The sequence below is a fragment of the Anoplopoma fimbria genome, chromosome 23 (assembly GCF_027596085.1).
Source record: "Anoplopoma fimbria isolate UVic2021 breed Golden Eagle Sablefish chromosome 23, Afim_UVic_2022, whole genome shotgun sequence".
Taxonomy (NCBI): Eukaryota; Metazoa; Chordata; class Actinopteri; order Perciformes; family Anoplopomatidae; genus Anoplopoma; species Anoplopoma fimbria.
This window is the reverse complement of record NC_072471.1, coordinates 18,231,400-18,303,020: the sequence shown is the minus strand read 5'-3', so window position 1 is coordinate 18,303,020 and position 71,621 is coordinate 18,231,400. Positions and strand designations below refer to the sequence as shown.

Genomic DNA, 71,621 nt, shown 5'->3' with positions numbered 1-71,621 from the left:
TATATGTATATATGTATATATATATTAACAGAGACATATATATTTATATAGATATTTATATAGATAGTATAGTAGTAGTGTGTACAATGTGGATTTTTGACTGTACAGGACAAATCTCTGACCCATCTTAAATTAGTGTATTACTTCAAATAGGAAAGGACAAATCCTCCAGTCCTCCAGGTATTTGCATTTCTTGCACTTATTGTATTCATGAAAATTTGAACTGGACTATAACTTGTGTTTTGCTTGTGCTGTTTATTTTTGCATGTGTGTCCAGAGTAGTGTGCCTGATTTGAAACGTATCATTTGACATACATTTTCTCCACGCACTCACAATCAGGTTCAGATCGGGACTCTAACGTCAGTCCAGGCCAATCTGTTTACTGCTAGTATCACGAACAAATCTTTACGTTTTACACACGATTACTGCTTCAGAAAACTTTATAACTCCATTATTTAGAAGTGTTTGTTTTATACAATTGCCATGCGTATGCATCAGATTTTTTTACAGGGCTGCTAACCATGTTAACCAACATTGTGTTGATGTGTACGAGCATGCCAACAATCACATGTGGTGACAGGCAGAGACAGTTCAAAGCCGGCCATTAAAGGTGCACTCCACCAGATTTGACACACAAAGGTCAATCTACTTGTCATGAAGAGGCCTGTGGGAATAGTTGTTTAATGTCTTCTGTGGCTCTGGAGGAGCTTTTGTCTGAAAAAATAACCCTGATGATGTCATCAGCTTGGGCTATCAACTAACTTCAATGCAAACCAATCCGTGGCATTATTAGACTGTTTGAGCAATGGACATATTGGGTGAGAAGGGGGAGGTTGGATGGGTCAAACAAACACTTGACTCTCACCAAGGAGACTGTTGTCCATGTCCTATGAGAAACCAAGTCAATGTTGAGTACTGCATAGTTTTGTTGCCTTAGAAAACCCCTCAAAAATCTCTTAGAGAATCATTGACGCATATGGTGTGTGAGTCTATTGGTCCATTCTATTGCATTCTGAGATATACTGATAACTTTAACACCAGAATGCCTATTTGTCCATAATCGTGTATATTGGGCGAAACAACCACTGATCAAGTGATGATAGTTTCATTACAGTGGAGTTCATTACTTTAACACATCAAAGTAAGTTTACAGGCCTTGGAAAGTCTACATCTACATGTGAAAAAAGAAAGAAAAAAGTTGTACAAAGCCTTCAGTGGTTTCAGAAGCAGCAGTGAGAAATCTGATAAATGTGATGTCATTAACAGTATGAAAATGAAAAAAAGGGAGTATGAAATTAGAAAGAAGTGATCTTACTCAGTGGTGGAAAGAAGTACAATTACTCAAGCCTTGTACTTGTAATGTGAGGTACTGATACTAAACTTGAGTATTTCCATTTTATGCTACCTCTACTTTATTACTTCTCAGAAGGAAACATTTGCACTCCACTCCATGTATCTGACACTTACTGGTTACTTTTCAGATAGTTTTGTCACAATACCAAAATTATGACTTTGAAACGATACCCTGCATAAATATCTGATACCGATAGCAAAACGATACCACGGAAAAATCCTTAAACATCAGGAAAAGTAATGGAGTAATCAATGACAGAACATACATTTTTTCTTATTAATTAAAAATGTTTTCATTAAAAAATCCTGTGAAGACGGAAGTTTATTTTGAGAAGACCGAATGTACCTAAATGTATGCATATAACTAGCAAAAATGACGTGTTGTTGGCTTTCGTAGGAAAACTCACCAAAAAATGAGGAGAACATTTTTCGTGCGTTATCGTACGAACCGTTGTATGAGGATACATTGGTGTCGCACATCGAAGCAGCAGATAGGAAATAGACTTATTTTAACACGGTCATTCTTAAAGAGCCGGTATTAATTAAACAAGGTATATAGTCCGGTTTTAACTGCAGGGTGTACCGATAGCTTTCTAATGTCTGTATACCCTGCAACACTTTTTTCAGATTATGATTTCAATGCAGTCTTACGCTTCTTGCAAGCAGCATATGTAGTACCTAAAATTAGCCCCGTTTTGCGTTTATTTATTCTATGTCTATCTTAATGTATAGCTGCATTTCTTGCATGACAGTTGCCATTCAAATAAATTTAACTGTTATTAAGTGCCCTGATGCTTTGGAAAAGCAAACCTAAATCTCCTTTAATCCAACTGAAAACACTCTAGATGATTCTTTTACACGTTTCTCTGTAATTCAGGCTGATTTATTTTGTGTTTCCCTACAATACTTTGGGATCTTGAAAGTAATTAAGAAACTGGTTGACTAACTTTGAGATGTTCACTGGGTTAGTAGTGTGCGTGTCCTTACAAGATGGTGTTGGGATGATTACCCAATTGACAAAACAAAACAAGATTACCACAAATCATGGGACATCAACTGTAAAATCATAAACTGAAGGAACTCAAGTGTAAGAAGAAAGTGTAATAAAATTCTTCAAAGACTTATTTGGTGGATCAGCTCGTCGGCTGCAACAAAAGCCCTTTTGGGCCTCGGATGTCAGAGAGCTAGAAAGTTGGCCAAGAGAGGAACCGAGCAGTGATGTGCTTCCTTCTTCTGTTTCCTCTCCCACTCACCCCTGCAGATGGACAGCGCCTCTGAGTTGCTGCACTGCTCAATGAGCTGGTTGCAGCTCTCCACCATGCCCTCAAGCTGGGCCTTGTCGCATGAAACACCCAGGAACCGGGCTAACTGCTCCACCAACATCCCCGGATCCTGGAGTGGACAGAGGGGAAAGGGGAGAGGTTATTTAAAAAAAGGGAAATCTATGCAAGCCATAATCGAACGCAAATACAGAGAAAACTGCCTCCCTCTTCAATTCCTGAATAACACCAAGGCAGTGATTGTGTTTCCCCAAACAGCATCCGCCCACGGCTGTTGGAGACCACACAGTTCCTTAAGCTTACACAATCTATGTGGTGCAAAGGTGAGACCCACTGGCTGTAGACACATGACAGTTGTGAGGACGAAATGTACAGCTCTGTGTGGGCCATTCATCAAAAAGAAACAGTAAAACATATCGGTTATCAGTTTACAGCCCTGGGTTATGTACACGTGTGTGTGTTCAGTTTAGGATTTATGACCTAAAACTGTGATATTAAACTCTAATCACTTCAATCCACTGTGGCTCTATTGGCATTAACGTTTAAAGAAAACAATGTTCCTAAAGCATGAAAATAAAAGAGCACACAATAAAATGAATAATGAATATTAACATATTAACATTTACATAACATTACAAATGTTAGCTTTCATTCAGGTTTGCAGCCATGCTAGCTTATAATAACTAGTTATCAGTTAGCTTACAACAGGCTGGTAGGTAGATTTCCTTAGCTTTGGGCAGAGCCAGGCTAGCTCTTTTATGCTAAGCTAACTATCTCCCTACTGTGTCTGACTAACCAGGAGCCTGTGGGTTTAAGGCTACCATTGGCCACATATATCATGCGTAATTCTTTACTATCTGCACTATATATTTTGCAAAGCACCATTCCTGAATCCTGTGCTTAGCGCCACCCAAGATGATTTTGATTGGTTAAAAGAAACACAAACAAGCCAGAGCGTTTTTTCCACCATAGAAGAATGATAATGTGTGTCAGTCTGGCTATGCAGAGTGCTGAGCCAGCGGTTTAGAGATAAAGGTACAAACAATGGCAACATTCCAAGAGTTATCAGTGTTTACTGACGGGGAACCGGATGGTCTGGACATTATTATTATTATTATATTCCTTTATTGATCCCCATGGGGGAAATTCAAGTGTTGCAGCAGCTCAACTACACAGACACAGACAATACATACACATACTATACTATACAACTACACAGACAATACATACACATACTATACAACTACACAGACAATAAATACACATACTATACAACTACACAGACAATAAATACACATACTATACAACTACACAGACAATACAGACACATACTATAAATACACAGACAATAAATACACATACTATACTATACTATACAACTACACAGACAATAAATACACATACTATACAACTACACAGACAATAAATACACATACTATACAACTACACAGACAATAAATACACATACTATACAAATTATGTTGATTAGCCTACATTTTATATTTTTATATTTTGTCTAAAACAATTACATATATTTCATATAAGGAGACAAGTTCCATGCAGTTTAATACATTAAAAAGCGAGTATATCAAGTAGAAGATAAATAACTAGCATCTACGATATGTTTCAAATGGCATACATTAAATAAAGGATCATTTCTTTATTCAGACACTGTGCATCTGTAAAATGAAGTCTCAGAATCTATTCTGAGAACAGCCTATCTGTAAAAGAGAGGACAAAAGACTGTGCCTCGTAGATGTCATAACTCTAGATTATGTAAAAAAGTGACCTTTGGTAAATATTGATTTGGCATATCATGTTATTTTTCTTTGACTGGAGAGTTTTACACAATAATGCTCATAGAACATAAAGAACTGTAAAGTGAGAGTTAAAATAGGTAATGGCTGTAGGGTAATGATGGGTGTAGGTGTAGATTTAGGTATGTGTGGTACATGTTACTCAGTGGAACAGGTATTGTGCATTTTAAAGCATATATACATATATATATATTCCTATACTTTTCAGATGGACCTCTGGGACTAGGTAGGGTAAGAGCAAATTTGTGGCTGTAAAATTGATTTATTTTTCCTTTGCTTTTTCCATAAAGGTAGTATACATCAATTTGTTTATTTTCACACTCTTATTAAACATAGTTTGCACTTCACAGACCTTGGTAGAAGACGACCAGATCTATGTCCGAAAGGTGCTGCCTTTATATATATATATATATTATTAAATTAAATTAATAATCATTATTATTTTCAAATAATGTATTTGTTTAATAATAAATAAATAAATTAATATTTACCCTTCTTTGTAGGACCCCCTACAAAGATTTTTTCAGATCTCAAATGATCTTGACATTTAACTCCACATTCTGCTACCGATAAGATAAAGTCAGAGTTGCCAGGTTTGTGTGTTTTCTTCAAAAAAGAGTAAAGGAGTGAGATATGGGGGACACCCGACCTATTGTCTTATCGGTGGTGAATGAATGGCAGTTTGCAGTTTGTATTTAATATTTAAATGTTTCAAATATTGAATATAACTCAAATCTGACAGGGTCGTATAATCCAGGCCCTTCCTTTAGAACTCTTGTCTGAGGGTCTCATGTTTGCAGGATTAGTTTAACTAACTTCATATATTTTATTGTAGGGCTTTTATTGAAGTTTGCCATTTCATTTTCAACATTTTTTAATATGTTTTATTTGTTGCTAATTTCTCTATTTTATTGTTAAGTATTTCTTTATTTGTTCTTTCGTTGGTAAAGACAATGTGTGCTCCGAAACTCTACAGAAGTTTACTGTCTTTCTAATGACACCCGGGGTCAGAGGACTCTGATCCTCAGGAAGGACATTCTGGGTGATGACCTGCAGTTACATAATGTCAAAGTAACAGCAAGCAGACAAAGACATGCTTAAAGACATGCAAGAGGCAGTAACGAAGTTACCTTGTACATGTCTTCATATTTCAAGAAGAGGACATTAGAGTCCATACGGTGTTCCCAAAATTCCTGAACGTGTTCAAACCAAGAACCATATCCCACTGAGAGAAAGAGAGACACACACAGAGCAGCTGGATGAACTGACAGTAGTCTGGAGACAAAACCGTACAGGGGTTCACTGACTTGAAACCAGATGGGAGGTCACGGCGTCCCGGTTCTCCAGTCGCCTGCATACTTACGCTTGTCATTCATGAAGCGCCGGCAGAACTCCTGGAAGGTTCCCCGGTAGCTCATGGTCCTGAGAGAGCGGTGGAACTGGTAGTAGGACACCACCAGGTCCTTAGGGTTACGAGCCATGTAGATCACCTGGAAGAGAACCACAGCAAACACTCACTATGATCAGACACGTGAAGTAATGCTGGTGGAGTGCAGTCCAGTGGAATAGTAGATATAGTTGAGACTAGATTACTAGAATACAGCAGACAATACAAATATATTACAGGAAACAATCATCAGAATTGAAAAGTGAACCTTTTGATAGATTTATTTTGTTTGTATGATATGGGTATTGCACCATATACACCTTTCTAATTTCAATGTCTTGTTTAGTTTTTCTAGTTGTTCTTTATTTTTAGCCCTACTTGAGCGTTCTGTCTGAACTATTCTGATGCTATTAAATGTCATAAGTGTCAAAGCAAGATTTTTTAATACCTGACACCTACCTCTAAATATAGCTAAGAAATCTGAAAACCTCTTAATTAGCATGTTAATGCGACCTAAAGTCGTGGCTGCTGTATATGTGCTGTCCCGGCGGGCTGACCTTGGCCTCTCCGTTGTGCATGGCTGTGGGCAGGAACCGATAGGGAAGATGGCTTTTGATCAGACGAGGAGACGTCAGCTCCTGTGGAAACATGGAGGAAGTCTTTACTCTACTCTGTTATGTGTATTCACTTATCAGTCCTGAAGAAGGCTCTGGGGCTGCCAGGTGTGTCTTATCTTATCTGCTGAAAAAAGTCACATACTGTACACAAAACCCGTAGCCTCAGCTTGATATGATCTTCATGATATCTGGTCATAAAGGCAATCCATCCTCCATGCAAAAACAAAGATGTGATTCTACATTGTAAAAGTATGAGCCGTGTAAATCACAAGTTTCATCATAACATAATAATTAATTAATTATTTGGACAACGATACCATATTTGGTGTTACTATAAAGTCTGCTATTATGAGATTTTGATTTCACATTATCACATACCCATATGTTACAATTGTATCGGCTCACAAAAAGCAACGAAAATGTGATTTGACAATTTTATGAATGGGCTCTTTGGGAGGTGCACTTGGACGGAAATCGATAACACAGACATGTCATTGGAATTTCAAAATAAAGGTTCGTCTTAAAAACAGTTGTGTTCTACATACATCTGCATGTGTGCTCGTTGTTTTCTGTTATACAGTAGCATGAGATGTTACAAGCCAGCCAGCCGCAACGCTAACACTGTGTGTTTGCTCTGTGTGTGGTGATTATTTCACGATGTTATTTGGCCCATTTCTTTCCTCTAATACTGGTTGAGTATTAAAGGTGCATTTGGTTTGTTAATAACAAAAAAAGGAACCTAAACCGGTGTGGGAATACTCGTCATAACAGCCATTCAGATACTTTTTTGTTGAAGGCTTTTTGCTAAACGGTACGAGACTTTTAAGTGTACTTTCCATTCAGCTGTTTTTATGCACATTTTCAATTTAAGTTACATTACATTACATTACATTACAGTCATTTAGCAGACGCTTTTATCCAAAGCGACTTACAATCAGTAGTATATTACATATCATTCACCCATTCACACACTGATGACAGGCTACCATGCAAGGTGCCACCATCAGACTCTAACTAACATTCATGCAACATCCAGTCCACACCGATGGCAAGCCTTCGGGAGCAACTTGGGGTTAAGTGTCTTGCCCAAGGACACATCGACTGCCAAAGCCGGGTATCGAACCACCGACCCTCTGATTGGATGAAGTTAACATAGTTTTGAAAGAAAAAGACCAACAGGATCCTACACCGACATCATTCACATACCACACCGTCATTTTTGTTTTTCAGACTCTGAAAGACTTTTGTGCAGAGCCACAAAAGACGTTCTACAACTGTTTTCACAGTCCCCACTATGAGTCATTTGACCTTCAATCGGTGCTGTAAGAATCAGTAACAAGATTAGTTGGGAGTTAACAGCTTTTGATTCCTTCAAAATATTAAGATGGTAGATGGTAAGGTAAAGAGCTTAACATCTGAGATAAGTAGAGGACTTCCAGATCAACACAAACTATTCAGAAAACAGATCCAAAGATATAAACCCAGCAGTGACTTGGTATCTGATTGCTGTCGTTGTGATGGCGAGCGAGGCTGGCCTTGTTTTGATCGTGCCCCGTTTCAAATTGAGAACAGCGTCTGCTCATGTTTCACATCTAAACAAGGTGTAATTCTGCTACAACCAGCAAAAAGGCCCCTACCCAGAACTCCTCTGCAGTCCTAAGATGATTGAGTTGGCTAAAGAACTGAGTGAATGCTCCTCTGGTTTCAGCTGCACTACCTGTATGATGTCCAGGCCGGGTTGGGGGTACTCCAAGACAGGTAGCTGTTCGTCGATGTTCATAAGGCCGATCTCGTCTGGGTCTGCTCCCTGACTCACCAGATACACGATCTCCTGAAGTAGACTGGTTCCTACGAGGAGAGACGAATACAATGTGTGAACTTAAAGCTAAAGTTGGTAAAAATATATTTTTATGATATTTGCTCGAACTGTCACTTATTCCTGTCAGCGGTATATGTCATAGATAATCCGCGATGCGCCTCCTTTTAGTGCTCATAATGGCATTTGCGAGTTGAATGAACCAGATGTTTCCATAGAGCATCTGTTCTATGTACTACTGTCTGGATATGCTGACAATTTCCGCAAATCTGATCAAAGTAATTTTTCATAAAAGTGAACTGCAGCTTTAAGAAAAATAAGACAAGCCAAACTAACTGTTGCAATGTTAGCTGAATCTCTTGGGATCGCACATGCAGTACTTCAGTAATGCAACTTTTTTGTAAGATATCATACGGACGTTACATGAAGATACGTTACGGGACAACAACCCCGCCAATAGAAATCAAAGATATAGAACCAGATACATCAGTATTATTACCCAGATAGCAACTTTCTCAGTGAGCCTGGTGATTCAAACCCAAACTGCCGCTGTAACCAACAGTCACCCATCAACTAAATAGCAATAAATGCTTGCAATAAAGCAGTCTTTCTCATCATTACACTGTTTTTATCCATTGCCATGCCATGTCTGTGGTGTCCTTTTGATTCATTTTGGTTTTGCACAGTTCGATCTGACATCCCGCACGCAAGTTTTGGGACAACAGGAATTTGAAAAGGCACAAAATGAAAGCTGGAGGCTGCAACCAGAGCACCCCATGTGAAACCTGAAGGACACTTTGCAGAAGGATCAAGGCTCTATATTTTATTAGAATGTCATCATTTCAAAAAAATGTAATAAGCTTTCAACCTGAAAGCATGCCAATGTTCTGCAGAAAAGGAAGTGTATTCTTAGAGGAAGATGATGTGTGTCTGTGCGCGGCCTCAGGCTGGCCACATGCTGGCTGTGAAACTAAATGATCCATGCAAGAAAAGCTTCTGAAAAGCTTCTCTCTCGTTCTAAAAGAAAACTTTTATTTCTCATTCGTACCAGTCATGATGTATTTTGCATGCATGCATGAAAAGGTCCAGTTGTACGCCTTGACACGGGCTGAATTACCAGAATTCTTGTTTTAAAGCCAGTAATCTTGATTTAAGACGGAGGCAGACAAAAGCAGCTTCCCATTTCTAGTTCTTTCTCCAGTTGCACAACGCTGTCAGCTGAAATGAGCTATTGTTAGCTAGTGACAAAAGCTCAGGTTAGCTACAAACCGCGGACTCCTGCTGGTCCATTTAAAAAAGGGAACCTTGTAAAGAGGTTGTAAATATGCACTTCACAAATGATTTATACGTGTAGCCTTGATATGCTATCAGTGTATATGTTTGATATACAGTTTATTTTCTTACTTCTTTAGTCACATTCGTTTGATTATGAATTGTGGGTAGTTTAAATCAGCGACTCTTGTAGGTACCAGAGGTCTGAGGAAGAACTGCAGCAGATAAAGTCCTTCTAACGGGAACTACGTGCAGATCTATGTGTTGTGATTAATACTGTCTCTGTGAGGGGCAAAGTTTAGAGAAGGAGTGTGCGCTGACCGAAAGGGACAAAACTTCTGTTCTGATCGGGAATTAATTGGATTTTCCTGGAGTCTGGAGAGCCAAGCTGTCTCTAAACGAGGGAGACGCAGACAGTTACAAAGGGATAATCAAATGCTAGCATGCTGGGTCGTCTCCGAACGAAATGATCTAATATGACTTCACTCTGAGGTATTGCAAACAACTTCACACAAATATTTCTAGGGACAATTCTTTCCTCTCAAAATATTGGTTGGGACAATTTTTTCCTTCCAAAATTATTGGTAAGGCCAATTCTGTCCCCCAAAATATTGGAAGGGACATATCTAAAGGTACAGCTGGGTCTCAGCGTATTGTTTAAAGGGGCCATTTAGTATTGAACTTCCATAAAACTGGGGATATTACAAGCAAAATTGATGCAGTAGCGATTAAGATTTTCTGACTTTCTTCAAGGGTCAGGCTCATAAAAAGACTTCCTAAATATTTGGGACCAAATATTTGTATGTACAAAAAGGTTTGGGAACTTCTACATTCTCAATGTGTTTTGCCATGAACTATTTTGTGAATTTTCGTCAAACACTGAAGACGACCCTCCGCTCTCCCCCCAGGACGGCATGACATCTGAGCTGAATTTGCTCAGATGGCCAGTCCAGACCTGGCTTTTCATTAGATTCTACATATGTGTCAAACTCCAATACCGTGGTTCGCGTTCATACAAATTCCCATAGACAAGTCTGATCTGAGGTAACCCTAATGACCTCATCAGCGTTACTTTCTCAGACTGCAGAAAGCTCCTCCAGTGACTCAGAAGACATTACACTTTTAACATAGTTTCACAGGCTGAGTCATACTCCCCATGCAAAATGGAGTGCCTCTTTATTTTTATATTGCAGACCTCTGCCTGACGCAGCACTGCACAGAATGAAGCCAGATCAGAGAGGACGCTCTCTCCTCTATGTTGGTGCTTTAGTTTATTCTGACCCTCTGTTATTCATGTATGACTATGTGTGCTGCCTGCAGGGAGACATGACTGAGCTTATGGCTGATGTCAAAACAGTCATAAATACACTGCCATGATGAATGGTAGGGCAGCCAGCACTCCCAGCCCCCCCTCAGCTTAAAGAATCTCGCAAATCCCATTGGCCGAGACCGTCACATATGAGCCAATGGCCTTCGCAGCACTGCAGCATCCCAACCATGTGGTTGACTTGGTGGACATGCAGTTGTTAATGCGTGGGCTATCCTTATGTCTTTTAAAAGGTTTTCAGCCCAAGACACATTTGTCTTCACCAGCAATATTCAGATCACCGAGATCTGATAACATTAACATGACGTGAATTGTTTTGTCTACAAATGCGAGGGAACGTTCCAAATCAATGCTGTAACAAACTTATGAAAAAAATTGTTCTATGGACAGACACATGTGCTCTGTACTTTTAGCCCTGGTGAAACAAAGCATAACTGGTCGGGATCCATTGTTCTCTGGAAACATCTGAGTCCATCTTCTATTTATTGAAGGAACAGTGTGTAGCATTTAGCTGGATCTAGAGGCAGAAATAGAATTTGATATCAATAAGTATGTTTTCTTTAGCGTGTAATCACTTGAAAACAAGTCTTGTTGTGTTCCTGTTACCCTAGAATCAACCATTTATATCTGCATACAGAGCTGGTCCTCTTCACAGGGCTGGCCGCCATGTTTCTACGGTAGACCAGAATGGAAAAAAACAAACACTGGCTCTAGAGGGGGGCCTTTTTGCGTTTTCACCTCAGCCAACATGCTCCTACATGTACCATACGGAACATGTCTCAGTTGGTTTCAATCTGCAACCTCATTGCTAGTTGCCAGCAAATACTTCAAGCTGCACCATTAAAGGTTATCTATACAATATTCAGAGTTTACATATATAGCAGCAAACAGCTATTAGCTATCTAAAGACACGAATTAAGTCTCTCTCCCTCTGTATGTGTTGTAATCCAACTTGTTTTTGCTTAGACGATATAGCCTTGCATGTATTTTTAGTGCATGTTAGTGCATGTGAGTGTGCTCCATTGGTTAGCTCAAAACCGCTCTCCACTGCGTTAATATAGAGGTTGCAGCTCGTTGCAGAGTGTAGCGGCCTCGCTGTGGTTCCACCTCTGATAAAAGCCGTTAGCTCTGTTGCTATCTTTGCGCTGTTAGCACCGTTAGCTTCTAGCCGCTGGCTCAGCCGTCACCATGTTGACAGTCACTTGGATGCAATAGATTGGATTTAAGCACATTTAAGTAACATATGGGATTGTGGGTGTGACTCTTTGGTCAGATACAGGTCCTTATGTTGGATAATATGTACACTTCTATTAAAACCAATAAATGGAGTTTTCAGTGGCTGCACAGAAATTCATGTGTATCTTTGCAAAAGTATAATTTGTGTATCAGCGAGACTGTTACTTCTTCCTTTTATTTTATATTATTTAGAGAGAATTTCACTTTCATTCCACAGCATGTAGGGTTGGCACAGGGGATCTCTGGATGGAATGGGAGAGCACAGCATAAATCTATGCTCGCAGGGCAAAACCTAAACAGGAAGCACACGGCCCGTCACACACGGGAGAGTTTGGCTCTAATGCCTCCTCTCACAGTATCATGTAACAGAATGAGTACAGCAGTGTGATGCAGCAACATGCTGAGGTGCACCCACCGACATCCGCATAGCAATATACAATGCATTCATGCAATAAAACCCATCAAGTATTATTCATTGTTCTAATAAAGTCTACACGGCATGCTTTCACTCAGTCCTGTGCTGCTTTTCTCCACTATTTTTGGCCTGGGTTTCAAATATAAACAATCTGGTATTGTAGCAACATAACTTCAATTATGCTTAAACCAAAGTTTTACAATGGCAAATTTGTGAAAAACTCATTCAATCAAATGTAATCGCTGTGATCAGTGATTTCACTCACAGGGGGTGAAGTCTGCACAATTTTCCCTTTTTGTTGAACATATTTTTTTTGTTTTGTGTAACAAAGGGAGACAGAGGGAAAAAATGGAGAACATGGGAGCTAAATGCAGCAGACCAGCACTATAGCCAGCTAGCAAGTAAGCAATTAGCTCTACAGATGCCCAGCTTAATTGCCCTACATCACTTTCTGGAGTGATACATTTTTATTTATTTTTTCAAACAGAAAAAGTTGGAGAGATGTACTTTTTTGTAAGATTGATAAAATATTTAGGGCACTGTATATATGGTTTTGTTTTTTAATGCCATCAATTAAGGTTTCTTGATTGATTTCCGTGATGATGCATTACTGTCTTCCATCACATAGACTGTATGATGCTAAACCAGATATGACAATTACTAAGACAAACAATCAAAACTGCCCTATGCCCTTCAGCATGCACTGGCCTCATGCACTCCAGCTGCCCACCAGCCAGTCACATGACCCGGGACCCACCCCAGCACAGCTCTGGCACACCGTGCACGGCAGACCCGGCCTGCAGCAGCGCTGCGCCACGACACACAGAAGCAGGATGTAAACACCAAGTTTATACATCCGTGTCTGAAGGCTCCCTGTGATTAAAGGTGGCTGATGAAGGCCTGTGTGGAGATATAAGACGACCCTCCCGGTGCTTACCAATATGAAACACAGGCCTGATGTGCAACTTTAATGAACCCTATGACTGATTGTAAACGTGCAATCATTTATATTCACATGAAACTTTGATAACCATAAGGGCAGCACAGAGAGAGATGAGAGGACGCACTGGGGGAGAGCTCCGTGGTGACGCAGAGGCTTGTTTACCTGACTTCGGGTAGGTGACGATCCATATGTCGCTACTTCTGAGGGAGAAGTTGGCGATCTCCTCCATCTTCCCTCTGCAGAAGGGCGGCAGCCGCACTCCGTCGAACTCGAAGTATTTGCTCTCAAACTCGATCGGCGTGCTCGGCGTGTCTGCCTCGCTCTCGGCCATCCTGGGAGACGGGCCGCCAGTGCAGGGACGAGAAAGAAACGCGCACACCAACCAAAAATCGCGAATCGGTCAGTCGATGGCGACGACAGAGGCGGACTTTTGAAACGCCGCTGCTGCGGGTACCCGCGGCCAGTCGCTCTGGAGAGAAGTGATGTAATGCGCGCGCACGAGTCGCAGCATCAGGACCATTTTTGGCCGAGCCCGCGAGGATGCGCGCGCGACCGCAGAGAATGGATTCAATTCAATTCAGTTTATTTTGTATAGCCCAGAATCACAAATTACAAATTTGCCTCAGAGGGCTTTACAATCTGTGCACATGCGACATCCTCTGTCCTTCCCTCACATCGGCACAGGAAAAACTCCCCTAAAAAAACCCTTTAACAGGGAGAAAAAAGGAAGAAACCTATGGGAGAACGACAGAGGAGGGATCCTTCTCCCAGGATGGACAGAATGCAATAGATGTCATGTGTACAGAATGAGCAGAAACAAACGTAACTGCTTTTACCTGAAACCAAACTATTTTTGCATGCTGTGTTTCACCTTCATTTTTTTTAACCATTTCCTGATGTTCCAAGTGCCTTTGAACAACCTGACTCAACATTGAATTTGTTGAACACCTTTCTTATTTTTCAGAGAATGGATGCTTACCGACACGTTATACAGATTTACACGCTCCAGTAAAAACAACCAGCACAGGACAGCTGTTATGATCCTCTACTATTATGGTATGTACAGTGGGTACGGATAGTATTCAGACCCCTTTAAATTTTTCACCCTTTGTTTCATTGCAGCCATTTGCTAAAATCGAAAAAGTTCATTTTTTTTTGCATTAATGTACACTCAGCAACCCATCTTGACAGAAAAAAACAGAAATGTAGAATTTTTTGCAAATTTATTAAAAAAGAAAAACTGAAATATCACATGGTCATAAAAAAAATGAACTTTTTCGATTTTAGCAAATGGCTGCAATGAAACAAAGGGTGAAAAATTTAAAGGGGTCTGAATACTTTCCGTACCCACTGTATGTATAGAGGCTAACATGTTACATAAATCATGTACTATAATATTCTATAGCCCTTATCATTGGGTCTTATAGGCTTTTACATAGTGTTCATGAGTGTTTTAACTGTGTTAATGGTGTATAATATAAAATCAACAATACATACACAGAATACTTTAAAACCTAATATATAATCACCAAGTTTTGGGGTGACATCACTTCCCACCTGAATAAACTGAATTTTAACGACAATACAGTTCAAATCATCGTTCTATAATTAAGTACTTTATTTTACGAGGCACATTTTTCAAAAGCTTTCTGTTTCTTTGTATTTTATTTTCAAACCCAGGCCATATTTTACTTGAAGTGAGAGAAAAACATTTATTTATTATCAGAACATATACGTATTAGTTATACATCCCCCAGTTCGATTTGAAAACTGACAATAAATAATGTTGAGATATTATTCAATTGAACTTTCTTTCTTTGATTTGACAGTCAGTTGTTGACATTAATACAACTGCTAGGTTACCGGTACTTCAATAGACATTTTATTTAACTTGACTTCTTTCAATTTTAATTGAATACTCCTGAGAACTCTGCAAATAACTGTTATGCAAAGAAAACAGAAGTAGGGGGAGGGGCTTGTTTGTGTTTTCCTTTTTTTCTGTTGTGTTTCTTTAAAGGGGCTGTGACGTCACTGTGTTATGCCCATCCCGCTTGCTGTCGATTGGCTCCTGTGTGGAACAAGGGAATTGACAGACGAGCCATCATCCAATCATGCTCTCAGAAAAATATGTTGCCTTTACTGTAACCTTGTAAATCTTAGAGATAGAAAAAATAAATAATAAACCATACGCGCACATCCATACACTTCAAGGGGCCTCGCGTTCCAGTTCATGCCGATCATGATGAATTAGTGTCGGTCTCCAAATACACTGAACAAGCTCGTGACACTAAACCACACTTTTGTCACTTGGTAACATCAACACTGGACGATAAAAAAAATACATGTTAATCTTTTATGCTTCACACCACACTACCAGTTAAATAGAAGTGACACTTTTAGGTTTTCATATCATAAAAAAAAAAATGGTTTAACCCTTTCGCTAAAATAATTACATTGCTAAATGACTGCAATGTAATGTAATGTAAGTACAAGTATCCCAATAGAGGCACTACCGTCGGCGTTCTGAGAGGTCTGATGGTACCTGAAGGCATCACAAGAAGTGAGTCCTCCCTGCACTTCCCCTCTAAAAGAGCCAGTTGTTGACCTGTGGATTCATCCAGTCTGCTTCTCTCCGCAGAAGCGAGGTGTCGGCCGTGACTAACCCCTCCGAGAGCCGCTGCGCACTCGGTGTTCTATCCGCTCTCGGGGCTCCCCTAGTCGGGGCATGCCCGGCCATGGTCGACTTAAATAGCGGCTGGAACCTGTCTTTTGCCGGGTGCGGCTTTCTGGGGATCTATCACATCGGAGTTGCCAGCTGCCTGCTAGAGAAAGCGCCCTACCTCCTCACAGGGGCCACCAAGCTGTACGGGGCTTCCGCCGGCGCTCTGACCGCCTCGGTGCTCGCCAGCCAGGCGTCCATAAGTAAGACAGACCGCTGTGGCTCGGTAGCCTGGAGCTTTATGCACACTAGAGGCAGCATATGCAGGGCACTTTATTTAATATTTATGGTTCATTATTTATTATTATTATTATTATTATTATTATTATTATTATTATTATTATTATTATTATTATTATTATTATTATTATATTATTATTATTATATTATTATTATTATTTTAATATTTTATCTTTTATTTTGCTACAGAATTTTTTAAGTGTATTTTTAAATGTTCATTTGTTGTAGTTTTATATATTGAACCACACTCATTTCAATGCCGATTTTATTTTATACATAGATCTGTGTTTTTGAAATATGGTTTTTACTTCTTTCTTTTTTTGACAAAGTTGACCCAAAAGTGTGTGTGTGTGTGTGTGTGTATATATATATATATATATATATATATATATGATAATTGTACTTCCTCTAAATGTCATCGACAAGTAATCTATACAAATAGATAAATATATATGGATAAAGCCCATGGGTGCAGTGCCAACTACATGGAGTCACCGGATCATAAGAGAGCCCTGTTCTCGATGTGGACTGTGTGAGTCAGAGGACCCTTTCATTTTCTCTTATCCCTGCCCTTATGATTGCTTATTCTCCCATTAATAAGCAGTCATAAGGGCTGATAGCAGCAGTCACGTGTATGGGCTCAGCACTCGGAAGAGGGCTTGTCCCGGGCCACTGACCCCAGGTAGCTTTAGTGGATATCGATCCAGTCCTAGGTTTGAAGAGCAACAGGGTGTAGCTTCTAAAGTCCCATCTCCTGAGCCTTTCTTCCATTCTTTCCTCTTTTTCTAGCCAAATGTTGCGAAGATGTGATTGGGGTGGCGAAGGAGGCCAGGAAGAGGAACCTGGGCCCCCTTCACCCCACCTTCAACCTGCTCAAGGTGTTAAGGACCGGCCTGGATCGGGATCTGCCCTCCGACGCTCACATCCGGGTTTCGGGGCGTCTGTGCGTTTCGCTCACCAGAGTGTCTGACGGGGAGAACGTGCTGGTGACGGAGTTTAGCTCCAAAGAGGAACTCATCCAGGTGCAGAGAGTTGCTGATATTGTGTGTGTGTGTTTTTAAATGGTTGTCCTCTGGTTTCACCTTTGCTCTCTGTCCACAGGCACTGATCTGCAGCTGCTTCATTCCGGTCTACTGCGGGCTGATCCCCCCATCCTTCAGAGGAGTGGTAGGTTTAGCTTTGGTTTGCACAATTATTTGTACATATTTCACTTTTTTTATTCTTGTCCTAGAAGACAAGTTTGCTTCATTACATCTAACCAAAAGAAGTCATTGGGAACCATGTGACTGAAAGTAAAAAAAGATCCTTGTGAATCTAAATGTGAAATGTAGCAAATCAAGTAGAGCATCAATTTGAAAATCACTTGGATTCCCTTTGGTTTCAGCTGTGAGCCAGAAAACATATCTTTTTACATGACAGTTTATCCAGTAAAACCTCACAATAGGACTGGGGGGAATACCGCGTTGGAAAAAAAAAAGGTCAGAGTGCGAGGCTGCCATGAGATAATTTTGTTTTCCTCTCCAAATAATCAGGATGAGTCATTTGCATGTTTTGAAAGAGAACTGTGCTGATTGTTTTGCTCCTAGTTACTGATACCAGTGTGGCCCTCACTATTACTTATCAGCTGCTTGTGGACTTTGACAGTGATCTAGTCGACAGCAGAGCAGCGGTTTCTATGTGTGTGTGTGTGTGCCTCTTGTGAATAGACCTACCTGCTCTCCTCTATTGCCATGTCATATACACACAAACATGACTAAGTCTGTCAGACTGGATTCAGATGACGTTGTTTAGTAATAACAAAATACGAAGGTCGAGTGCGTCGCAATGAAGACATATAAAGATACTCAATCAGATGACATGGAACCTAATAAAAATGAAAAGATGAATCATACATGTGTGGTTAACTGGTGCCGGTTTAAGCACTTAAACACGCTACATGGTGGTGTGTATGCACATGTATACAGTGTTGTGTCTACAGGTGTTCTGTACATTGTGTACTCTCTGCTGCCCAAACCGCCTGCTGGCTCGCTTGTGACTCACCAACCACATGCATGAATGTGCAAAACCATGAGGCATGACACCCCTAGGTCAAATAGTTTGTTGGAGGACAGCTCAAAGTTACAGTGAGGAGCTTTTAACTGGTTATGAAACATTTAACACTGATGCCTACATAAGTAAACGAGACCATAAGCGAGAAAACCGGCTATGTTTATATTATTCATAACTTGTCATCGGTGTCGCTGGGATTCTGTGCAAAAAAAAAAAAAAAAAAATCTGCTGCATAACTTGTCATCGGTGTCGCTGGGATTCTGTGCAAAATCAAACCAAGTAAAATAAGAGGTTTCCAAAATGGGAGTTGTTCTGTAACTATATGTTTATATTATTCATAACTTGTCATCGGTGTTGGGATTCTGTCAAACCAGAACATCTGCTAGAAAGTTCTTTGGAAAGAACACTAAATTCTTAGAAATTTGGAAAGAACAGCTCTGTAATTTCAGTTGTAATGCTTTTGGTTGGTTGATTCAAGTATGAATAAGTGTGATTATACATAACATACAATTGGTAAAGAAAGCAAGTTTCAGAGAAGAAGTTAATATCTGCTTACGTTTAAATTTCATTAGATCAGTTTAGGATTTAAACACTTTAAACGACCACTCCTAAAATTTTCTTGAAGTTACCACGAAGAACTTTCATTTTGTCTTGATTTTGGCAGTCCCTGTCCCTTTTTAGAAAACCCTTCATTTTCCTGCTGCAGGTGTCTGCCAGTATGCCCCACGCTCAGTCCTGGTTCTGGTTCTCTCAAGCCTTTTCTTCCAAGCTGGAAATTGTTTTAGAAATTACAGAACCAGTTAAATTTACTGTTACCGACAGGTCTTTACTGCAGAGAGAAACTAAAGCCTGACTCATACTGGATGTTGATATAGATAGATATATTTACTTTTGACAAATTGTTACACAGATATGTTCTGAGAAGACTAAGAGTCCATGCTAGCAGGGCTTTAAGCTAAATGCTAACCTCCTGCATTTCTGTACTGCGATGTCACTCAACATTGGAAATATGTAACGAAAGGATAAATCCGTCTTAAGCTAATATCGTCCGATTACATCAGTAAGCAGAGTTATCTGTCAGGCTGTTATTATTATTACAGCCAGAGAGAGTAACATATGCCCAATATTAATGTAGTCAAACCAATATGACAGTGAGAAGTTCAATAATGTAGGAAAAGTACATGTGAAAGTACACATTTCTATAGTCTGTACATGCACATTGAAGGATCCTGCCCTCCGTTTCCTCACTGACCTACATTCTGTCCGGCTGGCAGCTCATAACACAGACCACTGGCAGCAGCTCGGCCAAGCTGGAGGGGATTTTACAACTTCTGGAATAAGGTCAATCGCCATTTTAAGCGCTTTATATGATAAACCCTTCCTTTCATTTGCCTACCGATCCAGGGGTTGAGTCTAAAATAAAGCCGGAGGATTTCATTAACTAAGTAAATTGGTAAAGTCTCCGAAAAAAATACATGAAGTCACTAACACACACAAAGATGTTAGTAAGATGTGACTTGTGTTCTTGTTCTGGGACAAGGATGTGGCTTTTTTTAGGATATTATGTCAGGGCAGTCCTGGGCCACAAGGGAATGGAAGTAGTACCCTCCACTGTCACGGTTCAGCAGCCGAGAACCACATCCCATATGTGTCAATGAGACCTGTTCTGTAACAGATAATACCAATAGAAGTCGTGCAGTGAGTATAAAATATGGCTATCGGCTGTGGCGTAGTGGAGAGCAAGGTAGTTCTCCAATCAGAGGTGGTTCGATACCCGGCTCCGGCAGTCGATGCGTCCTTGGGCAAGACACTTAACCCCAAGTTGCTCCCGAAGGCTTGCCATCGGTGTGGACTGGATGTTGCATGAATGTTAGTTAGAGTCTGATGGTGGCACCTTGCATGGTAGCCTGTCATCAGTGTGTGAATGGGTGAATGATATGTAATATACTACTGATTGTAAGTCGCTTTGGATAAAAGCGTCTGCTAAATGACTGTAATGTAATGTAATGTATTAAACTGAATGAAAGAGGTAAATACATTATTTCCCTCCTCTGTGTCTGTAGCGCTACGTGGACGGTGGGATGAGCAACAACATGCCACAGTCAGAGCTGAAGAACACCATCACCATCTCACCCTTCTCGGGCGAGTGTGACATCTGTCCCCGCGACAACTCCACCAGCTTCCACGAGCTGCGCTTCACCAACACCAGCATCCAGATGAACCTGGGCAACATGTACCGCCTCAGCAGGGCGCTGTTTCCACCGGAACCCAAGGTAGGTCGTATTTTTAGGCATCCGTACCGGAGAGGGCCGCGATTTCTCCGGTTGTCCCTCCGTCTGTCTGTCTCATGAACACGATATCTCGGTAGGGCCTCGAGAGAAATTCTTCAAATGTGTCACAAACATCCACCTGGATTCAAGGATGAACTGATAAGGTTTTGGTTGGCCACAGTGACCTTATGAAACACTTTTTTGGCCATAACTCAATAATCCATATCCAAATTACAACATTTTACAAAATGTCGAATAGGATAAAAAGATGAAGTGTTAACATTCCAGACAGACGTGGATGTAAACTGCAATTTCGCTGGAGAGCAGAGGTGGTAAATCTAATTTTAGCAGGCTAAGAAGGTGCAGCTGATAATGTGTCAATATTTAAAAATGAATCTTCAAAGTCTGGCTAGAATCCTGATTTGATAGTTTTTCTTTTCTAATATTTACTAGCGACATAGTCAGGGTTTAAATTGTACCGGGGCTCGGTCCTATAACATGTGACTGAAAGTAAAAAAAGATCCTTGTGAATCTAAATGTGAAATGTAGCAAATCAAGTAGAGCATCAATTTGAAAATCACTTGGATTCCCTTTGGTTTCAGCTGTGAGCCAGAAAACATATCTTTTTACATGACAGTTTATCCAGTAAAACCTCACAATAGGACTGGGGGGAATACCGCGTTGAAAAAAAAAAAGGAAAAAAAAGGTCAGAGTGCGAGGCTGCCATGAGATAATTTTGTTTTCCTCTCCAAATAATCAGGATGAGTCATTTGCATGTTTTGAAAGAGAACTGTGCTAATTGTTTTGCTCCTAGTTACTGATACCAGTGTGGCCCTCACTATTACTTATCAGCTGCTTGTGGACTTTGACAGTGATCTATTCAAGTTTATGTATTCGATGTAGCAGAGCAGCGTGAATGTTTCTATGTATCACTAAAATCAATGTGTGCCTATTGATTGTGAATAGACCTACCTACTTCTCCTCTGTTGCCATGTCATATACACACAAACATGACTAAGTCTGTCAGACTGGATTCAGATGACGTTGTTTAGTAATAACAAAATACGAAGGTCGAGTGCGTCGCAATGAAGACATATAAAGATACTCAATCAGATGACATGGAACCTAATAAAAATGAAAAGATGAATCATACATGTGTGGTTAACTGGTGCCGGTTTAAGCACTTAAACACGCTACATGGTGGTGTGTATGCACATGTATACAGTATTGTGTCTACAGGTGTTCTGTACATTGTGTACTCTCTGCTGCCCAAACCGCCTGCTGGCTCACAGCCTGGCTCGGTGTGACTCACCAACCACATGCATGAATGTGCAAAACCATGAGGCATGACACCCCTAGGTCAAATAGTTTGTTGGAGGACAGCTCAAAGTTACAGTGAGGAGCTTTTAACTGCTTATGAAACATTTAACACTGATGCCTACATAAGTAAACGAGACCATAAGCGAGAAAACCGGCTATGTTTATATTATTGTTCATAACTTGTCATCGGTGTCGCTGGGATTCTGTGCAAAAACATCTGCTGCAGTAAAATAAGAGGTTTCCTAAATGGACTTTGGTTTGGACAATATCGCTTTTGCATCCTAAGAAGGGAGTTGTTCTGTAACTATAAATTCTTAGAAAGTTCTTTGGAAAGAACACTCGCTCTGTAATTTAAAGACAGTTTTCAGTTGGCATGCTTTTGGTTGGTTGATTCAAGTATGAATAAGTGTGATTATACATAACATACAATTGGTAAAGAAAGCAAGTTTCAGAGAAGAAGTTAATATCTGCTTACGTTTAAATTTCATTAGATCAGTTTAGGATTTAAACACTTTAAACGACCACTCCTGATTTGATAGTTTTTCTTTTCTAATATTTACTAGCGACATAGTCAGGGTCTAAATTGTACCGGGGCTCGGTCCTATAACATGGGCTATTCTATGTCGTTTTGCCGGGGCTGAAGCCCCCAAATGTGTTGCCCCGGATACTATTTCACATGCTGTGAGGCTCCACAGAAAACATAATGTGTGAATGTGCAATGGTCTTTGTAACAGAACCGACGGTCAAAGCTAATGCAGGTCACTAAACCAACTGTGAGTGTGTGTGTGTGTGTGTGCTTGTGCAGGGGGGGGTCTAATAGTCAGTCGTCATGGTAACTTAAAAGCAGTTGCTGTTCAGGGAGAGGTGACAGAATGCACTAGTCTATCAATTCTTCTTCTATCTTCGATGCGTGCATGCACGGCGTCGCTGCAATGAGCTCATGAGAAGATTACAATTCATCCGCAAGATCACAGTTCATGAACCTTGAAAAACCACAATTTCCATGACATTCCCCCACTTTGATTTATTTTGAGTATGTCAAGAGCAGTATGCCAAAAAATACCAGGATGTTCTTCTGCATCGTGTTAGCATTTAAGGTTCATCATCTCTGCTCTGGTGTGAAGAAGCATTTTCTGGGATTCAACTAGTTCTGTAAAAAGAGAGAGACAGGGTTATGAGATGTATGCTGCATGTCTTTAGTAACGCCCTCCAGGTTCTTGCAGCACTCACTCTTGTGAGTGAGTGAGTGAGTGCATTTACGATCTCACCCGTCTCTGGTTCCCTTCCCTTCTCCTCTGGTTGCCATAAGCCCCGGCAACCAAGACCTCCTCCCTCCTCCTCCCTGTGTCCTTGTTGACACGGGTCACACGCGTCAACCAGCCCTTCGTCTTCCTCCTCCTCCTCCTACTCTGATCATGGTTCTGGACTGTCTGGGACCCAATGTTCCCAGACAGTCCCACATCAAAACATCCATCTTGCCCTCTTGCCTTCTGTCCCCTCTGCCCTGAACTTGCAGCTCCAGAGATCAGAGCTGTGTCATCAGCATACGCATCTGTTCTTTTCATCGCTTTCTCAGAATGGCCGGCCTGTATGATGACGGTTTCCAGTCTTCCTCTTTCCAGTTCAGTACAGTCTTTTTTGACGTATTTCTAAATATCTGGAAACAAGCATATTTCAACTTTCTAGGGATTAATACAGGTACTTTGAATGTAAATTTAGTCGCCACAGTACACATCAAAATAGAAAATACTCACAGACCCCCCCTACTTAAACCATAATCCCACCAAACTCAAAATGGATAAAGGTCTCTGTCACAAGTGGATAAGGTCAGCTTGAGACACTCATGACAGCCGAAATGGACGCGTGCAATGGATTATTATTTTGATCACTTTGGCTAGAGATAAATTAGTTTGAAACCATTTTTTGGCCTCCACTCCACAACATGTCTTGTCGTTAGCTGTGTTGTAGTTATTGAGCCCCGGCTCCTCACCTATTCCCCTCACGTGCCGTCTGGATTCCACGATTGCGTAATTGGGCGCAGAAGTCTGTGCGATGTGGGAAGCTGTGTTCTTATCACATTCCTTGATGGAGGAATTACCTCTCTGTACCACACCACATGGGAAAACAAGTCTACACACACAGGCTTGAGGCAGTAACTGTGTCTTTGAACACACACACACTTGGCGGGCGGCGTATCGGATGTGCATAAGAAAACAGATTGTCAAATAGAACAGAGGACTCTCTCTGGGTGGTTTGACCCTTAGTCCTGTGGTCCCATCACTCCAGCCAGTGGATTGGCTGTGAGCAGCTCTGCTGATACCACAGCTCTCTTTCGTCAAAGATACCAGCGTTGTTGCCAAGTGTTTGGAAACGAGGTTATTGGTTATTTTTGGCTGGATGAGAGATGTCGATCTTCTCAACTGTGGAAGCGTATATTTTGAAATTTTCCTTAAAAATCTCCATTATTTTAAGTTATACTTTTTTTTTATGCTTTGTTGATTCCTGGTCTGTATAAGTTATCAATAAGAAATCATCATAATTAAAAAAAAAAATGTGCACATAAAAGGAATTTGGCTTGGTAATTGGTGCATAAACACGGTGCAATAGTATAAGACACCATTTAAAAATATAAATATGAAATGCAAAACAAATTAAGAGTACATTAAAATGAGTCTGTTTTTAAAGTGTCATATTTATATTTTAAGTAAACAAATGCAATTTCTGTCTTGTTGTGGTGATTAATGAGTTATTTTTAAAATAATAGCTTACAGCAGCCCTAAAGAGTTTTAAGTTAAAAATCTCCAACAAGATTTTTAACTTAAAAAGCAGCTTTATTGTGAAACTGACATCACATCACATTACATTTTAAAAAACGTATATAAACCGTATATAAGACGCACCGTTTCTCCCCTCCACAGGTACTGGCTGAGATGTGTCAGAGCGGTTATAAGGATGCCATGCGTTTCCTTGAAGAAAACAGTGAGTATCCTACTGCCGTCTTGCCATGGTGACTCTGAAAAGAGTTTACCTCGCTACTACTAGTCCCTATCAGCCTCTAGCTGAACCTGAACCGGACTGTGTGAACTGACGTCATGTTTCGTGTTTGCCAGACCTGCTGATGCCGGATCGGCCGACCTCGGGCCCCGCCCTGCCGGAGAGCCCGTCCCCTTGCTGCTGCAAGCACACGGAAACCACCAAGGAGTGGGTGCTCCGGAGGCTCCGCCTACTGCGCAAACAGCACTGGTGGTTGGACGAGCAGATGGTCCTGCCCACGCCCATTAAGAAAGGTGGGGTGTCACGCCGGACTGGTTGTTGGATTTAAGCAATGATGATGCACTCTGTGACGCCTCTGTACAGCGTCAACATGTTAACACGCTCCCGTCTGTGTGTCTGCCAGTGTTCTGCGAGGCCTGCCAAGACACACCTGGCCTGTATGCCAAGGTGTCCCAGATGCTGCCTGTGAGAGTGGCCTCCTACATGCTCATGCCATACACACTTCCTGTACAGTCGGCCTACTCAGTGGCCCAGAGGTGAGCGCAGATCTAACCATGGAATGGACAGTTAGTGGTATTTATCAAACTAGATAGTATCGGTCAGCCTCTGGTCTGTTGGTTATCCTGAGTAACAGGGTCATGATTTCTTAAGAGACATTGATGTTGAGTTTTTCTATTTATTTTTCGGTGCTTTGAGAACCACACGTTGAGTGCCATTGACTTCCATTATTTTGGAGAATAGGCAGACATCTCTACGGCCGATATGTCCAACACTCTGCAACTCACACGAAAACAATCTAGAATGATAAAAAGCTCTACAGGCGAGAGGAAAAATGTGTGATTGAGGTTGGAACTGTCCATTTAAGCAAGAGAGTTCTTCACTTGAAACTCTTTTCAAACTCGTCTTGTAAAATATGAATTGAAAACATCAGTTTATTGTTTGTTTATTATGTCATTCCTCCTGTTCACCAGGTTTGTGGAGTGGATCCCAGAGGTGCCGGCCGATATGCGCTGGCTGTTTGGGGTGGCAGGTGACATGTACCAACAAGCCTGGAAAGGAGCTCCAATCAACTCCCTCAGGTGATGGAGGATTTTTCACACAGTGTTTCGGGGTTATCCACCCTCAAATTACAAACCAAGAAGGTTGAACATGAAACTAGAAGAAACTACATAACAACATAGGAAAAAAAAAATGAAAATACTGGAATTATTACATGAATAAATGTATAGAAATGTATAGTATAATAATAATAATAATAATATAAAATAAAAGCTGTTTGGTAACTGACAGAAACACCAATGGAAGAAGAATTTCTGCACTGTGGCAGCTTGGCTACCACAATAAAAGTAAAGCTAGCGTTAGCTAACAGCTATCCATAAGCTAACACAAACACATGAAAGAATCATATTTATGGACATCGAGCGGCACAGAGGTTTTACCGTCTTCATTGGCTTTAACTTACGGCGCTCCCTCAACTGAACAGATCTACGCGCTCTCAGAATCAGCTTTATTGCCCAAGTTTTTCATACACACACAAGGAATATAACTTTAACATATAAAGTTTAAACAGGAGTTTTACAAGAGTCAATAGAATTTCTTTGAATGTAAATTAAATAGGTGTCGGTACTTTATGTCCCTAATCCGGTTTACTAGAGTTAAAAGCACTCAAACATAAAGTTTTCTATTCAGTCATCTTCACTGGCTTATTCTTGGCCCTCACTAGTGAACTCACAGACTCTTACTGATGACAGGCGTACACAGAACAACGTAACATTTGGGTCCAAACAAACAAAGATTACCCGGAGTTACAACTCGCATCTTGGAATCTCTCTGCCTTGTCCCAGGTTATTCCCGACAGAGAGGCTAAGGCCCGCCCCTTTCGGTACCACAATGGGACCTTATTTCAGAAGAAATATGTACGGCAGGCAATGGCTATTATTTGATCCCGTTTTAATTGAGCCATGAATTACACATATGATTTTGTTATTTTGAAAGATCATTTTGCGCGTCAAGAAAGTAGCATCTTTTCGTAAAATGGTTGAAGTATAAGACTGTGAAAACACGTATTAGATAGAGGACACACACAAAAGACGCATAAGTGACGGATCTCGCAAACCAATGGTTGACATCACAATGACTAAGTCCACTTTTTATATACAAGTTAGCTAGCTAGCTAGCAAACCAAGGTAACTGCCGTGCTTCTGGCTTGCATTGTGCAAGACGAGAGGTGTAGTTCAGTGATCGATTTAACACAAAACTAAATGATACTATGACAAATCTACAACAAACAGCCACTTTTTTGACTTGCAAAATTATATATATTAAATTGACAAACATCATAATGTGTGATTCATGGCATTATTCAAGCGTGATTGAAAAAATATTTGTGTCTTGCTGTTGAGTACTTTTTTACTAAGTAAAGTCCCATGGTGTGTGACTTTGCCTCTGTTGCTTATATGCAAATATGTTGTTATATAAATGAGTGTAACTAACTCTGTGTAATTGACCTCTCAGTGAGCCGGGCCTGAGGAAATGCTTGAGTGCACCGCCGCTCTCCACGGAGTGTGATAAGCCCATGCAGAGAGACAACCTGCCTGCTCTCTCCTCCCTGGACCTCCACGGCAGCTACTGGGAGATCCCCGAATCTACCTCCTCCTCTTTCTCCTCCTCCTCCTCCTCCTCCTCATACCACCATCATCCTCCTCACATCACCCCCTCCTCTCCGCAGCAGGTCTGCTTCTTTGTCGGCTCGCAGGATGAACCTAACGGCTATGCGCAGCAGTAAAACGATTCAGGGACCGCACTTTGACAATGACGGGGACGGATTTTCAACATCGGGTGCTAAAATTTGAAACAATGAGCAATGGTGCGTACATGTCTCAAGGAGACACACATTTATCTCTGACTCCGAACACTCCAGGCAGCACAACTGTTATATTTTACCTAGTGCTCTGGAACTCACTCAGGATCACAGATGTGTTTTGTGGGACTGTTTTCATGTACAGCACAGAGACGCGTCTAGTTTTATACGCTAACTACAACGCTACCTACCAGTAGCATTCATTCCTCATTCCAATACAGTTTACTGTCTGTTGATGTTCACATTTTTGTGATATCTCCAGGCGCCCTACGGGCCCTTTTTAGGTGACAAGATGCAATGTCTTGCAGCCATGTTGGACGTCTGCAGGCCTCGTTTCTAATCATATTTAATCTAGCCAGAAAAGGTCGAGGCTAATCTTAATTTCTACACCACAAATCTAACCAGTTTGAAAAGCTGACGTGGCTACAGCTGGAGCTCGGCACTGCTGCCGATAAAAAATGATGGCCAAAGCCACAAGAAGATGTAATAAACTTAAGTGTCCTTGAAAGTGAGATGATGTCAAAGACTGAACTCTAAATATTGAGACCAATATGACCAAGTCACTTTACTCACAGATCACTAACTCTATTGGCTCTTCTCATATCCCGATTTTGCACCTCCTCATCTCCTCGCTCCTCCGATTTGTGACCAGGAAATTTATCTCAGCGCCCTATCTTAGAGGGCGTCCCAAATTCTTAAATGCATCTCAAGGAGCGAGGAGGCCGGATGAGCTATGAGCGTGGCCTGTTGCCTCGCATCTCTTCCCCCCATCACTTATCCCTTGAATGTAAAGTTATATTATTGCACTGTGATATTCTCTTATGATTAAACCATATTTAAAATTGATTGTTTTGTTTAATGGAGTGTCCTGCACCTGCACCAAGTGGTGACACAACAATATGCCAGTATGTGGATATGGTGGATATTGAGAATTCGTTCCCCAGAATGGGTCGGGACAAACACGAAGGTCGCAGGGGATTTTATTAAGGTGGCTAGAATCAGAATTTCTTCCCTGGTCTTTTATTTAACATTAATATCTGCAGTTGACCTTCGAGTCACATCGGGGAACCTAAATGTTTGTATTGTTCTGATAAGTGGAGTCTACTAATAAGATTGAATCTAATTTGAAAGGCAAAGGCTGTTTAATTTAGTGATGAGAGGTTATTAAAAGAATGAGATCGCCTGTTAACGCCACCTAAATGCATTTATGGTTTATTTTATAAAGCATTTAACATGTGTCATGTTTTCAAATGACACATGCATCAAACAAAGTTGTTATTTATCAAACATAAATGTCTTCAAGATGATATGAGGTGATGCCGAAATGGCAGTCAAAATTTTCGTCATTTTCTTTGATATTTATAAATTTAAATATTACTTACACTTTGATTGCGATCATTGAAGAAAATAGACCGGATAGTGACTCTCACCCGATACGTCAGAACCAGGCCAATAGCGGCTAGCGCTGAGGTCAAGGTTAATAATTTACCATAACCATTTGTGGTTAATAATTTACCATAACCATTTGAGGTCAACTTAACCATTTGAGGTCAATGGCTAACCTCAACAATTTGAGGTCAATTGCTAACCTTAACCATTCAAGGTCAATAACTATCAATTCACATTCAACGTCAATACCTGAATTAACCATTCAATATGTAATGGCAAATTTAGGTTTTAGACCTTCACATCTCCCTTCTCAACCTATTCCTTATCATAGGCGCCAGTAGATATGCTAAATCAGAACAGAGTCTGCAGACACTGAAATACCACCCTGTCCTGTTTTGTCCTTCATATTCAGAGTGTGAAGGTTTCATGTGAACACACTTCTCAGGCTTCTCAAATTATGTAACATAGCAGACATAACAAGACATTTCTTGCATTACTTTGCGGGCTCGCCAGTGCATACTTTGTAGGCTCTGTGTGATCCTGTAAACCTCTGCCTCTTTCTTGCAAGAAATAAAATACCACAAAGACACTCTTTGTCATTGATTGTTATTTCAACGCTCACTTTGGACTCATCTCGGGACATCGATAGATAGATAGTAATATTTTCCACCACAATTGTCACTAGCTAACCGTAACCATTTCGGGACTGTTTTGCAAATCGAGGGTTACAATCTAGACACAACCTTTTGTCTGTCTGAAATCAAGGACCCATTGATTCTTTACAGGCGCAATATGCAAAATGCTTTTCAACATAATATGTGTCACTGGTGTGTCTACAAACCCCTAAAGTGTGAGAAAAGATCATCTTCTACAGCTTGGTCATCGTACCTGCCCCCAGCATACCAACTTAATTAACCATGCTGTCCGCCATTGTGATTTCTGGCTATCATGGACCTGGCAGGGAAAACCAACAAAACACACCACTTGTTCTTTGGTTGGCTGCAATAACCAGCAGAAAAGCTTTCATGATGGCTCCACCCATCATCTGAGGATGTAAAGACCTCTTTTTGAAGTGTAGGTTTCAACTAAAAACAACAGCATGAGAAATATAATGTAGTTTTTTTTAACAAAAAAAGTATGTGAACATGTTCTAGAAGAAAAGAAAAAACCCCCCACACAGGAACAGTGAGAACACGCACACTCAACACGGAGAGGCCTCGGCTGGCAGGGATACCTTCTCATTGTGAGGTAAATGCATCACCATATCACTCTTAATTATTGGTAAGATGGTAAATGACTTGCATTAATATAGCGCATATCTAGTTGAACACGGTTAATCTCTTTCATTTCCTCCAGCTCGTGGAGAAGTGCTTCCTCATCTACAACTGATGTGAAAAGCATCTCATCCTTTTGGTCCTTTTCTATTTGGAGCATTTCCTTCAGCTCCTGGATCTGGCATTGGAGAGCATCATTGGTTTGTCCCTTTGGAGAACCTTTTTGGTTCGGCACACATATTCACATATGTTTTGGATGAGGACCTTGTGCTGCAAAAGAAGCGTGTCAACTTTGTGGAGACAATTGTGAATTTCCAAATTGGTGGTCTGTGCCATTTTGGTTCAAATTGCCTCCGTCTCTGTTGTTTTGAATAATTAGCTGACCTTAATTAGTTGTGTAAGTCACGATATAGAAAGGGACTTTCTATATCGTGACTTACACAACTCTTACACAACGCACAACTCTTTTCTCTTTTGAGAAATATGTTCATGCTATCAAAGTGGCACCTTTAAGATTATCTATCTATCTATCTATCTATCTATCTATCTATCTATCTATCTATCTATCTATCTATCTATCTATCATCCATCATCCATCATATCATCCATCCATCCATCCATCCATCCATCCATCTATCTATCTATCTATCTATCTATCTATCTATCTATCTATCTATCTATCTCTATCTATCTATCTATCTATCTATCTATCTATCTATCTATCCATCCATCCATCCATCCATCATCCATCCATCCTCATCCTCCATCCATCCTCCTCCTCTCTCTCTCTATCTATCTATCTATCTATCTATCTATCCATCCATCCATCCATCCATCCATCCATCCATCCATCCATCCATCCATCCCCTCTCTCTCTCTCTCTCTCTCTCTCTCTCTCTCTATCTATCTATCTATCTATCTATCTATCTATCCATCCATCCATCCATCCATCCATCCATCCATCCATCCATCCTCTCTCTCTCTCTCTCTCTCTCTCTCTCTCTATCCATCTATCTATCTATCTATCTATCTATCTATCTATCTATCTCTCTATTGCCATAAGAGGTTAAGCATAGGGCCCTCTGATGAAAGTATTGCAATATACTGTATATACATTTGCATTATAACTAACTGGGTGTCTGTGGAGACATTCCTGTAAAGAAAAAGGCAATTTGTTAACACTGATGACGTCATCCGTATCCATGACGCTCAGGTACTGTTGATTTTTTTATGCGCATGCGTCCTGGATCACCACCAACAACATCAGCCGAGAAGAAGAGGATGGCGGAGGATGGGAGGGATGAGTCGCTGGCCACTGACGACGAGTCAGACAACACAGCTGTAGACGGGATCCAGAGCCTGAACGACACGGTGAAACCGGAGCTTCCCCTTCCCGTTTTAGTCCAATTGTTTCTTGAAATATTAGCGGAAATCGACTTTGTTTTAACGTCACAGCGTGTTGACTGACAGGTGAAAGCTCAGGGCAGAGCTAGCTTAAATGTTACATACAAGCTAGCCGAATGTAAGAACACTCATTGATTTAGCACAATTCAGGTGACGTCAATATGTTTAAATGTTCTCAACAATGGACTCTGAGCTCATGTATGATACACCCAGTCCACCGTTACTTTCACGCTATATCAATGGTGTATCCGTAGTTCATATGGACAGCTGTTAGCTAACGCCTATCAGTAAAAATATTAATAATCATTTTATAAAAATAAAATAAAAAGTGGAACCAAGAGTGCGCAGACTGGTTTAATGACAATAAAAACACTGTGCAATAATAGTTAATAATAATAATAATAAATTTTTCTGTCTGTAAATATTATATTTCAGTTATTGTGTTTTTCTACTGTTTTTATTGCTTATTTATAATACTTGTTTGTTTATTTTTATTTTTTATTTTTCATTTTTTATTTTTTATCTTGTCTTTCTTTTACTATGTCTCTTGTGTGCACTTTAACTCTATGCTGCTGTAAGCCTGCAAATTTCCCCGCTGCGGGACTAATAAAGGATTATCTTATCTTATCTTATCTTATCTTATCTTATCTTATCTTATGACGCTGATGTGCTGTGACCGTTCAGATGGTGGGAGAGGGCTCCACTCTCCTGCGCAGGATGGAGATCTGCGTTGCTGAGGCTGAGAAAAGGAACGGCAAAAACACGGTGAACATGCAGGAGACGTTCACTGTGTACCTGGTCGAAACACGGTGAGAACAGTCATTTGAGGAGGAAGTGCTGTGGGTTCAGCTGAGATACCTGTATTCCGTATTGCTGTAGCTCTGTGGTGAATGAATGTTGTCACTGTGCAAAAAAACAACTTACTTTTTATCTTATTTTTTCCCCTGTGACTCAATCTTTAAGGCCAATGGACGCGGTTGCCGAAGGTCGTAACCAGGCCCCGGACTCTCTGTGGAGGAGATACAGTGAATTTGAACTGCTGCGGAACTACTTGTTAGTTACCTATCCTTACATCGTGGTGCCCCCTCTACCAGAGAAGAGGGTGAGTTAAATGTGCCGCTGCTCTCCAAACCCCTGTTCAGTGACACTCTGAGGATTGAGGCCTTGCTTCACGTCCGTCCAAAAAAAATGTCTAATAAAATGTGGCAGGACAAGAATAAGACGGATGAGAAATCATCAACGGCTTCTGGCAAACTTCTGGTAAATGAAGGCCCCCATTTCAAAATAAAAGGAGCAAACAAACAAGAAGTCCTTCTTGTTTGTTTGCTCCTTTTATTTTGAAATGAGCTGCAACAGAGTTATGAAATGGGATAGAAAGCAGCTATTAACTAGGCTTGGTTCATTTAAGTCCATGACTAATAAAGTTTTATAGGAAATGTGTTACACAATTCAGTTGTTGTTTTTCACATCACAAAAGAGACAATCAGTAACAGTTGGTAATTTTTAGACAGAAAAACATACCATGTCAGTGTGAATAAAGAGAGAACTAACACAAGGTCATGTCTATGATATTTCAAAGGTAGAATAGTGGCTCATCTCCAAGGCTTTTATGGAAGTTTTTAATAGAAGATCAACGCACCCTCTATTCATTTTAACGGCTTATTGTTCAGAAGACAGGGAGAACAGTTAAACTGTGCGCATTTAAACTCAGTTGAAATGGCTTTTAAAATATGATCAACCGAGCTGAAGCAAAGAAAAAGCACCGATGTCGAGCGAGAAGTTTAACTCAGGCAGTCTCTTTGCTCTTGTGCCTACAGGCTGAGTTTGTGTGGCACAAGCTGTCGGCAGACAACATGGACCCAGACTTTGTGGAGCGCCGCCGGGTCGGGCTGGAGAACTTCCTGCTTCGCGTGGCATCACATCCCCTCCTCTCCAATGACAAGATCCTCCACCACTTCCTCACTGAGGTACATGCTGCAGCACAGTATATCCGAATATGAAAATCAATATTCAACAGTGAGAGAGAAGCAGCACTGCCGCGTCGGTCTGCCCTGTGCTTTTTGAATGCACCACATAAAGAGAGTTACACAAGTTCACTTTCATTGATTGAAATTGAAATGTCATGTTAGGTCAAGCTGAAGGATTAATGATTTAACAACAACGGCAGTGAAGGCAGAGAACTCGGCCGCAGACAGAGTGACACCGTGTCCTAACAGCAAGCGTTATGTTACGTTTTGTGAACAAACCATCAGCTGTGAGCTCCAGATCAAAATGGAGACGTGACTTTTGAAAAGACTGGTGCACTGTAGTTTTTATCTTCCTACATTTTTACTTTTTAAACAGGAAAAACTTTTTATGGTCCATCTTTAATCCTTAATGGTTCCGAGTAAATCTAATTTGGCAGGCTGAACACACTTCTCTTTGTTTACCTTCCTTTTTTTCTTTTCTTTTTTTTTTACCAATTCAGGCTTCCTCAGGTTAGACGTGTCACATTGCTGTGAATTGTGGGTAATTCCCTTGGGCAAAGTCTGCAGAAATGCAGACTTACGGAAAGTGTTCCTAAAGAGCTCAAAATGTCTGTGAGAGAGCCCTCGAACATTCAATGTGCTAAAACATAATAAGAATGTATATTCAAACATAATTTTTGGCCAGTTTTGACAGCCCTTCAGTCAAGTGATAATCAATATAGATCAGTGGCTCATTGAATAACTTCTTTCACAACTGTGTGTGGCAGGAGCACGGCTGGAAGGAAGTGGTGTATGAGACAGGATTCCAGGCAAAGGTACTCTATCCATCTATCTATCTATCCATCCATCCATCCATCCATCCATCCATCCATCTCTCCATATAAAGATGTTCAGTGTTCACACAGCTTGACCACTTCCTTTCCTCATATTTCAGGCAGATTCCCGGCTGCGAGCTCTCAGTGCCACCTTCAGGGTGAGAAATCCAGATAAGTAAGTCAGTGTTTCTGACACACCATGTAAGAGGGGCTCAATTAGATTAAAATGTTGCCAAAAGTTACCTTTCATGTCAACATAATTCCCTTTTTATTAAGAGTCTTATTTGAGAGTTGGGGTTGTGTGTTTAAGCTCGATGTAATTATGAAGACTTAATAAGATTTGAACAAATCTATTTGTAGGTAGAAGGATGTATTTATAGGCCATAATCTCAATTAAATAGCAATTGTATGATAACAAAAATCCACCAGACCCAGTGTGCACCTTTATTTACAATTATTATCATTATCAATTATTATTATTCATTTCTTGATTTAATGAATTTATCATGTGGTCTATTAAACATCAGAAAACAGTGAAAAATACCAAGTGCAAATACATATACATTTCAAATAGCTAGGTAGAAAGAAGGTGAGGGAATTGTAATCGCTGTCTTCTGTACTTCTTCTCTTTCTCAGACGCTTCATGGAGATGAAACACTACAGCGATGAGCTGCAGTCTCACACATCTCAGCTGCTCCGAGCAAGAGCAGTGAGTCTCTATACCTCTCTCTCTCTTTCTTGCTCTCTCTTTTTCTCACATATGCAGACTAAACTCATGCTTAAAAACTAAGAGTAGACACCCCTGGCACTGTTTAATTTAGAGGTTGCTGGTTCAGACCAATGGAACGAAACGATCAGTTGTTTATTTTACAACTTTGTCCTTCTGCGTTTGTAGAGCTCTCCTAAAATCACCAAAAGTTACTTTTAGATAATGCCTCATTTGTATATTTCAAGTAGTAACTCAAGTTAGTAACAAACTATAGAAGTTTCATGTTCATGTCTATTAGTGTATTTCTGTTTTTATAAAAGAAAACACTTGTGAGACCCACTGGGCTCCTCAGGCTGGAAATTTTTAATTGGTTGAACACTTGTGCTCATTTATTTTCTATGTCTCTTGTAGAGGGTGGCAGATCGACTCTACGGTGTTTACAAGGTCCACGGGAACTATGGAAGAGTCTTCAGGTCTGACAACAAGGGGAAAAAAATGAATTGCTGATAATTATGTATTGTTTCCATTGTTCCATTATCATGTCAAATATGAAGTTTAGTCCCAAATCACAAATCACAATTTGTACCTGTAGGTTGTCACATAGGAGAAGACCTTAGGCGGACAGTATAAAACTAAAATAATCTGGCACACTGCCCTTTTCACTTTATTCAGAGATATTTAACATTGGTAACGTTTCGGTTCATAGAGCGTCATCGGGTTATTTTACCAGACAAACATAGAGAATATCTTAAATAGGTTGGTTGACCCACGTAGAGCAATCGGGTCCCACTTCAAACTGACATCCCTCAATCAATCAATCAGGCAAGTATCATTTCACATCAAAGCACCGTGAGCACATGAAAAATATATGTAACCTTATATGCAGACAAAAGTATGTGATAGCTCAAAATGCACTTAGTGATGATAAAGAAAAACTGCCAAACCACGATACATGTTTAAAGTATGTGATTCAAACTTAGTTGGAGTTTGACAAAAATGTCTTCTAGAGCCTGTCCGGAGATAAGAAAAGAGAGGATAAATTATATATAAATATGCTATTAAGAAGCTAATAAAGTATTAGAAACCCAGCCTTAAAAGACCTACAGTAAAATACTAATATCAAATATTGGGATGAGTACTAAATAGCCACTATATCTGAAAAAACACAGAAGACATTTAATAGCATCACATTAAGAAGTAGCTCATCATTCAAACGTTTTGGAGATAAAGTCTAGAGTGAACATCCTTAAAACAGCAACAGTCAGATCGCCACCTACACCTACAGCTAGCTTAAAGGGCTTTACTATCTATACAGCATACAGCACCTTCTACCCTGAGACCCTCACTTTGATTAAACAAAAAAGGACGTTTACTGGACACACAGTGTGTCACTTGATTAGAAAGAAAGAGATTCGTTGCTACCTTTTGAAAAATGTTGTTCTGTCCCCCAAAAAAACACCGTGATATCACAACAAATGTATTTACATACAATACAGATGAATTCCACTGCATATCAATCATTTTAAATAACAAAACAAAAATACATATTTTCTCAAATGCAGCAGTGTGTATGTGTGACAGACTCACCTCCATGTGTTCACTGCAGTGAGTGGAGCGCCATAGAGAAAGAGATGGGAGATGGACTGCAAAGTGCCGGTCATCACATGGACGCGTGAGTATTTGACTCGTAATCCCGTCCGTCACGTCGCAGTTTCGTGCAATCGAACTAAATTTACAACATACCGCAGGATTGTTACTGCCGCTGCCAGTTGTGTCGCTTGTTCATGCAGCTGTTGTTTTTGTCACTCCCCTGTAGATATGCCGCCTCAATAGATGATATCTTAGAAGAGGAGGAACATTATGCCGACCAACTGAAAGAATATCTCTTCTATGCTGAAGCTCTGAGGTAAGACACGCTCTCTTTATATCGTCACGCAATATTTTAAAGGCTCCATGAACATTACTATGTCCCCAGTTGAAGCCTGAGACAGTAATTAATCTGTACTTTCTTATGGCCCTCTAACCAAACTCCCAAAGAAAGGATAGTTCAGATAATTGTGTCGCCAAATAGTTGCTGAGATTCCTGTGAGCATCTGGAGGAAAGAAAGAGGCAATGAAATTTGAAATAATTTGCCCAAAAGAACCTAAATCGACGATTTTTTTTTGCCCTGGTCCAAGTCTTTAATGTTATATAACCGCTGACACCAGTCCAATCCGATACCTTCATTAGTTAAAGGTTCTCTATACGATATTCAGAGCTTTAGTATAGCATCTAAACTGAGACTCACTCTCTTTTTCACAATAACACATTCATTTTCTACTATTTTTATTCGTTGTTGTCTTCTTTTTTTTTTGGTAATTGTATGTTCCTGCTTCAGCGTTTTAGTTGTAGCGTTTTTTCCCCTTTCTCTGCACACAACTGGAACTTTTAATCATCCTGACCTACACCCGCGACGAGCTTCTGCGCTACCGGAGCGGAGTCGGCGTTCCCTCCGCCCGCATACCCTCCGCGATATGGAGACAACCCCGTCGCGGAAAAAGAGCCGGAGTGAGGGTCCGGGAGAGGATGGAGGGGGACAGGAGAGTTAAACCTTTTCTCCCCACGGTCATTATGGGGAATGTGAGGTCCCTCGCTAACAAAGTGGATGAACTGTCAGCATTGGTGAGCAACCAGCGGGCCTACAGGGAGTGTAGTCTGCTCTGCTTCACGGAGACATGGCTGCACGGGAAGATACCGGACAGTCTGCTCGAACTAGCCGGCTTCACGCTGGTTCGGGCGGACAGAGGGAAACAGAGCGGTAAGAAGAGAGGAGGAGGTCTTGCCGTCTTTGTCAACTCTAAATGGTGTAATCCCGGCCATGTCACTGTGAAGGAGTGTATCTGCACTCCCGACATTGAGCTCCTGGCGGTGGGTTTGAGACCCTACTATCTACCGCGGGAGTACTCACACGCCATTGTTGTTGTTGTTTACATCCCACCATCAGCTGCAGCGAGGAGCGCGAGTGAGTGACGTCATCCACTCTGTTACAGCGGGGCTTCAGACTAAACATCCCAATTCACTCATGATGATCAGCGGGGACTTTAACCATGTCTCCCTCTCTCCTGTCCTGACCAACTTCAAACAGTATGTCAGTGTTGCAACGAGAGAGAACAAGATCCTGGACCTCTTTTACGTGAATGTAAAGGGGGCCTACAGCTCCCTTCAAACCCCCTCACCACCCAGCCCCACCTTCACCACCATCCAGATACAGCATCAGCTCTCCAGGCTTCAGATAAGCAAAGCCAGTGGACCTGATGACATCAGCCCTAGGTTGCTGAAAGTGTGTGCTGGACAGCTGGCAGCTCCTCTCAGGCACCTCTTCAATCTCTCCCTGAGGTTGAAGAAGGTGCCCACAAACTGGAAGACGTCCTGCATTGTCCCGGTGCCGAAGAAGAGTCGTCCCAGCGGTCTTAATGACTACAGACCTGTGGCCCTGACATCACATGTCATGAAGACCCTGGAGAGACTGGTTCTGCGGCACCTGAGGACCCAGCTTACAGCTCTCCTGGACCCACTACAGTTCGCCTATCTGCCACACATCGGGGTGGAGGACTCCATCATCTACTTGACGCACAAGGCCCTCTCTCACCTGGAGAAGCAGGGAAGCACTGTGAGAGTCATGTTCTTTGACTTCTCCAGTGCTTTCAACACCATCCAGCCCTCCCTACTGAGAGAGAAGCTGCTGGAGATGAACCTGCACCCCGACACCACTTCCTGGATCACAGACTACCTCACAGGCCGGCCACAGTACGTCAGGGTGGATGGCTGTGTCTCTGAGTCTGTGATCAGCAACACCGGCGCACCCCAAGGAACTGTACTGGCACCGTTCCTCTTCACTCTCTACACCTCGGACTTCCGCTTCAACTCTGGTTCCTGCCACCTCCAAAAGTTTTCCGATGACTCCTCCATTGTTGGATGTATCACCAGGGACAACGAGGAGGAGTACAGAGGACTGATTGAGAGCTTCATCACATGGTGCAGCAACAACCACCTGAAGCTCAACATCAGCAAGACCAAGGAGCTTGTGGTGGACTACCAGAGGAACAGAAGCCCCCCTGTCCCTGTTTTCATTCAGGGAGGGGAAGTGGAGAGGGTTGAGTCCTACAAGTACCTTGGGGTGCAGATTAACAATAAACTGGACTGGACACACAACACTGTTCTTCCTGAGGAGGCTGAGGTCGTTCAATGTGTGCAATAAACTGCTCAAGGCATTCTACCAGTCTGTGGTAGCCAGCGCCCTCTTCTTCGCTGTAGCGTGCTGGGGTGGTGGCATCAGGACTGGAGATGCCAACAAACTTAATAAGCTGGTGAGGAAAGCCAGCTCTGTGGTGGGTCTGGAGCTAGACAGTCTGGAGTCAGTGGGTGAGAGGAGGATGAAGGCCAAACTCGGAGCCATCCTGGATAAACCCGTCTCACCCTCTCCATGAGGAACTGTGGCAGCTGTGCAGCTCTTTCAGCCATCGGCTGATTCTGCCAAAGAGCAGGACGGAGCGCTTCAGACGCTCATTTGTGCCCACTGCCATCAGACTGTATAACAACAGCGGAGACCACAGTCTGTCAACATGATGACCCCCCCCCCCCCATGTGGACATACTGTCAATTTTTTTTTTTTTTTTTTTTTTTTTTTTAATTTTAATTTTAATTTTAATTTTAATTTTAATTTTAATTTTTATTCTTATTTCTTATTTTTGTTCTATCTTTATTTTGTTGTATAGTATGTGTATTTATTGTCTGTGTCTGTGTAGTTGAGCTGCTGCAACACTCGAATTTCTAGGAATATAATAATAAAAAAAATTCTCACTCTACGTGCAGCAGAATGCTTGCACTGTAGATTCCAACTGTGGTAAAGTTCTGTGGAGCAAGTGAAGTAGATTTTGTAAAATGTCTTGAGTATTCCCAGAATTCTCCAATGCCATTCACATCTGTGTTCCCATCCTTTGTGTTTCCCTACTATGTCAAAGGCGTGTGTTGTGAGCAGCATTACATTATGCAGTACGCTTTGCTTTGGCAGGGCGGTGTGCAGGAAACACGAGCTGACCCAGTTTGAGCTTGAGATGGCCTCCCAAGACCTCATCTCCAAGAAGCAGCAGCACGAGGAGCTAGCTACCGGGGTACACTATACTCATGATATATATGTGATCATTTCCTCAAAGCAGTGATGGCTGGTTATATCATGTCAAACCGAGGTAAGACAACCTCCAATGTGGTCTCCTGTGTTCACGTCTTCCTCAGATTGTGCGGACGTTCTCTTTCAAAGGCATGACCAACAAGCTTTTTGGCCAAGAGGCCCCCGAGCAGAGGGAGGCCAGGCTGAAGCTGCTGGAGGAGCTGATCACAGAGGGGGAAGAAACCGTCAAGGAGAAGACGGTTGAGTGCCAGTGAGTCATGGACACCACTTAAAGGGATGGATCAGATGTTTAGAAGTGGGCAGGTACGAGGCGCTTATAGTCAGTGTATTACTGCAGTAAATGGAGTTTGAAGAAACGGACACGATAACCAGCAAAGCGATGTACTGCTGTGGACGTATTTAAGACAGCTTAAAGAATCAATATTAGTTGTATGAGTGAACACTATATTTAGAATTTTTTCCCCTCTTTACCCCGTGGTCAGACAGCCCTCTCTCAGAAGTTATATTTCACTCTTCAAAGCAACCAGGCTCCTTTTACAATAACAGTCATTTTGTTTGTGTTATTGCCCTACTTTGGTTTTTTTTTAGGTGTTAAAGCCTTTACACACCGGGGGTGTGATGAATATACAAGACAAAAAATGTGAAATACTTTCCTGCAAATTTTTTGAATCAAAACTAATCATACTGGCAGAAATGCCTAGCAGTCCTGTAAAGCCGACACTACTGTAAGCTATTATATTAAGTTTCCTTTTGTGAAATGCTCTGGGTAAATTTGAACTCCCTCTGGTCAGCAGTCAGTGTGTATGTCTAGGGCTTTTATTGTGAAAGGTAAGAACAGAAGCAGTGGATCTGGTCTAAGCTTCCTTTGTCATGGTTAAAAGGAGTAATAAAGTTTGCTGCCTTGGATTCGGAGCACAGAGCCTCTGTGTTTTGTACATGACCGTTCCTCACAACGTGATTGGTTATTAACGGTGCAACAACTCAAAGAAAAAAAAAAAGAAACCCGGCAACATACATGCCCTCAGTTTGGATTCACCAAAATAACAAGATAACACAAACATACTAACCGATCAAGGCAGCAGTAGACCAGCAACGCCTGGTTCTGTTCTGTGAGGTAAAAATAACTTGGAAGAAGGCATAGATAACGGCTTCAGCTCCCCGTCAGAAAAGGGCCGTCAGCAAGGTAAAGAAGTAAAGATATTCTAAACATAGTGCTCACTTACACTGATACTGACTCTTTTAGGTGTCTGAAATACATCCACAGCAGAACATTGCTTTGCTCCTGTGCTGCTACTCCTCTCTGTTTCTACAAATATACACTGACTATGGAGAAGAACCTCATACCACCCCACTTCTAAACATCAGAATCCATCCCCTCAAATGCATGCAGATTGTGTGTGAAAGCAGCCTAAAAGGTTTTCCTGACAGAAACATCACATGTCCTGTCCATGTCAATGTTTATAGATTATTATATTTGCCCATTTTGTGTGCAAAGCTTTTTTAAATCTGTTTTCCTGCAGAGAGCACGTTGAAAGGGCGTGGGTGGATATGCGGCGCTTCAAGGAGCAGAAAGACAAAGATCTGCGAGAAGCTCTCATCAACTATGCCGTCATGCAAATCAGCATGTGCAAAAAGGTACAGAACAGCACATCAGCTATCTGAAGGTAACAGGACAACTCTAGCATTCGTGTTCATGATCAAGTGATCTTCTCTCTTCCTTTAGGGAATACAAATGTGGAGCAATGCCAAAGAATGTTTCCTCAAGATGTAAAGTTGAAGCCATATTCAAAGGATCTCCACCCTCAGTGCACAGTTGTGGATGCTGGGAAATGATGCTAATGTCTGCTGGTTGGGAAAACAACCACAGTAACAACATTGCGTATAAAGATAATGCAGTTTCAAGTACCCCGAAAAGTAGGGATTTACATTCAATGTTAAAGGGACAGTTCGCCCGGAAATTTAAAAGACATATTTATGTTCCTCTTACCTGTAGTGCTATTTATCAATCAAGATAGTTTCGGGGTGAGTTGCCAAGAGAAGGCAGAGATGTCTGTGGATTATCTTGAGTAACCGAGGTGGTGGGTTTCTGGGAAGAGACGTTGCCGTTGAGGTTTTCAGATGTATTCAGTGCCATCTAGTCCCGTTATACCAGAGAGAAGGCAGACCAATGTCTTCTATATCGGTCTACCTGGGGTTCTATTTATCAGTTCTATTGATAAATAGAACTACAAGTTTGGATTTTGGAGCGAACTGTTCCTTTCATCTTTTGTGGAGCGGAATGGCTCAGGGAGATGGTGGATCACACAACGCACATGACTGGACCAGGTTTGCATTTCTCAATTAGGCCAAGACCATTTTCTCTCACCTTTTTAAAAGAGGCACTTTTAAATTCTATATGATAAAGTCAAGTAGCTAGTCGTGGGATTAGTAAATGAACTTTGACAGACGTGGGCATTTTGTCAGATTCTTGGGAGCTTGACACATACAAGGAACTAAAAGTCTGCTTATTTCAGACTCTGCTGCATTGATTTTGACCAGTCTTTTTGTATATTTATTCTGTATCCCTCAGTCTCCCAACTTTATGGATATGCAAAGTAGCTGGAGTGCCCAAAGTTTACTGTTAGGTTTGGTTCAAATTAATTTGCAGTTAAAGCTATTTCTGGTTTCACAAAGATACATTCTGACGACATGAACCTAATAGTCAGGGATACATCCGTTGCACAAAGTTGTTCAGTTCTTACTTATCTTAAGTAGGACTCATTTGCCATGAGTTCTGGGAAGTTAAATCTTTGAAGTACAAACATTCCAGGATGGTTACCACTGCTGTATATTTCCAACAGGTCAATGTCATCTCTCAGAACTCTCCCTTTTCTCTTTTCTTGATCCAAAACATTGTTAACAATCTACAAATCCAGAGGCATGTTTTTATCTTTTCTGTTATTCTGTGCAAACGGTCAGAGGGCGTCACTGATTGTTAAAAGAATGTTATTGATTCGTATCCAGTTAGTGAGTGGATATCCAAACAATGACCTATGTTTAGGGTGATGTTCCCAATTATTGCGAAATGATGACGTCACAGACAGAAATAGATCGACGCTGAAGTGACGAGATGAACATGACCATGAATGCATCCGGATTATTTGCTGGTAAAAAGATTGACTATTCCATTGTCTGCGCCTACGCTCACAAATCTTACTGTTCCTTTTAAAACACCTGACCAGTGTCCCGTCATAGAGTAGTATATGTAACCCAGAACTCCTGGAGTCTGAGCCCAGCTTGAGCTAACTTTTAATACTTTAAATCAGTCTCTCTCTTATTTTGAAACGGGCTTTTGCGTATCAAGAGCAAAACTGGCCTAACAATACAGACCAGTCTGAAATATCTTTGTGAAACTGGACCCAGAGGTGTGTTGCACATTTGATCAGCTCTTTATTAGAATAATGATTGAAATGTCGCAAACACGCAGTGCTATCTCCCCCATAATATCAAGGTGCAAGATGCCTCCTTTTGTGTCCTTTTTCCACCAATTTGTCAATGCTCATGACATATGAGGTCACGTTGCAGTCTGAATTAATTATGCTTAATAATCCATTATTTCTTGGTGAGCTCTAAGTGCAGCAGGGCCTGGACCAGAACTAAAAGGCAGCAATGACTTGAATGACTGAGCTGAGCTGCGGGTGTGAAAGTGACTTGAGCTGCCTAAACATTAATATAAAAGGGACTCAGGAGTGGATATTGTGGTGAAAGCAAATTAACATCTAAGTTACATTTCCTCCACTTTCTCTCTGCCATGAGCTACTTGCAAACTAACATGAAGGCATCCATCAAAGTGAGGAGGCCACAAGATGTTGGTTCCATGTGGGGATGTCCAGGGCTGTACAGTAAGCTGCACATAAGAGTCACGATAATCAGTCCCAAGATTTCATTTAGTTCACTTTCATTGAATTGAACCTTAATTTATTGACCTGTCTTACATGTTCCACGTGATTAAAATAACTTTAATTTCCTGTTTTGGAGGCTTGCCAGCAATAAGCTTTGTGTGCGCATTAATTCAGTTTCCATCACTCCATTTGTCAATACCCTTTTATACTTCAAATTTGAATGCTTGATTTGGATTTATTGCTCATGTTTGTTCTATTTATTTGAATAAAAATGTGTCACACCACTGAAAGTATTCGTATGTAGTCTTTTCTTATGTACATTGAATACACAACGTTTTTTTTATAATCGAGAAATAGTCTGATATATCGTTTCTCAATTCTAATATTACATATAGAAACTATCATTTGACACACACACACACACACATTACAGTGCATCATTACCTCTGAATGGGTGGAAGGGGAATATGATACTGATGTTTAAATATTCATTTGAAACGTGTGTTTAAGAATAAAACCAAATGTTTTCAGAGCCCTGTAGGGACTTCTCGTCCACTAATAGGGTTGTTCTAGAGCAGTGGTTCTCAAATGGGGGTACGTGAGATTTAAAAAAATATATATTTAAATTAGCATCCATTCAAAAATCCTTTAAAAATAGTTATTTAATAAATATTCAATAAAATATAAGTTCATAAACTAAATTCAATGCAACAATGCAATCTTCAGTGTTGACAGTGTAATAAATCAGACACTGATGGCAGAGCGCTGTGTGTTACATCTTTTATTCAAGCAAAAATGCTCACAGGGGGTACATCACTGAAAAAAGGTTGTGAACCACTCTTTCTAGAGAGTAACTCAAGCAGTTATACACAAATAGTGGAATAAAACTAGAAGTATAAAGTATTAAAGAGGGGAAAGAACAAGTACAAGCGCCCTTTAAAGCTCTCCCACAATGCACTGCTGCCTCATCTGTCAAACCCCGCTTCCGGGTTTGCACAGTGGACATCCATGTGCGTGATACTCGACTGTAGTCATGTCAACAGACGCCGTAATTATAAATGGAGACGAGGACGAGGAGTTCAGAGGGTTTGTGGCTCTTCACGCCGGGGCCCTGCAGTCCTCCCGGATACCCCCGACCTACTGGAGGAGCCTGCACCGCAAAATCACCAACGAGGTCGGTCTCCTGCTCAGCAACACACCCGGCGAACCGAAAAGCACATGACTGGGAAAATCCTGCTTCCATGACAAATGTACCCGTTTATGTAAAATAACAAGACCTGAGCTTAAGTTACATTAATGTCTGTGAACTGTAAGGCCCCCGTAGCTTACAAGGAGTTGTGCAAAACTCGCTTGAAAAACAAAAAACCGCGATAGTTACACCTCTCCTTCATTCACGTCAGATAAAACTATTTACTTTACCAAATGTACATGTTCCTGGGTTCAGCTCTGCATGTATTGTAGCCACTATTCATGATATTATTTAAATAACTTTTTAGTTGTTTCACTGTGTGTGTGTGTGTGTGTGTGTGTGTGTGTGTGTGTGTGTGTGTGTGTGTGTGTGACGTTACATGTGCTTCAACAATCCGATGGGAAGAAACTTTTGACAATTGAAACAAATGCTGTTTATGCACTATTTATTACAAAAAGAAAAACATTGTTGCATGCCCTAGATTTACGACGCGGGGGAAGTTTTTGGAATCATGCAGTTCCAACAAGAAGAAGAAGAGGAGGAGGACAAGGACAAGAAGGACAAGAAGGACAATCCTGGCGCAGTGATCCGCTGTAAAGTGGTTGTGACCCAGGAAAGTGGGCTGCAAGCCTCCGAGCCGACCAGGTGAGGGCGCCATCGGCCACAAACCCCCTGTTGACAGAAGGATTCAGCTGTATTTTATTGAATCAATTAAAAGAAACACAACTAGATCATGCTGCACGGTGGTGTAGTGGTTAGCACTGTCGCCTCACAGCAAGAGGGGCCCGGGTTCAATTCCCGGGCTGGACAACCTTCTGTGTGGAGTTTGCATGTGCACTTATCCTATTCGTAGTAGTTTGTAGCACTTACTATATTCGGATTAGTCTGTTGCAATTATTGTTTTCATAGTAATCTGCCTCTGCACTATACTTTTGCTCTGGCTTATGCTTTGAGATGCTTGTTTAAGAAAGGAGATGCACTTATGACTTCTGGTGACTAGTAGTTCTCTTGAATACCTATGTTGAATACACTTCCTGTAAGTCGCTTTGGATAAAAGCGTCTGCTAAATGACTGTAATGTAATGTAATGCATGTTCTCCCCATGTCAGCGTGGGTTCTCTCCGGGTTCTCCAGCTTCCTCCCACAGTCCAAAGACATGCAGCTTAGGTGCATTGAAGACTCTAAATTGCCCGTAGGTGTGGATGTGAGTGTGAGTGGTTGTCTGTCCATATATGTCTGCCCTGTGATAGGCTGGCGACCTGTCCAGGTGAACCCTGCCTAAATCAACCATTGACAGCTGGGATTGACAGCTCCAGCACCCCCGCGACCCTTAACTGGATAAGCAGTTACGGAAGATGGATGGATGGACGACTAGATCATGAATAAATTAATTATATAACAATATGAGTATATAATAATTATTGTGATAAAAACATCGTTATTTAAAGTGATATTTAAAGGGAGATGGACCTGACTTAGTTGTATGTATTAATGCTTACCCTACGTGTATTACATTTATTTTCTCAATCTCTACCATTATGTCACATGAGTGCTGCAGTTTAGTTAACTGTGGTGCAAACTCTCTTCAAAAAAAAGAATGTCAGCCCGGCTGACGTTCATCAACACCGTTGAGCCTGATTGGCTGGAAAGAGGTCATGTGACAAGCGTTGATCTGCATGCTCACAGTCTCTCCTGCCCCATGCTTCCTTCCACTGAACCTTGACTTTGCGGGTGGTACACGGGCCCCAACCTCTGTTTGATTCTCAACTGCTGTAAAATCCCCTTGCCTACTTTCTGCACAAATGCTCAACCATTATCTGAGCTTATTTCTGATGGTATGCCAAATCGTGGGATAACTTCCTTTTGTCAGAAAACAGTTTCAGCTCCTAGGTTTTTTTTTGATGGAGCCGCTTCCACTCAGCGGCTGAATCGATTAATTACCACTAACATGTAGCGCTTTCTATATGCTGATGTTATCATGTCCACATAGTGTATGACTGAGTGTTTGAATGGCCCTTCTGGGACTGGGATGTGTCCCACTGGTGTTGTTATGCTTATTTGCTCATTGTTTTGAGCGGATACTTCCTCCACCATTGCTTGCATAAATGGCAACCAGTACCCTTGTCTCTTTAACCTTTTCAGTACTCTCCTTTTCAGTACTGGTCCTTTTGGTCCCCCCCCGAAGGACCAAAAGGACCGAAACCAACAAAGTGACAGTCAGCGACTGCCGAGGAATCGGTCCTGAGTGCATCTTCACCAGGGTTATTATATGCATAAGAACAAAGAGTCAATAGTTAGATTCAATGAAGGGATAGACATACTTAATATAGAACAAAGAGACATCGCTTAATGAAGAACAGGACATTTCCCAAATGAAGGCACACTCTTGTCTCAGACACACAAGAAAAGGTTAATGTACAGGCTAGGCTATATTTCAACCTTCCATCATTTAGCACGTCAGTGTGGTATACAGATCAGGCATTGTATTAAGAAAGACAGTTCATAAAGGGAGCCAGACATCAGAGGTTTGAGCATAGTTCAAGCGGAAAGGGAGCCGGTCATGCTTTCGCGCAGGCCACAAAAACAGTATAACACAGAGAGTCACACTTAATACAAAGGTTATACATTAAATGATCATTTTTTTCCTCTACAGGAAACTCAATGAAATATCTTATAGTATCTCAGGCTATATGACAATTTACCTCACACCGACTGCCAGGCTCTGCTCTGGGTCAATAGGATCCTTGAAGTTGGTCCTCTATTCAAACCCTATTGTTGAAAAAGTGCTGAAACTGTCACAAATTAGCATCTGATGGATATTTATATATTAATTTGAATAAAAATACACCTTGAATTGTGTTTTTACAATGACCTTCTGACCTGCCCATCTTCCTCCTGCGCTGCCTGCAGTGTCTACCTGGTGGATCACGCCTGGACGTACCGCGTGGACCACGCCCGCCAGCAGCTGGAGCAGATCCCCGGCCTGCTGCCCAGGATGGCCGCCCTCATGGGGGTGGACTTCCATGGCGAGGCCCCTGACCCTGACACGGTGGAGCTGGTGATGGAGCACATGTGGAAGTACAACCAGACTTATAATCTCTCCCAGGGGGTACGTCAGAGAACACGATCCACCCTCTCAGTCTATCTAACCACACTTCCTTTTATTGTGGCGGTCCCACAGGTTGCATGGTGTGTGTCTCTGCATGACATCATTAAGTCTACTAGATCCATTAGACAACCACTGTGTAACTGTCAGTGATAGGGATGGCAGTCTCTGTCACAGGTCCCTTTTGGTCCAGACTGAATCTCCCCAATGATTGGATAGATTGCAGTGAAATATGGTTCAGACATTCATGCTCCCCAGATGATGAATTGTAATAACTTTGATCTCCTTGGCTTTTAAAGTGCAATGTGCAAGACCTGGCCACATGCTCCAAACAAATAGGTGGGATTCCTCACTAATGAGTGAAAGAAACCCACACGGAGACAGTGAAAACCACGGAGCGCTTTGTTTCCTGCTGTTTCCTCTAAAGGCCGGGCGTCAATTTGTTCACTTGTAGTTCTTAGGTCAATTGTTTAAGGTAAAATAAGATAATCCTTTATTAGTCCCGCAGCGGGGGAAATTTGCAGGATTACAGCAGCAGAGAGGATAGTGCAAACAAGAGACGTAGTAAAAAAAACAAGATCAAAACAAGTATTATAAATAAGTAATAACACAGTAAAGAATAATAAATAAGTACAAAAAAGCTTTAAAAATCCACAATGACTAAAATATTATATAAACAAACAGAATAATTGTAGTATTGTACAGTGGATTGATTAATTCATCAGTTGAACTCTACAGAGAACTTAACAGAGAGAGAAAAATATGACAGCTCAGCCCGTCAAGCTCAGAGGAGGAAAAGCACATTTGCAGACGTAAAAGCACATTGCACATTGCTCTCTCTCTGTCCTCCTCCTCTTCACTCTTCTCCTCATGCTGTGTTTCCTTGTCCAGTCTCCTGAGGATAAGGTTCCCGTGTGGTACATCGTGGATGAGTTCGGCTCCCGGGTGCAGCACTCCGACCAGCCCAGCTGCAGCATGGCGCCCTTCTTCTACGTCCAGGGAGGGCTGGCCTACTCTGTGCTCTGGCCTCTACAGGACCTGCAGGAAGGAGGTGAGAGCAGACACACACACACACACACACACACACACACACACACACACACACACACACACACACACACACACAGTTGGTATGTGTGTCTTGATGTGCAAGAACAGCTAGGAAGAACAAATCCGGACAGATAAAGGTAAAGGATAGACCGGCCTGAACACAAGTAGTGAAGAACATAAATATTATACAAAAATATATATAAAAAGCATGAATGACCAACAGTAGACTGAAAACAAATGCGTTAGTAGTGGTGTTGAACTGTTACTATCATAGTGTGAAGTAAAGTGTTACTGCAGATGTCATCGGCTGATTTTCAGTAAAAATATGCGATCAGGACATCAGCATTAATGCTTTCTAGTCGCAGATGTTAAGTGAATATGAGTATTGGGCCAAGGTGAATTATAACGTTATCATGATGTGTTCAAATGCAACCTTGTAAAATGTAAATGTTGGTAAGAAACTTGAATAAATCTTCTTGTCTGAAGGAGAAGTTTTCACAGCAACATAATATAGATATTAGAGATGAATTATGACCCACTTAACTTACCAACACTGGCTCTAAGTAGCTTATAAAACATAATTAATACAGCTTATTCCAGGATTTTTTCTTTTGCAATAAATTTACAATGGTTTATTTCCTAATCATTTAAATGATGTATTTTTATGGCAATAATCCCTTTAAATAAAAAAAAAAAGTAACAAAGTTAGAGGATTGAATTTAACAATGTTTAAAGTTTACACTTCTTAGAGGTTGAGATGATTATTTGGACAAAACAAAACAAAAAATCTGCATCGGCCAATAGGGATCACTGACGATCCACAATTGCCATTGGTGGAAAAAAATGTTATGAGGTCATCTGTAAAAGTAATATTTGCTCCCTTTTTTCTTCTGTGCTGATCTGATCTGATCCCTGAGTTTTAAGTTACATATATATACATGTTTTATAAATAGTGCAAATTAAGTAAGTAAGGATTCTAAAGGATAAGCATTTTTTTTTTAGAATTCCACAGAGCCACGTTCTTAATGTTCAGAGCGCAGTGCAGCCCTGTGAGAAGCTCTTTGTACCTCACTGAGGTCTTATCTCGTGTCTCCTCCTCTGTTCACACTCCCTCTGGGCCAAGGAAGTGTCTTATCAGCTTTGGCCGCTCTGTTACCAGTTAGTAAACCCTCTGCTAGTTCTTCCACAGAACAGGAACCCTTCTGTTACTTTTATGGCAGTTGCCCCCACAATATAAAGCCAGGAATCCTTCCCCCATTTATACTATTTCCACAGATGAAGTGACCCGCGACTATACATACGGAGAGACGGACCCACTGGTGAGGCGATGCCGTCTGTTACCATGGAAACCCTCTGATCTAGAAGGGGTCAGCAGTGACACGACTGAGCCCCCGGACTCGTACTACGAGGTGAGGAGGACTATTACTGAGGTTCAAGGAACACAAACATATTTTGTTTACAATTCTGCTTCTTGTTCCTCAAGTCCTGGTTCAGAAACTTTTTAGATTGTTTGAATGCAGAAAGAACCCCCAACACACATGTATTTATTTATGTTGAACAGATTTGGGTTCCACAAACAAGAGTTGTTCTTAAACGATGAGGTTTTGTGATTCATTCAGGAGAAGTTTCGTACTCTATCATCAAGATCAGTGTTCGCTATTCCTCACTTGTTTTTTACTCAGATGGACACACTAAAGACTGACTGTTTTCTTTTTTTTTCTTTTTTTTTCTTGGTGCAAAAACAAAACAGCACTGACTTTATAGGCGGGACAACAATAAAGAGAACAGGGGAGGAATGTCTAAGAAAAGACAAGGTGACGGACAGAGTTGACATGATACATAACGAACCAAAAACAAAAAAAGCTGAAATAATGGTCAAAATCATTCTTATATTAACATCTTAAATACATTTTGTTTTTTAAATTGAAAAGGTGTGCAGACTACGCTGCGTAACCGATACCCTCTCCCAATGGTGGTAAGTCACTGAGAGACGGCTTGTTCCGTGACCTCTGACCTAGGTAACGAAGGCACCCCCCATAATCTACAAGCAGAACCGTCTTAGCCTGCTTAGGGGGGCAAAAGCCAGGATAACTTAATACACTAGCCACCGCCGTATCGCTTATTTCAGGCTAAGAAGTTGGTCTCTCTGACAGCCGGATATCAACGGATTTAGATGTGTGTGTGTGTGTGTGTGTGTGTGCAATAGGTGTAGGAGGACTGGCACTACTCCAGGATGGACCCTGTTTAAAAGGGCCACCGCTGGAGGAGGAACCCGTGTGGTAGGGAACCTCGCTTGGTTATGAAGAGCAGCTTCAGGCCCCTGGCCCTAAAACCCTCAATTTGGATACCAATCTGACTCCTATTGCTTCACTGTAAACACAACAGCTAATGTCTTAAGCACAATAATCAAACTGCAACATCATGCACAATAATCATACAGAGCATCAAAACCTTCTGAGCCAACCAAGTTAGTAAATCACATAATACTGAACAACATCTCCTTAACCTTAGCTTGTATCAGGTGTGTTCTTTTAAATTTTTGTTCAAATCATTTACTAGTGTCAGCCTATCCCAGAGGAAGGGCTCTCTTACCTTTAGGAGACTACGAAGGTACCCTCAGAGATGAGCGAGACGGGACTTTGGTTGGAGTGTACAAAATACAATCCAGTTTTATTTGGTTTTTACAATAATAGGAAGATATGTGGATACAAAAATGTAAAATATAAAAAGAAGAGAAAAGACAAAATGTCAAAGGTTCAAAACCTAAAAATGTCCAAAGACCTAAAGAACCAAGTCAAAAAGCCAAGGAGCCCAAAGAAGGACCAAGACCTCTAGTTTAAGAAGACCGAAAACCAGCCACCTCTTTCTTGGCGCTTCTTTTACCTCCTGGTCCATATAAGTAAAACAAATAATCATTGTCACATCATTGGGTAAAACTTGTTACATAATCTTTGATAGAAGAGAATGAATAAAAAGTAAAAAAACACTTTAAGATAGCACTTCTACAATGGCTAAAGGTTACACGAGGCACGCTTCGTACTTGCTCGCCAGGTGTGAAAACCACAACACGCCTAGAATATTTCCATTGCGTAAGAGTCAGCTATTTGCACAAACCCAAACGTAATGAAAGTAATGATAAACATTTTAGATTATTTTTTCCCAAAATATTTGCTCGCAAAAATGTTGGTGACCGACACTCAATGCTGTGCCTGAACGCATCATGTGTGGACTTGTTGTAGACCTGTGGACATGAAAATGCTGCATGCAGGACAGATGCAGACAAACACACATCATAATTAGAAAAAAAGGAACAACCCTGTTTCACATCTCTCATTTTCTACTCCTCCAGTAGGCACCAGGGATTTATTTTTGAATGAACACTTTAATGCAGTGTTCTAGACTATTTGGAGTGCCCTTCAAGCGTTCCAGGTGCAGGACGCCAAACTGATGTATCTTTGAAAGTGTACACACAGTTATCGTGCAGAGGAGATGACCTTCAGAGACAGTGTAGCGGACCCAGCTTACTATCAACATGGCAATGTATTCTGACATCAGTTTACGTGCAGAAAAGGTTGTACTATATGAGTAGTATAGTAAGTATTATTTAAATGAAATACAGGCGAATATGCTTAACTTTCCTTCATAGGTGATGATTAATATTTACAATGTGTGCTTCCATCGAGATCAGATGACTGCTTCTTTGTGAGGTCGGGGTCGACGGATTTGCCCCGAGCTCACAAATAGGAACTCTGACTTTGTGTGGCGTTTCATTGTTCTTTTTTAAAGTTGTCTGGAGCGTCACTCATTACAAGAGGCTGTTTGGTCATCACTGTCCTCTGTGTCTGCTTCTCAAGGCCATTGCGTTAGAGAACAAGGAGCAGCTTCCTGTGGAAATCCAACCCTACACTGTACCCGAGGACAAAATCCTAAAGTAAGTGTCTCACCCAGCAGCTCTTTAATGGAGCTCCACAGAGATAAATAGTCAGCTTTTCTTTAATAACAGTAGGAGGGGCTTCAAGGAGAAAAAAAAGGATTAGGAACCACTGCACTAATAAACGATGCATGCTCCTGGCCCTCCTGTCCAGGCCTTAATGTGTCCCTCACTCTGACATTCATTGTAACTGCTTACATTTTTCATGCGTCTGGAACTTAAGGGAGGAGAGAGGAGCAGAGCTGTCAACTGATCACCACCTGGTGGTGAGTTGGATCAGGTGGCGGGGGAGGCTGCCGGATAGACCCGGTAAACCCAAACGTGTAGTGAGGGTGAACTGGGAACGTCTGGCTGAGGATCCTGTCCGCAAGGTCTTCAACTCCCACCTCCGGAATAATTTCTCGTGCATCCCGGGGGAGGCTGGGGACATGGAATCCGAGTGGGCCATGTTCAAATCCTCCATTGTGGAAGCTGCTGCTAGGAGTTGTGGTCGGAAGGCGATCGGTGCCTGTCGTGGCGGCAATCCAAGAACCCGCTGGTGGACACCAGTGGTGAAGGAGGCCGTCAAGCTGATGAAGGAGGCCTTTCGGGCTTGGTTGGCCGAGGGGTCTCCTGAATCAGCAGGTAGGTACCGGTTGGCCAGAAGGGCTGCAGCTGCGGCGGTTGCTGAGGCAAAAACCCGGGTGTGGGAGGAGTTCGGCGAGGCCATGGAGAAGCCATCCAACACGTCCTCTGTGGAAGAGGCAGAGTCTGAAGACTCAGGGGAAGACTCGTCCATATGCCTGGCGGAGGTCGTTGAGGTAGTTAAAAAGCTCTTCAGCGGCAAAGCGCCAGGAGTGGATGAGATTCGACCGGAGATGCTAAAGGCTCTGGACATTGTTGGGCTGTCTTGGTTGACATGTCTCTTCACTGTCGCGTGGAAGTCGGGTACAGTGCCTGTGGAGTGGCAGACCGGGGTGGTGGTTCCCATTTTCAAAAAGGGGGACCGGAGAGTGTGCTCCAATTATAGGGCTATCGCACTGCTCAGCCTCCCCGGGAAAGTTTACTCCAGGGTGCTGGAAAGGAGGCTCCGTCCGATTGTCGAACCTCGGATTCAGGAGGAGCAATGCGGATTCCGTCCTGGACGTGGAACAGCGGACCAACTCTTTACCCTTGCAGGTCTGTTGGAGGGTGCATGGGAGTTTGCTCATCCAGTCTACATGTGTTTTGTGGACTTGGAGAAGGCCTTCAACCGTGTCCCTCGGGGAGTCCTGTGGGGGTACTGCGGGAATATGGGGTACCTGGTTCGTTACTACGAGCCATTCGGTCCTTCTATGACCAAAGTGAGAGCTGTGTCCGGATACTCGGCACAAAGTCGAGCTTGTTCCCAGTGCGTGTTGGCCTCCGCCGGGGCTGCCCATTGTCACCAATCCTGTTTGTGATTTTCATGGACAGGATTTCAAGGCGCAGCCGGGTGGAGGAGAGTTTCCGGTTTGTGGACCTCAGAATCACATCCCTGCTTTTTGCAGATGATGTGGTTCTGTTGGCTTCTTCAGAACGTGACCTTCAGCACGCACTGGGGCGGTTCACAGCCGAGTGTGAAGCCGTCGGGATGAGAGTCAGTACCTCCAAGTCTGAGGCCATGGTTCTCTTCCGGAAAACGCTGGATTGCACCCTCTGGGTTGGGAGTGAGTCACTGCCCCAAGCGAGGAGTTCAAGTATCTCGGGATCTTATTCACGAGTGAGGGTAAAATGGAGCGGGAGATGGACAGGCGGTTCGGTGCAGCGTCAGCAGTGATGCAGGCGTTGTACCGGACCGTTTTGGTGAAGAAGGAGCTGAGCCGTAAGGCAAAGCTCTCGATTTACCAGTCCATCTACGTTCCAACCCTCACCTATGGTCATGAGCTTTGGGTAGTGACCGAAAGAATGAGATCGCGAATACAAGCGGCCGAAATGAGCTTCCTTTGTAGGGTGGCTGGGCTCAGCCTTAGAGATAGGGTGAGGAGCTCAGACATCCGGAGGGAGCTCGGAGTAGAGCCGCTGCTCCTTCGTGTCGAAAGGGGCCAGCTGAGGTGGCTCGGGCATCTGATCAGGATGCCTCCTGGACGCCTCCCTTTAGAGGTTTTCCAGGCACGTCCAACTGGTAAGAGGCCCCGGGGTAGACCCAGAACAGGCTGGAGAGATTATATATCTCGTCTGGCCTGGGAATGCCTCGGGGTTCCCCAGGAGGAGCTGGAAAGTGTTGCTGGGGAGAAGGACGTCTGGAGGACCCTCCTTAGCTTGCTGCCCCGGATAAGCGGAAGGAAATGGATGGATGGATGGAACCAAGGGATGCTTTGAAGGCGGTCCTTTAATGGAAAGGGGATTATCCAGAAAGAGGTCTGTTTGGCCCCATATTTTTTTCCCACCTCTATAAAGCTGGCCTCCTGCGGCGTACTCTCCATGCATGAGTGTAGTTGGGGAGGTGAAGAATTCAGATGCCTGGATAGGGGGGAGAGCAGCAGAGCATGGCACCTACAACTTAAAGGGGCCGAGGGGAGAGATTCCCGAAAGGATAGCCCGTCTTTTGAAAACACCGGCAGCACTGACAGACGGGTTTACTCAATCCAAAACACACATCTGTACCATGTTAAAATCCCTCTCCAAGAAAGCCTATGCACCTGGTCAGTCTGGACCTGGTTTTATTTAAAATGTGTCTCTCTCCATTGTTCTGGCTGCTGTGTTCTCGGCACAAAGGCAACATTTACACTCGGTCACATGGATTATTGCTTTCAGGATTATGACTGCAGTTCACTTAATGGCCACCAGATGGTGTCAATAATTAAGATTTTTCTGAAAAATTCACATGGTCTTTTTAAAAGCTTTACCTTCCTTAACTTGCAGGAAGGAGCATGAGGTTGTCTGTCTGTGCGGGCTTGGAGAGTAACGGAGTTCAGGGAACGGCGTTGAGTTATTAGTAGTGGTGTAACAGACGGCTTTCGATCTGTGATCCGTACTGATCCCCCTCACGGCTCAGCACATATGTGAACTGAGGAATAATGACAGTTTAATGTTAACCATCACAGTGTGAAATAAAGTTTTACTGACAATCGTTATGCTCCAATATTCAGTAAAATATGAGATCATGACATCCTTTATGCTTTTCTAGTCTCTGATCTCTGATAATGTTACATTGTAAACAACTAATCTGTGTTTAAATCATAGACTGTTTATAAGAAGGTTTAAATTGACAGGACCGCTAACCGCTAACAAATGAAGGTTCCGTTCTGTGACATTAAGATGCGTTCAGGATCTGTTCAGTGAAAATAAATATTGGGTGAAGGTTGATCAGTAGTGTTGCCGTGGTGTGGATGTCCTTCAACTCACCCAGGGGCTGAGCGTCCTCCTTTGAAGGAGACCCTTCCTCAGGTCCCGGAGGAGGCACGGACAGAGAAAAAATTGAAGAATGAAGGTTTTCAAGCTTACGCTTACACAAAAGTTATTTTCAGCATATAGCAAAGTACAAAAGGTTTACAAAAATCAAAGCAGGGCTAGAAAATCTTTCGGTGGTTTCACAGTTAAGTGAGCAAAGTCCCAAAGTACGGAGATCGTTCTACAGCGGTCATCCCACATACACCAACACTAACCTCAGTCTAAGTCTCCTGTCTCGATGCTGTCCGGCATCTCTATTTATAGCTGGAGAGAGACCAGCTGATGGGTTCACGGCGCGTGAACGGACCCTTAGGGAGGCGCATGAACGTGCGTGGCTGAACTTGTTAACCTCACAGACTCAATTCCCCCGATGACGGTGGGAACATCGAAAAATCCACAGCTGCAGGTGTGTGTGTGTGTGTGTGTGTGTGTGTGTGTGTGTGTGTGTGTGTGTGTGTGTGTGTGTGTGTGTGTGTGTGTGTGTGTGTGTGTGTGTGTGTGTGTGTGTGTGTGTGTGTGTGTGTGTGTGTGTGTGTGTGTGTGTGTGTGTGTGTGTGTGTGAACGGGCCTTCTGCACACAAAATAAAGAACTATAAACCTCCAGGCACAACAGGAGTCTCACAGGATGGCCTCTTTTACGTTCGTGGCCAAAATGTTTTATTCAGTGAAAATGTTGCTATTATTTTTTTTTTTATGTGAAGCAGAAAAAGAGGAAGCAACATCTCAATAAGTAGATCTCAAAATAAGGCTGCAGCCTGAAAAAACATAATCTTATTGCCATTTCTTTCGTTGTTGTTACTGAGATAATCCAAAAGTAATAGGAAGTTATCAAGTGTATTATAAAGGTATCAAAGCGCTTCTTTCCTGTTGGACCGTTGCCGTGGTCAATTCAATGTTTTCCACATCTCTCCATCATTCTGTGCTTTGCTTTTTAGGGTTTACTCCGACTTGTCACAAGTAACTAACAACCTGACACACCCACGGTTCCAGCTGACTGAGGAGGAGGAGGAGGCTGATATCATTTGGAGCTATAATCACATCAAAGACTACAGGTCAGCCACACTCACACTCACACAGTCCTGGTGGCTCTGGATACGGTAGAACACACTCAAACACATGATCTTTTATACACACCAGATCCAGCCTACTGCAAGATACATTTTTGACACGGAATCTTTTTCCTATACCAGTCGCTTAACATCTGGTCTTGGTTTGTCCTTTCTATGGGATCTTTTTTCTCTCAAGGAGAGGCCTCTGCTTTTATGGTCACTGCCGATGGGATGCCCTGCCCACACATAGCTTTGTGGTTCCATAACTTCCTCTATATCTATATATAGCTGTTTTCTTGCTGTTTAGTTTTTCATTTTGGACAGAGTTCTTTACAAAAACAACCTAGAAACGCTGCTGGATGCAAATTGTTCTCTCACAAAAAGTGCGTTTTAAAACACACAGTGTAATGTAAGCTTGGTCTAATGTTCCCCCGCTCTGGCCTTTGGGAGTGGATCAAGTATTCTAAGCAATAAACCCTAAAGTCATTGGTTAAAGTCAAACTTTGGGACTGCAAGACCCCGTCTTCTTCTCTGACAGGAAGCTGAGCGAGGAGCGACCCCATGTGATGCTAAACCAATTTCCCTGTGAGAGCATCGTCACCGTGAAGGACTGCATGGCTGCCGTGGCCCGCAGAGCCAAAGGTGGCTCACAGCCCGATTGGTTACCAGAGACCTTCAACCTCCAATCAGAGCTGCCGCAGTTCATCAAGCGTTACCAACAGAGACAACAGAGGTTAGAACGTTATATTTTAAAACACTTTAATACAACTGAAAACTTGATGATGATGATTGTCTGATCAGCACTGAACAACATAAAGGATGTCTTGGTGTGTGTTTCAGAGGAGAAGATAACCACTGGATCTGTAAGCCCTGGAACTTGGCCCGTGGCCTGGACACACACATCACCAACAACCTGGAATACATCATCAGACAAAGAGAGAGTACGCCAAAGGTACACACACACACACACACACACACACACACACACACACACACACACAGACACCATGAAACCAGCTCGTTTACGACCATGTACATAATAATCTCATTCGGAAAGCAGCATAATTAGTCTATAGATGGTCACCATTAACATTAAAACCATGAATCACTTGTACCGTTGGCACCCAATGAGTCGCTTGCTATGACACCTTGTTGTGGACATTTACCTGTAAGCACTCAGAAATGAACCACACAAAACAGTTGACGAGTTAGAAACAAAGATTTCTTAAAATATTTAGTTTTCTTAATTCTGGAGGGAGAGGATTTATCCAGTGACAGAAGTCATTCGCTATTTATGCTCACACCTCTTATTCAGATTGGTGCTAAAGTGGCTTGTTTTGGATATTAAACTTATCAATTTCCCTTTGGGTCTAAATATGATGTGAACACTTTCAAATGTCTTTAAGTATTTTATTGAACAGTCATAATTCAGCTGAATGGTCCCAGATGGTTCAGAGGTCTAACAATGGCTCAAGATTTTAGCAGAGTATATATGCCTCTCTCAAACCGAACGGCTTCTTCCAGCTGCACATTATCCTCCCTCCTGGTGGGCTGCAGCAAGCCTGCCCCTCGTCCACAGGGGATCCCAGAATTTGCTACTTTTTTCAGTTTGACACCCCTCCCCTACCCTCTGATGGAACGTCTATGCCCCCACCCATCATGTCTGCCCACAATCACACCTCTGCTAGGGAGTCTGCTCTCCTGTCAACAAAATAAACTATCAAGGACATGCCTCCTCCATCTCTCTCCGACCCAACGTTCTCATTACTCTGGATGACGCTGCATCACAATCCCCAACCACCTAAGCAAAAACTCTGTGGGCAAACTGTAGGGGTCCAGGATTGGGTCCGTGATGGTTCTGAGCTGATACAGTATTAGGCGTGGTTCATAACCAATTATTCCTCCTTAACTTCAGTACTGACACATACAGTACCAGTCAAAAGTCTGGACACACCTTCTCATTCAACTACTTTGAAGAATCTAAAATATAAAACATATTCTGGTTTGTTGAGCATTTGTTTGTTTACCACATCATTCCATATGTGTTCCTTCATAGTTTGGATGTCTTCAATATCAATCTACAACGTAGAAAAAAATAAAAATAAAGAAAAACCATTGAATGAGAAGGTGTGTCCAAACTTTTGACTGATACTGTAGATGTGTTATTATTTCGTTACCTACAACTTTGTGCGGGTGTCTCTGTGTCTTTTTTCTCAGGTGGTGTGTAAGTACCTTGAGGATTCAGTGCTGTTCAACAGAGAGGAGGTGGGAATGGTGAAGTTTGACATTCGCTACATGCTGATGGTGCGCTCTGTGCAGCCTCTGCGTCTCTATGCCTACAACGTCTTCTGGTTGCGCTTTGCTAATAGGTACGACATACATATGCACACAAATGCATACGTCAATGAACAGGGATGGGGTATGATGTCAGATGCAGGTTGGTAAAATTCCCGGTCACGTTAAATGCTCTCTAAATAATTCTCTTATTTCATCTCTTTGTGACTCTTTGACTGATTTTACTGAAGAAAGATTATGATAAGTAAGATATTACTACATTTATCTTTTTGGATTTAATACATTTTAAAGGGCATCATACAAGCACTGCTCTGTATCCCTCCCCATTTGTTTATATGAATGAATAATTAGTTGGTTTTGGAATGGCTTAAAAGACATTGTGAACGGTTTGCATCTGTGGTTTCAATGTTTCACTGTAAAGAAAACCAAACCATCAAGATAGATATAACAAAGTATTCTATGAACTGAAATTTTTACTTGATGGTGGTGGTACAAGAAAAGTCAGAGTTGCGCCAAAGTCATAAGGATAGATCCTCTGGGAGCCATGGACATCTCTACCAAAATGAATGGCAATCCATTGAAGAGGTAGCGCTGTATTTCAATCTGGAAAAACCATCGACCCATTTTGTTGGTGTGTCTATGAAGACACACAATGTAGTGATGATAAAGTATTTGTTTTTATATAGAGGGTGAACTCTATGTTTGTTTCTTCTATCCAGACCTTTCTCCTTGGACCATTTCGATGATTACCAAAAGCACTTCACCGTCATGAACTATACAGACGGAGTGGAGCTGAAGCAGGTACCTTTTTATTCTGGTATTATTTCTTCTTAGCTGGTTGTAGCAAACTATGTTTCGTGAAATCATACTGTGGTCACCAGCACACGGTCTGGTCCCTGTGGTCTTCTTTTATCAGTAGACCAAATTGATCATGAAATTTAATGTCTCAGAAAGAATGACATGTGACTGTGTCATTCTTGTGACTGCTTTTGCACCATAAATTAAAATAATCCAGCCCGAGTGGTCAAAGATGCGTACTGAACAAACGCAGCCTGCCCGGTTCAACTCTGGCTTGGGAACTTTGTTGTATCATTTTATTGATTCTGAATATTTGAAACAGTTTTAATACACATTTTCTGCACTATCAATAAACCGGTGTCTCTGTCTCTAGGTGCACTACGACGAGTTCATCCCCATGTTTGAGAAGCAGTACCCAATGTATCCATGGAAGGAGGTGGAAGTGAGTGTAAAACGTTCAGAACAGGACCAGATCTGTGGTTAGAATAGGACCAGATCTGTGGGTAGAAAATGACCAGATCTGTGGGTAGAAAATGACCAGATCTGTGGGTAGAAAATGACCAGATCTGTGGTTAGAAAATGACCAGATCTGTGGTTAGAATAGGACCAGATCTGGGTAGAAAATGACCAGATCTGTGGTTAGAATAGGACCAGATCTGTGGGTAGAAAATGACCAGATCTGTGGGTAGAAAATGACCAGATCTCTGGGTAGAAAATGACCAGATCTCTGGGTAGAAAATGACCAGATCTCTGGGTAGAATAGGACCAGATCTGTGGGAACAATAGGACCAGACTTTTTCCTTGACATGGTCTTGTATAGTGTCCCTGCCTTTTTAAACTGTAAGCTCTTCCCTGTTTCCTTTGATCTGCAGGTGCGTGAGCTATCCCTTAACACAATCGTCTGTTCATGAATAACATCTCTCTGTCTTTTTAATGCCTACAGTCCTCACATAATAGCACTCTGCCTTTTCTGATTGGGGATTGCGACCTCTTCATGTGTCTCTCTTCCTGGCATAACATCTCTTGGAAAGTCGCTGACTCAGCATGCTTCACAGCAGTGCTCCTGCATACCTTCTCTTCTCCTGACTTCAGTCTATTTGGTGCACGGCTGTTTAAAAAAAAATAGAAACTTGGGTCATTTACTAAATCAAACAGTTTATATCTTTAACCATTCAAACCTCTCTATATTCACATATTGGTCATATATGTAAGTTTCAAACATTTATATATAATCACTAGTTGTAGTCTATTGTGATTAAATCAAACTCCAACGACACAAAATCCGTTGGGTTTGTTTTTGTTGCGTGTTGGTGTGAGGGGGACTCACAGTTTTGGGTAAAATACCATGACTTTATACAGACACACGGGAATACCTCTCCCAGCTTATACTCTTACATGAATAATATTTGTGTTTCACAACAATCACTCTTTGATTATATTTCAGTACATTTTACCGTTAACACACATGTGAGTGTTTTAACACCTCCTTCCTCTTCCTACCCCTCCCAGGCAGAGGTGTTCAAAGGCTTCAGGGAGTTCTTCCAGGCCGCCTCGTCTCGACCGGCTCCGTGTGGTGTCTGTCCCTACCCGTCATCCCGGGCCATCTATGCCGTGGACCTCATGCTGAAGTGGAGTACGGGGCAAAATGGTGAGCGTTCCTTCTTCTCCTTACTTGATTCATCAGCATGATGGAGAAGCATCCACTATGGTTATAATTTGAGCCTCAGGAGATCGTCGCCAGGGCCCAAACTAGGGACGCACCGATCCAACTTTTTACGTCCCGATTCCCAGGATTAGGCTATCGGCCGATACCAATAACTGATCAATAAACAAGCTGTGTGGCTCACTGGGATTATTCTTTGTCCCCCGCACCGGGCGGGATAAACCTTTTGTTAAAACGGATAACGGGGACCCTCAGAAGTGTGTGCCCAAACTGCAGGGTCCTCGCCAGCGACGAGCAGGTTCACCACAACCTGTCGTCCGGGGAAATCACCCCGAGTGGGTACCCCTACTCAGCCTCAGCCCGGAACTTACGTTGTCCCGCGAGTCTTCACAGGTCCCGGTGGGAGACTGAGAGAAGGGGGAGAGGTGCGGAGGCCGTCCCCTCTCGATGTGAGTTCACCCACTTGGCCCGATAGTGAGTCCCAGAGAGAAGGTCTCGACGCACCCCTGTACTTTTTACAGCGGCGTGCAACTGAGACGGTTCGCCTGCGGACCTCACCCAATCCTGCCTCAATAGCCTCCGCTAAGAGAAACCTTTTCTAGGGGGATATCAATTGGATGGTATTGCTATTATTCGTATTTTATCACGATGCTCCGAATTATAATCAGACTTATTTTAAAAATCACTATTACCCCTATCCTTTCTGTTGGCTCTCCTGTTGGTTTATTGAAGCCAAACAAAAGTTATTTTCAGTCTATTTCAAAGTCCGTTCAGAAAAATCAAAGACAAAGAATAAAAAAATCTATCTGTGATTTCTCTGTAAAGTGAGTAAAGTCCCAAAGTACGGAGATCAGTCTCCAGCTATCATATCCCAACTCTGACTGTTGTAAGAATTTTCTTCACAGACACACAGTCGTTGGAGTCGAGTTTAGGAAGCTTTAATATCTTGCAGCAAGGAGACAAGTCAGCACAGCAGTACAAAGTTGTCTTCTTTTTACATCTAAGCACACACTCTTTAAAGGCATTTCTGAAGGTTACATAAAGGAACCTCCCTACATCTGCTGTGTTTGCAGCAATAGTCACGTTATGAGATTAAGTTAACCTTGAAGAACAGGAGACATGAGTGCACACAGTGTTCTTTTCTCAAGAGATAATAAGTTGTTCACACACAACATGATTTTCATGACACTGACCCTCAGTCTAAGTCTTCCTCCTTCTTCTGTGCAGTCGTTCAGTGCTGCTCCTGCATCCCTATTTATAGCTGGAGAGAGACCAGCTCATGGGTTCACAGCGCGTGAACGAACCCCTTGAGAGGCGCGTGAATGCGCGTGCCCCTGAACTGAACATCCGGTTTAACTTGTTGACCTCACAGATCCATGACAAACATCACGTGCTTAATGGGAAATCCCCCGATGACATACGTCAATGAAGATAATAGATGAGAGAACACATTGTGCAGCTGTCTATGCCAAATGGGGAATAATTATCACTAAACGAGCTGGGATCGTCGGAAGAGAACAGTCCCTCCTATACAAACAAGCATAGTAGGTTAATAAGAGAGCCATTATACATGCTCCTCGTGCGCCAAAGCCTCATTACATTACAATTACATTACAGTCATTTAGCAGACGCTTTTATCCAATCCAGTAGTATATTACATATCATTCACCCATTCACACACTGATGACAGGCTACCATCAAGGTGCCACCTTGCATGGTAGCCTGACTCTAACTAACATTCATGCAACACTGATGGCAAGCCTTCGGGAGCAACTTGGGGTTAAGTGTCTTGCCCAAGGACACATCGACTGCCGAAGCCGGGTATCGAACCACCGACCCTCTGATTGGAGAACTACCTTGCTCTCCACTACGCTACAGCCGCCCCTCATAAAACATACTTATGTGTCTGTTCGTATGTCAGTGAGCATAAGTAATTATGTAAGCCGTGTCCGTGTGTGTTAACCTCTGGATGTACATGGGCAGCGCAGGGTCGTGTGTGTGTGTGTGTGTGTGTGTGTGTGTGTGTGTGTGTGTGTGTGTGTGTGAGAGTGCACACAAAATAAAGAACTATAAACCTCCAGGCAGAGAGACAGGATGGTGGTGAGTGAAAATGTTGCCTCCTACACATGAAGGAAAGGCTGGCACCCCCATAAGGGAGAGAATCTTAGTTACTATTATTTTAGTTTTTGGTCTTTGTAGTTCATTGTTTTCTCTATTACCTCGGTGCTAACGTTAATAACCCGGGTAATCGGTGACCAAAGTTTGATTCGCATCCTTTTCGCCTCTTCCAACACTTTTATGTGTAAGGCAGCAGCAGGCTTGACTTAGACATTGCTTCCCTAACTTTGTAGAACTAAATGTAAGGATAAATACATAGATGTACCAGGACAAACTGTTTTAACGGTGTTTTTGCTGTGAGCTACACACGGAGAAATAGGCACCACCCGGAATCTGTAGACTACGTTGACCAGACGTCCAGGTTTAGAGCTGGGTGTCCCGAGCCACAACAAATATATCTGTAAAACACTAAAATGAACCAATATTCATTTTTCAATGACATTAATAAAAATATACTTGTTTTACGCCTTCAAGCATTAATCATGTTCCATCCGACTTGATTTGTCCGCATGCGTGTGACTCAATCAATATGTCGTTGTCAAGGTTGTTAGCTTCCATTCCACAGAGAAAGTGTGTGTTTTCTAGAGAGCTTCAGGAGGTTTACTCATTCCTTCGTGAAGTACCGAGCAATGAAACGCTGCATTCTGCACAAACTGCAAGAGTACGTTCTCGTTTTGTGCACGGTGGAAACGGCAATATAAAAGGTCATATTAAGACAGCCAGATGGACTCTCAATGGATCCCCGTTCATGGGGGCTGTGTGGCAGATCTAATTTGTTACCATGGGCGCCAAATGAACAGCCAAAGCGTTTCCGCTGCGCACACGTGCAGCTCACGCAGTCAGTTTGGCCCGCGGCGTAACACCTCTAATGCTAGTCCCTCTTAAGAAGCAAATCAGCACTTATACCATTTAAGATAATCATTTGAACACGGGCACTTCAAAATAAAAAGTTGTTCAAGTCTTTAAACAAGGGGAAATAAAAGCTACTTTGCTCCCCTAGTGTTACTTCTCCTTTTATTCATCAGAGCTGAGGGGGTTGTCAAGAGATCTAGCTCATGGTAAACCTATACATTCTATGGGTTACATGCACATGCAGGTCAAAAGTTCTTAGCTTCGTCATTTGTTTGACACAACTCTTATGCCAGACATGAAGGTGAGCATTTCAGGTGCACTACGGGCAGAGTGGAAACATCAACGCTCACTAATGAGATTAACAGGCAGCCTCAGAGACATCAGTTTTTTTTCTTTCTCTCGCCATCAACTCTGAAGTGCTCAGTGCTCATCAAGTGTAATAAAGAAGTGTTTCTTTATTTTGTATAATGAAAATAGTTTGCAAAGTGCAACCTCCTTCCCCAGTAGGAGGATTTTGTCTGTCTTTGACACTCCGCTGTACTGAGCTCACACCAAACCTTGACTCCTAAACCCGGGTATGAACCCAGCCGTGACTTCTGTGTTCTTCCGTTCCAACCCCTCGTTGTGGAAAAAAAAATCTATCTTCTAATGTCCCGAGATGAGTCTCATTGACCGTTGAAATAAAGATCAAATGAGATAGAGATCAAATGAGACAGAGACCTTATCATATTTAATTCTTGCAAGAAGAGGTGCCGGTTTGCAGCGTCACATAGAATCTGCAAAGAGCACACTGAAGAGACAGTTGTACATACTGTTTATATAGTGTGGTCAACTGGCCTATCCGAGATGTAAACAATCGACCCTGTAGGCATATACAATGGCGTTCAGTCTCTGTTGTCACCTAATAAGGAGTTATCCTCTGCATACATTCCTAAGCTCACACATCACCACCTTGTACGAATCCGCACAGCTTTTCTAACACTACACATTACCTTTACATAGAGTTGTACTTCAAATCGCCATTACACCCTCACGTCTCGTTAGCCAAGAGACTGTTTTGGTTACTAAATTCTTACTTTAAGAAGAATTGTCCACAGAGACCTGATGTAGAAGTACAAACTGCTTTCCAGGTTGCACAAGGTAACTTCAGGTTTTCTAAACTCTACATTTGCATTTTGCAAATCGCATCCCATTTGCATCGGCTCCACCCATGGAAGAAGTCCAGAAACAACCGGGCATTCATTGGCAATAGAAGAGGAAACACACCTCAATAGTTTTTCTTGTGTCGCAGTTTGAATAATGAATACTCCTGAACATAGTAAACTTTAAAAATATATATATTTTTAGGGACAAATCATTTCTAAAGAGTTTTCTAGCAACCAACTCAAATTCTGCTGTTGTGGGTTTCAAGGGGCCTCTGAACCCCAACTGTAATGGAAATTTGCAGTAAGACTCCATGTAAGGTAATGTGTAATGTTAGAAATGCTTGTTCGGAATCCGTACAAGGTGATGTGTAACCGTTAGAAATGCTAATTGAGTCTCATCTCTGGACATTAGGAGACAGATTTCTTTCCACCACACAACACACCTGTATTTCATAAACTGCCTCCATGGTACTCCTATTTTTTGGCAAAAAGGTCTCCTATTTTTTGGCAACACACACACACACAAACAAACACTACATGTACTTTCTTATTTTTCTCTCTTAAAATTACTTGAAGCGAGACCATTTCTCTATCTGTTACAGTGTTAGAAGGTGGTGCAGACATTTAATCTCTCTGCCCGTTAAACTTTTTTGCTGCCGCAGCCTTTAATTTAATCTGAAGACGTTCAATACAGACGTGTGTCGTGTTGAAGGTATTACCAAAAGTCCGACCAAGTAAGATTCTTGTCTTGACTTTTATGTAAAAGGGGCTTAGGTCCGTTTTCAGACGTGACAGCGACATGTTGTCTGTCTGACAAGTGGCTTTATAATATTAAGAATAAACCACATTTTTTGCTAAATCAACAACTTAGTTTCAAAATAATGCATTTACATCTTATTATATTACCACGACTTCAATCAAACCAGATAAGACATACACATTATTACTAAGGTGAGTGGCCCTGCGCTTCAAACTATGACGCTCCCAGCTTCTAGAGTCAGTTTTGGACGTGTCAGGGACGGCATGTCAGTTTCCTCCCGACACATGCATAGTGTGAAACCAGTAAGTTTGGGTCTAGGAAAAGAGCTTGGTTGACGTTAACTTGGCTGGCCAATGACTCGCGTGACCAGAGGCCGAGGTGACAAAATAGAAAAATGTTAGCGATGACTTTTAGTTTAACACTGAACACAAACCTCGGCCTCCTGGGTGAAAGTCCTGAGTTGAACAAGACAAAACTAATAAAAGGACACAAAGGGGCATACCCCTACATGCAAACAATAGAAGTTCCCTGGACTCTCAGAACTTGTGATGGACATTTACAGTATATTCACACATCATTTAGACTAAACAATTTATCAAATATGTTATTTCATTTTAATGTGTATGTAGATATACAGTTATTTCCCCTGTGGATGTCTTTGTTTAGGATACTAACACCTTTTACAACCATCGTTTCTGTCCTGTCTAATCGTTTAATTTGTGTGCGCTCTGATCCTGTGTCAGGTGGGCGAGTCATGCAGCCTCAGATCCTGGAGTTGAACTTCAGCCCAGACTGTGCCAGGGCCTGCCTCTACCACCCGTCCTTCTACAACCACATGTTCCAGACCCTGTTCCTGGATCAGCCCGAGGACTGTCCGGTCACACGAATCATATGATCGGCTCTAGTTTGTCTCTGTAACTCAGTTCCTTGTGAATCTTTAAATCATTGCCTTTTTTTATTTCAATAAAGTTATTACAAGGTTGTCCTCTGATCTGATGGGTACAAAATGAGAAGCAATAAAAACATTTTACGATAAATGGGAATTGTATCATGAATGATTGTGGGGAGAATACCTGCTGCGATGAATCTTTAGTATTCACCTTCACTCTCCTCTCTGCCCTCCTTCCTGTTCATCCCTTTCCTTCTTGTGGCTTCACATGTCAGTCGCCTACTGCTGAGGAGAGTTTAGTGACGAGGAGGTCATAGTGCGACCTGCTGTCTGCTGCAGTAGACCGGAGGGGAAATGAAGAGGAGAGAACATTCAGACATAAATAGAACATCTGCTAACTCGTGTCGTATCTTTCATGCGACCGTGCTGTTGAAGTGATGAGGAAGGATGCTCCGCGGACACTGTTCTTGCTGGTATAATGAAGTTTATTACAAACAAGCAACACATGTCATGACGGACGTCTAGAGCGCCCGGAGGTCTCGAGTCGAATCTGTGAGTTCCCTGACTTTCGAGCTCTTACACCTCCTTATATAGTGTACATGTTATTCACATTTGGGCTGAAGTCAAGGCCTTGTATGGGGCTCCGATATGCTATACATTTGCCCTTTGGCCCCTTCGGCCCCTGGTATCCCGCACAACTGCTTCCTATATATCATATAAGACAAGAGCACTGGGGGCCTTTGTTGTATAGTGCAAGGCCTGAAAATATACCACACTCGTAAAAAGGGAAGCATAAGCAAGCAGCTCTAGATGAAGAAGTGAAAGTGTGGAAGAGGAAATTTGTTCATTTGATGTGAGATTAGATAAATGACCACCAGTTTCCACCAATAAAGCTCTTACGCCCTGTGGCAAGTGTCTTTTTCTTTATTTTTCTTGTTTTATTCATGTTTCTACTTTACTATGCTATCATTATTTGCTAATGAATCACTGGTCAGTGTTTTTCTACCAAATTAAATGTTGGTGTTGTAACTTCTACTACCCTTCGTGTTGTAGTGTAGATTTACCTTTACTTAAGTAGACGGGGCCTTAAATCTACAGTGTGTGTATTTTTGTGTGTATTTCTATATTTTTGTTTTTTATTTTTCTTTGCAACTTTAAAGGCACTGAACCAAAACGGACAACAGCAGCTGTCACGTGGTTTTAATTTCCACACTCATCCACATAGTAGCAACACTTTTTGGATTCCAAACATCTCTCCCACCACCTGAGACATCCACCAACATATAGAGATCCCAGCCGTCTCTCAGAGGACACACAGAGACAGAGAAAGGAAACGCATTTATATCAATCTGAATGTGTTAATATTCATATTACTTTCTTTGCGTATTTTTGTATTGTGATGCTTTGTAATGCGTTGCCAGGTGCCTTATCCTCACCTCCCCCTCAGTATGAAGGTCAGAGCTGTGTGGTGTCTCTCTCTCAAAGAAAACACTGCTGCATCCAGTTCCAACATGTCTTCAGTCACAGTGACCTCATTCAACCTCAGAACTACTCTTTACTTTTTTCACTTAAATAGTTTTCCCCTAAAATGACCCTTCAATGACCTCAACTTTGACCTATATAACTAATACTTTTTTCTACTTTTTTTAACGCTGTATTTATTGTGTTTTTTACATGAAGTGACATCTGTGAAGACTCAGATCAGCTACTAACCGGAGATAAAAACCAACCAGCAGAGAAAGTACTGCTGATTCTGGGACAGAAGGTAATGACATTAAGAAAAAAACAAATAAGGAAATAAAGGAAATGATCATATGACATTTTTTTCACATTAAGAAAAAAACACCACAAAACATGATAAGCCTCTACAACATTTTTCTTCTCAGTTTTCTAAGCGCCTGAGCTAGTTGTAGGTTGAAATATAATAAAGTGCTGTCACGTGTGCATGTATGAAGCCAAAACATGAGAGACTCTTTTATTCTCTCCTTTATTACCTCAACAATACTTTTAGTAAGTTTTGAGGCATTTAATTACACACCATCAAACCAATAAGAAAGAATGATGAAAAAGTATTTATTAAATTCAAGGGTGTTGCGCAAACACAGGTAAGACAATGTCGTATCTTTCATGCGACAGTGCTGTTGAAGTGATGAGGAAGGATGCTCCGCGGACACTGTTCTTGCTGGTATAATAAAGTTTATTACAAACAAGCAACACATGTCATGACGGACGTCTAGAGCGCCCGGAGGTCTCGAGTCGAATCTGAAAGCCCTGCCTTTCGGGCTCTCGCACCTCCTTATATAGGGTACATGTTATTCAACATTCAACATAAAGAGTGATAAGGAAATAAGGAAATAAAGGAAATAAAGGAAATGATCATATGACTGAGCCGCAAAATCGGATAGGATAGAGCCCTTGTCGTATCTTTCATGCGACAGTGCTGTTGAAGTGATGAGGAAGGATGCTCCACGGACACTGTTCTTGCTGGTATAATAAAGTTTATTACAAACAAGCAACACATGTCATGACGGACGTCTAGAGCGCCCGGAGGTCTCGAGTCGAATCTGTGAGTTCCCTGACTTTTCGGGCGCTTAAACCTCCTTATATAGGGTGCATGTTATTCACATTTGGGCTGAAGTCCAGACCATGTCTGGGGCTCCGTTAAACTAAACATCTACCCTTCCGCCCCTGGTATCCTGCACATCTTCTTCCCATATAAGGACAAAGACACTTGGGGCCTTCGCTGTATTGTGCAAGACCTAAAAATATACCACACCCTCAAGTGTAGGAGCATGTAGTACGGGCCGAGTAAAACCTGGAACGACATCTTATGGTCAGTTTAATAACTGGAGAGTGTAGAATCA

General features: G+C 41.9%; 4 protein-coding genes across 5 annotated transcripts in view; 3 read left to right on the top strand and 1 right to left on the bottom strand.

The window, feature by feature from the left end:
• Window positions 1-13,795, bottom strand: part of sult4a1 (sulfotransferase family 4A, member 1) — a 16,211-nt gene extending 2,416 nt beyond the window's left edge. Inside the window, exons 1-6 of the mRNA XM_054624971.1 lie at window positions 13,627-13,795; window positions 8,173-8,303; window positions 6,396-6,476; window positions 5,815-5,941; window positions 5,582-5,676; window positions 2,608-2,746 (exon numbers count right to left, since the gene is read on the bottom strand). Coding sequence (XP_054480946.1) covers window positions 2,608-2,746; window positions 5,582-5,676; window positions 5,815-5,941; window positions 6,396-6,476; window positions 8,173-8,303; window positions 13,627-13,795 — 742 coding nt within the window. The remainder of the gene's footprint in view (window positions 1-2,607; window positions 2,747-5,581; window positions 5,677-5,814; window positions 5,942-6,395; window positions 6,477-8,172; window positions 8,304-13,626) is intronic.
• A 2,299-nt stretch (window positions 13,796-16,094) lies between these two features.
• pnpla3 (patatin-like phospholipase domain containing 3) lies at window positions 16,095-29,411 on the top strand. The gene is made up of 9 exons (XM_054624764.1): window positions 16,095-16,386; window positions 17,213-17,445; window positions 17,525-17,590; window positions 20,536-20,745; window positions 24,981-25,041; window positions 25,173-25,349; window positions 25,460-25,592; window positions 26,028-26,135; window positions 27,571-29,411. Exons 1-9 carry the CDS (start codon window positions 16,200-16,202, stop codon window positions 27,839-27,841), a joined length of 1,446 nt encoding a protein of 481 aa, XP_054480739.1. The 5' UTR covers window positions 16,095-16,199; the 3' UTR covers window positions 27,842-29,411.
• A 2,432-nt stretch (window positions 29,412-31,843) lies between these two features.
• LOC129112390 (sorting nexin-4-like) lies at window positions 31,844-44,801 on the top strand. Of its 2 annotated transcripts, XR_008532363.1 has the most exons (15): window positions 31,844-31,950; window positions 32,668-32,792; window positions 32,947-33,085; window positions 33,801-33,950; window positions 34,718-34,765; window positions 34,885-34,940; window positions 35,402-35,474; window positions 35,886-35,947; window positions 37,081-37,146; window positions 37,291-37,380; window positions 40,526-40,625; window positions 40,747-40,892; window positions 42,163-42,277; window positions 42,366-42,740; window positions 42,799-44,801. XR_008532363.1 is itself a non-coding variant. In XM_054624473.1 (14 exons), exons 1-14 carry the CDS (start codon window positions 31,861-31,863, stop codon window positions 42,411-42,413), a joined length of 1,308 nt encoding a protein of 435 aa, XP_054480448.1. In that variant the 5' UTR covers window positions 31,844-31,860; the 3' UTR covers window positions 42,414-44,801. The 2 variants fall into 2 exon arrangements, 1 of the variants encoding a protein (XP_054480448.1); XM_054624473.1 differs by having other exon boundaries at window positions 42,366-44,801.
• Window positions 44,802-45,504: 703 nt separating this feature from the next.
• Window positions 45,505-69,617, top strand: ttll12 (tubulin tyrosine ligase-like family, member 12). The gene is made up of 14 exons (XM_054624542.1): window positions 45,505-45,697; window positions 46,194-46,357; window positions 48,622-48,820; window positions 49,709-49,868; window positions 51,143-51,276; window positions 53,722-53,798; window positions 58,124-58,240; window positions 58,776-58,970; window positions 59,078-59,189; window positions 60,455-60,606; window positions 61,252-61,333; window positions 61,704-61,772; window positions 62,840-62,978; window positions 68,612-69,617. Exons 1-14 carry the CDS (start codon window positions 45,557-45,559, stop codon window positions 68,761-68,763), a joined length of 1,893 nt encoding a protein of 630 aa, XP_054480517.1. The 5' UTR covers window positions 45,505-45,556; the 3' UTR covers window positions 68,764-69,617.
• The last annotated feature ends 2,004 nt before the right edge of the window (window positions 69,618-71,621 follow it).

Bases quoted from the DNA above. Each gene is read 5' to 3' on its own strand.
- pnpla3 (XM_054624764.1), top strand. From the start codon at position 16,200: ATGGTCGACTTAAATAGCGGCTGGAACCTGTCTTTTGCCGGGTGCGGC. The intron at 25,350-25,459 runs GTGGGGTGTCAC...TGTGTCTGCCAG, and splicing joins GCCCACGCCCATTAAGAAAG to TGTTCTGCGAGGCCTGCCAA. The intron at 25,593-26,027 runs GTGAGCGCAGAT...CCTGTTCACCAG, and splicing joins GCCTACTCAGTGGCCCAGAG to GTTTGTGGAGTGGATCCCAG.
- LOC129112390 (XM_054624473.1), top strand. From the start codon at position 31,861: ATGGCGGAGGATGGGAGGGATGAGTCGCTGGCCACTGACGACGAGTCA. The intron at 35,948-37,080 runs GTCTGACAACAA...TGTTCACTGCAG, and splicing joins AACTATGGAAGAGTCTTCAG to TGAGTGGAGCGCCATAGAGA. The intron at 42,278-42,365 runs GTACAGAACAGC...CTCTTCCTTTAG, and splicing joins AAATCAGCATGTGCAAAAAG to GGAATACAAATGTGGAGCAA.
- ttll12 (XM_054624542.1), top strand. From the start codon at position 45,557: ATGTCAACAGACGCCGTAATTATAAATGGAGACGAGGACGAGGAGTTC. The intron at 45,698-46,193 runs GTCGGTCTCCTG...TGCATGCCCTAG, and splicing joins ACCGCAAAATCACCAACGAG to ATTTACGACGCGGGGGAAGT. The intron at 60,607-61,251 runs GTACGACATACA...TCTTCTATCCAG, and splicing joins TGGTTGCGCTTTGCTAATAG to ACCTTTCTCCTTGGACCATT.